Consider the following 57,192-nt stretch of genomic DNA (forward strand, 5'->3'; position numbering starts at 1 on the left):
AATCAATTTCCAAGTATAACAAATTTTAGTCACGGCCACTAAAAAATTATGACTATAAGTGTACTTTTAGTCACGATCAATTATGAACCATCACCAAAATTTAGGAATAGGGCGGCCATCCATTGATTAATTTTAGTCACGGTCATTAATAGTCGTGACCATAAGTGTATATTGTGTGATATAATAATTAGTCACGGTCACTTAATTACCATGACCATATACCTATATTTAGTCACGATTAGGGGTATTGACTGTGACCATAAGACTACATTTAGTCACAGTTAGGGGCATTGACCATGACCATAAGATTACATTTAGTCACGGTTAAGGCATTGACCGTGACCATAAGATTACATTTAGTCACTGTTAGGGCATTGACCATGACCATAAGATTACATTTAGTCACAATTAAGACATTGACCGTGACCATAAGATTACATTTAGTCACGGTCATTTTTATTAACCGTGACTATAGACATACATTTAGCCACGGTTTATTACCTAACCGTGACTAAATCAACTTAATAAATAGCAAAGTATTCTTAACTTTTGGTCACAGTTTTTGTCTAGCCATCACAAAAAAAGAAATCATATGGTCACGATCACTTAGAAAATCGTGACCAATACTTTTAGCTACGCCTCGTATTGTAACGCTCGATCATGGTTTCATAAGACCGTGACAATAGGTTTTGGTCACGGATATATAAGATTTGGTGACGGTTGGGAACCATCACCAAAAATCCTATTTCTTGTGGTGATCTCACTAAACTTTGGTATAGAAGGTTAGGTCACATAAATTATAGGAATCTAGTTCACATAGTGAATAATGATAAAGTTAGAGGAATCCCTAAGCTAAGTGGTCAACCAAAACCCATTTGTGGTAAGTGTATGAAAGGTAAACACATGAAAAGTTCTCACAAAAAGCACTACAAGAAAACATGCTTTTCTCACTAAAAATTTCTGGACAAATTGAAAATTCATGACTAAAAGTAATTTTTCCTAACGAAATTTTAATATTGTCACTAACACAAATTTCTTGACAACTTTAATTTCGTGATGAAATTGAAATTTTCATCACCAAAATTTGTGGTGGGAAAATTTAGCACATTTTTTTTTGGCACCAAAACTTTTATGACAAACTGTGGACCTGTGTTTTTGCACGTGCATTCCCACTTGACGACGAGACTCGCTTTTCATTTGGTGAAAAAAATGATTTTTAGAAATCACTTAGAGCCCGTTTGGCAGTGATTCTAGTGGAAGTGTTTTTTCTGTAGTGTTTCTATGAAAAACACTTTTATGAGAATCATAAAAATGATTTTAATATTTTTTTTGATAATATGTTGTATAACTATAAAAAAAACACTTTTAATATTAATAAATTACCAAAAAGGACATACAATTTTAATTAAAAAAATAGTATGATAAACAAAAAACTTTTCATTACAACAAAATATATAAACATGTATCTTAAAAGAATATACATTCATTACAACAAAATCATACCTGAAATGTGGCGGTTGCAGGCAACAGCAAGATTTCGAATAACATCAACATTAAGATTTTATGGGATTTCCAGTCCAATATTTAGCAATGCATGGTTAGTCTTCCAATTTTAAATTTTATGATTTGATGTTTTATTTATAAGTTGGATCAATAGTTTTTATATTCCTTTGAATTGAATTGGCTATGTTTAATTTCTGATACTGAGTTGAGAATTATGATATGTGTTGATCTGCAATTGATTTCTGAAGGATTGCGTGTGTTTAGGTTCAAATGCAATTGAATTTTAGGGAACTGAAATGTTCTTTTTTTGAATTGTCGAGACTATGTGAACTCAAAAACCCTAAACAAAGCAATTGCATATGTGAACCAGAATAGAGAATGACAGTTTTAGAGAAAAAAGTACTGGAAAATGAGACTCAACTGCTCTGTAGAAAAATAGATCTAAAACTGTTAAGGCTTGGGAGTAATTCCTGTAAAAACATTTGACGATTTACAGATTTCATTTTCTCATACTTTCCTCCTAACTAAACAATCCTAAAACCCAAAATCCTAACTAACATTTCAAGACAATCAGACATTAAAAAAAATGGAAAAGAAAAACAACAAAAGAATAGAGGGTTACCTTCTATTCAATCGATGATGTCGAATGAAAGTGGAGCATCTTTCCTACTGTGTAGTCTCAGATGGAGAGCGATGAAGGAGGAGAATGAAGGAGAGAGGTATAAGCGAAAGGGAAAGAAGATATCGGGAATCACTTAGGGGCATTTTTGGAATATTTCAAACTTTTTGAAGTGTTTTTTTTTTTTTAAAAACACCTATCAAGTGATTCTCTAAAAATCACTTTAAGTGTTTTCCTAGATTTTCAAAAGTGTTTTTAAAAATTTGCCAAACACTTTATTTTTATCCCCAAACACACTTAAAAGTGTTTTTAAGGGTAGAAACACTTTTGAAAATCACTACCAAACGGGCTCTTAGAGTCACTACTTATTTTTGTTTTATTTTTAAAGGGAAAACAAAATAAGATGGAAAACCCTAAGTGTGACTCTTAATTTGGAAAAGACGATCTGTGAAAATAGAGATAGGTCCGAGGGTCAAGTTACTTATCAGGAAGATATGACGAAAGACCTTAGCACCCCTCTAAGCCCTATAACAAGGTCTTTACTAATTAAAGTGAAGCAAGTGTGGTAATTGGTAAGGAAATCAATGAATACAAATGAAATGATCAAATAATAAAACGAATCATGCATGAGAATAAGCAAAGTGGAAGTGAGATCATACCTTAGCAGCAAGTAATGATGTGCTATCATGAAACAAGGTTAGTGCACAATAATGAATACAAAATATATCGTAGGTATCACAAAACAGAGCAAGAAATCATCAATGGCAATTATGCATTTCACTCAAATAATTTTTAAAGAAAATAACATGGAAGTTGGGCCCCCACCAAAACCCAATTTATTTTAACATGAATTAACTCCCATAAATTCCATTATTTTGGAATTATGAAAATTCATTCATATTTATTAAAAAAAACGAGAAAAGCGAAAAATTATTTTAAAATCAAAGAAAATTTGTGAAAGTGCTTACCTGAAGGAAAATGTAGCAAGTTTATTAAAAATGATATTTTTGATGACTCTCAAGTCTTAAGTAAGAAAGGGAAAAAAAAAAAAAAAGGACTTCAAATTATTCAAAAACCAAAGTGAAATTAAAATTATTTAGAAAACTAAAGTTTTGAAAATTTTTTGAAAATTTAAGTTTGAAAAATTATATTTGAAAATTGGAATTTTGAAAATTGTTTGAAAACTGAAATTCTGGAAATTAAATTTAAAATTTGGAATTTTGAATTTTTTTTGAAAATTGGAGTTTTGAAAATTATTTGAATATTGAAGTTTTGAAAATTATTTGAAAATTGGAGTTTTGAAAATTATTTGAAAATGAAGTTTTGAAAATTAAATTTTGAAAATTGGAAATTTGAAGATTAAAGTTTTGAAAATTAGAGTTTTGAAAATTAAATTTGCAAATTGGAGTTTTGAAAATTAAATTTTGACAATTGGAATTTTGAAGATTATTTGAAAATTAAACTTGAAAATTAGAGTTTTGAAAATTAAATTTAGAAATTAGAGTTTTGAAAATTAAAATTTGACAATTGGAATTTTGAAGATTATTTGAAAATTAAAGTTTTAAAAATTAAACTTGAAAATTAGAGTTTTGAAGATTAATTTAAAAACAAAAAAAAAAAAAATTGGAGTTTTGAAAATTAAATTTTGACAATTGGAATTTCGAAAGTTAGAGTTTTGAATATTAAATTAAAAAAATGGAGTTTTAAAAATTATTTGGAAATTGGAGTTTTGAAAATTAAAATTTGAAAATTGGAATTTTGAAAATTAAACTTGAAAATAGGAGTTTTGAAAATTAAATTTTGGCATATGAGGGTGAAGGATCAAAGAGGATGACACATTAGGTGATTCATTGAAGGGTGGCCATGCATGGCCATGCAGGAATGAGACCCAAGGTGCAACTAGGACTACACTACTACTAGTGATGGTGCTACTATTGACCTTCTAGTGTTGGGTGAAGGAACATGTACACTCTTTGATGCACTCACTAGAAACTCCATATTGGATAATGGGGTGGCATTCCTCAAGTTGTAAACTCTTGAGGGGAGCTGAAACTTTGGCAAGAGAAAATAAACCATTATCGGATGAGAATGACAAAATCTGTTTCAAATATGGGTAGCCCTTTCCCATCCTCAAGGCATGTCCCAAGTCTTTCTTGGTTGATGGGTAGAACTCCGGCGTGTTGCTGAAACTTCTCCATAATGTCCCCATTTTTAGAACCACCAGATTCAAGGTCTTGATCCTTGTCTGGGTTACTTAGTTCAGTTTCTTCAAAGCCATGACTATCCACTTGTCTTGCTTCCACCTGAGTTCTTTTTTCCACTTTGTAACCGTAAACCCAGCAAAAACCAAATCTAGCTTGCATAAAAGGCACAAGAATTACATGAGTCGGGGAAGCATCATGATCTTCGATGTATTCAAGTTCCAGACTTCTCAAAGGATCACAAGCAGCCATGGTTTCACTCAAATGAGCTTAAACATCTAATCAGCTTGGAGAATACCCATAGCTCTAAGGATGGAAAAGACATTAACCGTGCTGCTGGAACATGACTTTGTTTGCCATTGTCATAATTAGGAGACATATGCTGGAGTTGGTTTGAACTAAAATTACCATTTAGACTTTCTTCGAGTGAATCAAGTAGTAAAGAAGGTGGCCATGCATGCAGGCTACATGCCCATAGGAAAGAATGGGAAGGAGTTTATGGGGGGCAAATGGTGGAATGAGTGGTTGATTACTACTCAAAAAGTGCTCTTTTATAGCTTGTTATAAACTATTTTAAACACTTTTGAGTAGTATTTATTACCTTTTAACTCAATTGGCACATTAAAGACCCTTGCAAATGTTTCCAATAAGTTTTTGGCAAGTTTTGGTGTTTTTGATAGCTTTTTTTATCATTAAAACAAACCAAGAATGAGGGAGAATTTTGCATAGTCCATGGCAAGGCAAGTTAAAGCTCAAACACATGAAAAATCAAAGTTTTGGAGAGCCTCCTAGCCTTTGCCAAACCAATCAAGTATGCAAGGAAGAGAATCAGAGAAGAAATCTAACATCCAGCAATTTCGCATGGTTATGCGAAATGCCAAAAGGAGCATAATGTCATAGGATGCTTCAAATGACCCTCCCCATGGGCTTATATAGGAGAAGGGAAGCTTCTGGAGACTCTTAGAGCCATCTACACTAAGCCATTGGTGGGAAGAGTGTGGAAGGTTCTAGAAATGCCTAGAAATGTCCACACATCTCTACACTATGGTGGAAGGCATGAGAGGAGTCCAAGGCTTTCTAGAGACTTCTAGGAATCTCTTGTATATTCTTGTACATAGGGTTGTATATAGAATAGGGTAGGATGTTCTAGAATATTCTTGATTTGTAAGGAACCCTCCAAGGTTCCAAAGAGTTCCCTTGGTGCCTATAAATAGGTGAGGGCCTCATTTGGCCAAGGCACCACCCAAATCACTTCCTAACCAAGCAAGTGAGCATCCAAGCACTTGTAAAGGCTTTCTTGAGTTAATAGAGCTTCCATTCTTTAAGGAGTTGCCTACCAAGCTTCTTAAGTCTTTGAGTCACGAAGTGTCTTAGCCGAGTGAGCTAAGCATTGGGAGAACAAGGCTGACTTAGCAAGATCAAGCGTCTTGGCTTATCTAAGTGCCGCACGAGCTTAGTGAACGACTAAGTCCGTGACAAGTGGTATCAGAGCGCGGTTACGAAGTGGGCATAACAAAGGAAGCATGTCGGGCTCTAACGTGGAGGAGACTAGCGAGCAAACCCGTGGGAGGGAGACCGAGCCTACTACACGGGGCAGGGGCAAGAAGGATAAATCTCGTGATGCCATTGCCAACATGGAGGCAAGGTTAGTCAAGGTGGAGCTAGCCATGGCAAACACTCGGGAGGGGTTAGACTTGATCGAGCAAGGCATGAAGAAGGGCTTAGAGGATCTAAGGGAGCAGATCCAAGACCTTCGTGAGAGGGTGCTAGTCTCACAGGTTCAACCAGTGTCGCACGAGGAGTTTGTGTCCTTCTAAGGAAAGGTCTTGAGCATGTTTGCTAGCATGGAGTCAAGGATAGAGGCCTTGGCCACTCGAATGGAGTCTCGAGACCAGGAAGTTAGGCAGGAGTTGGCCATCTACAAGGCTGCTGTGTTGGCACGGGTCATGGCCACACATGAGGCATCTAGGGTGGAGGTGCCGAAGGCACATGGGTTTAGTGGCAAACGGGATGCCAAAGAGTTGGATAACTTCTTATGGCATATGGAGCGATACTTCGAGGCTATCGCATTGACTGATGAGGCGATTAAGGTAAGAACTGCAACCCTCTACCTTATTGACACAGCTACTCTATGGTGGCGTCGAAGGTTTGCCAATATGGAGAAAGGCATTTGCACCATAGAGACATGGGAGGACTTCAAGAGGGAGATCAAGAGGCAGTTCTACCCCGAGGACGTGGCTTACCTGGCTAGGAAAAACATGAGGCGTCTCAAGCACACAGGCTCGATACGCGACTATGTCAAGGAATTCTCTTCGCTCATGCTTGAGATTCCTAACATGACTGAGGAAGAGTTGTTATTCAACTTCATGGATAACCTGCAAGGGTGGGCCGAGCAGGAATTAAGACGCCGAGGTGTTCAAGACTTAGCCACTGCTATGGTAGTAGCAGAGTCTTTAACGGATTATAAGAAGAGAAACTCCTCCAATAATGAGTCTTTGGAGGATAGCCACGCCATGGGTGGGGGAGACGAGGTTCTAAGGGACCACAATGCTCCTAAAAATGGATCAGGCAAGACGTCTAACGTCCGAGAAGGAAGGGGTAAGGTGGAAAGGAAAGAATTCACGCCTAAAATCAAATGCTTCCTATGTGACAGTCCACATTGGGCACGAGATTGTCCAAAGAGGAAGGCGCTTAGTGCCATGATCGAGGAGAGGGAGCAGGAGGACGAAGCACATATGGGTTCAATGCAGCTACTAGGTGCCCTCCAATTCAACCCGAAGCCTAGTATGCCTAAGACCTCCTTACTAGCAGGGGTGCAAGTAAAGGAGGAAAAAGGGGAGCGAGCTGAGGTAGCCCGCACACACATGGAAGAGGTCACCAAGGGAAAGGTGAACTCAATGGGTAAGAGGAAGCAGCACTCTAAGCATCGAAAGCGCACGGGTCTGCATCCATATGGAGCCTCACGAGAGAAGGAGGTGAAGAATATCTTGGCTGAACGGGTTACCAGGAGACAAGGGGTCCCTCCTGTGATAGAGTATCTAGTCCGATGGAAAGGACTACCTAAGAGACAGGTAAGCTGGGAACATGCAGATGCCTTGAGAAAGTTCTGGAAACACATCGAGAGGTTTCAGAATGAGGCAACGACGAGGATGTCGACGACATCGGTGGGGGAGAGTGTCACAGGATGCTTCAAATGACCCTCCCCATAGGCTTATATAGGAGAAGGGAAGCTTCTGGAGACTCTTAGAGCCATCTACACTAAGCCATTGGTGGGAAGAGTGTGGAAGGTTCTAGAAATGCCTAGAAATGTCCACACATCTCTACACTATGGTGGAAGGCATGAGAGGAGTCCAAGGCTTTCTAGAGACTTCTAGGAATCTCTTGTATATTCTTGTACATAGGGTTGTACATAGAATAGGGTAGGATGTTCTAAAATATTCTTGATTTGTAAGGAACCCTCCAAGGTTCCAAATAATTCCCTTGGTGCCTATAAATAGGTGAGGGCCTCATTTGGCCAAGGCACCACCCAAATCACTTCCTAACCAAGCAAGTGAGCATCCAAGCACTTGTAAAGGCTTTCTTGAGTTAATAGAGCTTCCATTCTTTAAGGAGTTGCCTACCAAGCTTCTTAAGTCTTTGAGTCGCGAAGTGTCTTAGCCGAGCAAGCTAAGCATTGGGGGAACAAGGCTGACTTAGCAAGATCAAGCGTCTTGGCTTGTCTAAGTGCCGCACGAGCTTAGTGAACGACTAAGTCCGTGACAATAAGCTGCAGGACAAAGAACAAGACTGTGAAAAATGAAATTTCGTACCCTGTACAAAATTTCGCAAGCCTTGCAAAACCAAAGACTGTGAAAGATGAATTTCGCACCCTGTGCGAAATTTTGCAAGCCTTGCGAATTTCCTCTTGTGTAATTTTCAGATATTTTTGCACCAACTCCGTTAGATTTTTATCTCGAGATATTTTGTGTAATTACCTATTTTCTCCTTGTAATCAACTAAAGATATTTATAGATATTTAGGATATCTAAATAAGGGGTTAAAAATATCTCTCTCTATATATGTCTTAAAATATCTCACTTGTAAACAATCTCAGAATCTCGGAAGAAATTCTTGAGAGCACTTGTATATTCTTTTAGTAAGAAATACATAGAGCTTTGCTCTGCCTTACCTATTCATTTTGTTTTTATTTTCTTTCTAGCCAAACAACCTCTGAGGATGTTTTCTCAGAGGATGAGTGGCTAGGTTTTTTCATGTCTTAGACTGAAGGAAGCTAGGTAAGGAATCTGGATACAAAAGTGGGAGTTTTCCTTGTTTTAAATGAGGAAAGTTGTGACTCGTTAATGGTTTTTATTTTTTTAGTTTAACTTAAAATCCCTTAAAATCACCTGGGCCAACACTTTGTAAGCTTTTCGGACTCCCTAGAGATCCATTAGTTATCTCTTGCGAGCCTCTGGGAGGTGGTTTAAAGGTAGGATTACCTAGAATGGCCAACACTTGGTAAGCTTTTCGGACTCCATGGAGATCCATTAGTTATCTCTTGCAAGCCTTTGAAGGGTAATCCAAGGTTAGGATCATCTTGAATGGCCAATACTTGGTAAGCTTTTCACAGTGAGAGGTGATTAGTTATCTCTTACAAGCCATTGAAAGATGATTCACAGTGAGAGGTCTTTAGTGTTTGAAACCATTAATGGGAAGCAACTACAGTCTTTCATGGACCAGTGGGATCAAAACTTGATTGCTAAATACACATCGGTTCGGGAGATAACCATTCTTTATGTTATTATCCCCAACGCGAGGAAAAGATTCGGAATCTCCCCCTTTTGTCTAAGGAACCTGAACCTAATGACCTAAAACTCCAAGAAACCTTTTCTTTGTAATTAATCTCAGTTACTATTTTTGGTTAACTTAAAACCAAACCTTTTCAACCAAAATTATGTTTTCTTTTAAAGCTAACTCATAAAAGAAAAAGCACCATTTAAGTAGTTTAACTAATATATATCACGTGTGATATGAAAACCCATCCTTGTGGACGATCCTAGAACTTGTATACTATGCTAGCTATGCTATCCTAGTGTATGGTGAATTAGGTTTATAAATTTTGTTGATAACTCCCGTATGAGGATTATAGAACACCAATTGGGGACGGATCAGTGGTGGAGGTAGCAGGTTGGGTAGGTGTGAGGGGAATTGGTTTGAAATTTGGGTTTAGTGGGTATGAAAGATGGAGAGATGGGTATGGTGACATAAGGTAAGCTGATGATGGTAAGCTAGTCCCAAGGTTTCAGACATGGGGTTGTTTGGCTTGTGATCCAGATTTGATGGAGGAAGGGCTTTGATAGAGGCTCTACAAAGGTGGCCATGCAAACAGAGACCATATACACATGAGGTTTATGGCCAAACCACCATGCCCAAGTGCTCAAATTCGACAACTGAGGCTTTTTCTAAGGCCATGGTAGCCAATCCATCATCCTTGCTGCCGGGTTTTACTGGAGGAATTAAAAAAAAAAAAAAACAATGGGAGGACTGCTAAAAACAAACTAATTGGAAGCAATTTCATGAATTCTAGATTGTTCCATCTGTCGGCGATGGAGTTGATGATTGCGTTGTCTCTACCATTTTCCTAAAGTGACTGAAGAACCCTACTAGAAAATCCAATTTGCATGCACACAACAATCAAAACATTCCAAGCTACCCCATATCTTATGATCATGCTCCTAATGAAAACCAAACACAATCTAACCTTCTTCATTGGGGAACACGTCATGCATAATACCAAAGGGCAAAGGAGCACCTAGACACTTGTCAATGGGCACAGAAGAACCATTTGTTGGCGATTCTCCAAGATTGGTTAGCGGCCTTGCATAATAGGTAAATGATATGAAACTGATTCCATCATTGGATTGCTTTCTCAACTTTCTAAGGCACTTTTGCTTGCAGCATTACCTCGTCCATCAAACGAAACAAAAGAATCTTGAGTAGCATTTCAAAAAATTGATGTTGTTTCAATGTACTCAATAAGGAAAATAGTATCTCCTGATATGAAGTGCTAGACCAAGCACCAGCTACTTAAAATATTCCTCAAGGACTCTTTGGAGGCTAGGACTTCATAGCCGCAACTTTCACTCCCTAGGCTTGTACTCTCAGATGGTGATACACAAACCAAAAACATTCCACAACTAGATACACAGGAGCAGAGAAGTATATAGAAGAAAGTTATTAAAAACAAAGCAAGAATTGGAGGACTCGAGGGCTTATTAAGCAAAGCCTCGTTTCATGTGTTATCAACGGGCTGAGATGTATGTGAATGGGACCAAATGGATTTCAAATGGAAACCAAGACATGATTGCAAGCATCTCATTTGGAATCCCAAAATAGAGCCAAGGAAATAGGTTAAAAATCACGCATAAAATGCATGCAAACAAACTCAAATTCAATAAGAATATGCAAAAGTTTCCAATGCTCATATTCAGGCATCAAAATAGAATACTAATAGACATAGAAAACATAATGGAATTGTATGAAAATGAAAGAATAGGCAGCTTATAGAAATTATACCTATGTTATTTCCTTCCCGACTCATTTCCTCTGTTTTTCCTCATTCTAAACCCCATTTTTTCTGTAACTCTGTCGCTCTCTCTAAAAGCTTCCTCGAGTTCCTTTTCTTCTCCTCCAAGCCTCCAACAGCTTTACTGCTCTTTCTCAAAGATGCCTCTATCCTAACCACCACCATGCCAAGGTAGTAGTCTCCTTGGCCATGCGTTCCATGCAACCCGCTCACCTATGGAAGTTGTCCCCCACTCCCCCAACATGCTACCATTTGCTAATTTCTCCTTCTAAATGCAACATGTGCTCCTCAAAACTCTACCATTTGGAAAAAGAAAATGGGAGCAACATAATGGTTTTCTAAATAGGGGTCTACACAAAAATAAACCATTTGCCCACAAAAATATGCATCAGTAAATATAATTTTTCCCAATAAAATTAACTTCCTTACTAAAAGTTAGAACTTTTTATCCATATTTCTTGGCGATATTTTTTTCATCAATGATTGTATTATTTCTTGATGAATTGAGTGTGATTTCGTTGTTGAAAAATATTGTTAGATTGTAATATTAGTAGCATTGCTAAATAGCTACATGATTTATTTAAGTATTAATTAGTAAGTTACTAATGTTCATAGAATCCTAAAATTAGTATGGTATAATATAAAATATATTATTTGAGGAACTTATATTAGCATAATGTTTTATTACTTTATATATATATATATATATATATATATATATATATATATATATATATATATAATGAAAAAAATAATTTAAATTACATAAGTTGATTCAAATTTAACTATTTATATATATGTCACGAAATACTATCATACTATAAATTCGAATTATTTACGTAATTAATATTTATATGTAATATGTTATTGATATTATTTATAGTAATAATAATAATAATAATAGTCATCATCATCATTAAAGATATGCAAAATTACATCCTATTATAAAAATCTATTTCAATTTCAATGTTTTTATTATATAACATGATCCAGAAATAATACCACTTTATGATTTTTATTCTATTGAGTAAAGATTATTTATACAAATCTAAAGCATGACTACCACTTAACTTATGATAGGTATGAGTAGCTTTGAATTTGTGATGGGGATCCATCCTCATGCATACTCCAATTCCTATTTTAGGCATTGTGATTTTATTTCATGTTTTAATTCTTAATTTTCATTTTGATTTAATATATAATTATCTTTTCTTCACCATGTTATAATTATTTTAATTTATGAAAATGATATGTGGATTCCCTAAAGTATATATGTATATTCTTTGATAATTTTAATTTTAAATTTAATCTTAGTTTAGATCTTAATTCTAATATTAGTTTAAATAGAATTTTTAATCGTAATTTAAATTTTCATTTTAATGTTAATTTTAGTAATTTATTTTTAGTTTTGAACGGATTTTCAATAGTCATCTTAGGCTTAATTTTAATTTTAATATTAATTTTCATTATAATTATATATTTTTTTAATCAATTTTGACATTAATCTTAGTTTTTATTTTAATTTTGATTCTAATTTCAATTTTAATTCTATTTGTAATCTTGACTCTAATTTGGTTTTGATCCTGATTTTGATTTTAATATTTGAGATGAAAAGAAAAACTGATTTGTACACTTGAACATACAAATTCGAGAATGGAAGTTTTAACAAAACAAAGAAAGTATAACTTTAGTTTAATGTTAAGTTTAATTTTTATGTTCATTTAAGTAATTTTAATATGGTTTTAATCTTTACTTTAACTTTAGTCTTAATTTTGACTTTAATTAAAGTTTACCTTAACTTCAACCGTAATTTTGGTCTTAACTTTAATTTTAATCTTAGTTTTTATTATAATTATATTTTTCATTTTCAATTTTACATTGATCCTAGTTTTGACTTTAATTTTGATTTTAATTCTAATTTTTGTCTTATCACTTTCATCTTAATTTCAAATTTAATTTTAATCTTTAACTCTAAATTTAGTTTTAATTTTGACCTTAGTTAAAGTTTGTAAGTTTGAACCACTGGTTTGACCATAGTAATCTTAGTTTTTATTTTAATTTAACCATAATTTTTCTTTTTAATCTTACCTTCATTTTTTATCTTCACATTTATTTTTAATATAAATTTTTGCTTCTCTAATTTTACCCTTTACATTATTTTATTATAATAATAATAATAGATAATTGAAATGGCAGCAGAAAAATCGGGATGCATTTAGATGCATTTAATGCGCCGAATAGCTATTTGGTCATCTTGATGTGTTGAATGGAGTTAGAAATGATTAAGTGGGAGACTTGAATGACACAAGGGGGAAGGGATTATTTTCCTTTTTCCTTTTGAAAGAATACACCATTTCATCTCTAATTCACTCAACAACAACTATTCTCACACTTACCCTGTACCCATGAAAACCCACTGCTTTCACCTGCCTCTTATCCTGACATAGCCCCTCACAGCTCACTCCACCACTACTATCAACGACCTCAACCCACGACTCCCTTTCTCAAGGTCTTCATCAACCGATCGAGTAACCATTTTGCAACTTGCATCCCCTTTGTAGAAACAACAATCACTTTGAAACCCACTGGGTATGATGGGTTTGATTTTTTAATACAATGCATTGCGCTTTGCTTTCATGTATGGAAGTTGAATTTTTTTTTAATGTCATATATTATGGTTTTATGATATTATAGATCATGGTTTCATGTGGGTTTTAACCTTTTATCTCCATATATATTGGGTTAGTGTGGGTTTGATTTTTGTAATGTTATAATATGGGTTTTGGTTTTTAACAATGTAATGCCATTCATTGGTTTGACGTTATTTTTTTATTAGATGAATAACATGCATTATGGGTCAAGTGGAGGTAGGGTTGTGGAGTTTGATTTTGTAATACTTTGGATCATATTTTCAACAGGTGAGATTTGATTTTCTAAAATCATGCATCATGGGTTCATGTGGATTTAAATTTAAACCTATGTATAAAAATAATAATATTATTGAGATGATATTGAGTTTATGTGGGTTTTCATTTTATTTATCTTATTCATCCTCATTGAGTATATTTGATCTAAGTATTTATTTTTGTTGGGGGATCAATGTATTTTCATTAGAAAATTATTTTTGATGGAAAAATATTTTTCAAATACTATAATAATTATAAAAACATTTTATAAATAAATTTTCTTTTATATATGAGAGCCAATTTTTAACAAAATAATTGTAAATCAAAATGCAATTTTTAATGCTTTCTAGTAAAATGTTTGATATGAGTATTTATTTTTGTTGGGGGATCAATGTATTTTCATTAGAAAATTATTTTTGATGGAAAAACATGTTTCGAACAGTATAATAATGATAAAAACATTTTATACATAGTTTTTCTTTGATATTTAGGAGGCAATTTTTAGCAAAATAATTGTAAATCAAAATGAAAATTTTAATGCTTTCTAGTAAAATGTGAATAATAATAATAATCATAATAATAATATGTTAATCCCATTTTTTATGGAAATGTATTACATAGTTGTTAGGAGAAATTTCCTAGATAGATTTTTATGGAAATTTCCTAGACAAAATATTTTATTGTTAAAAGCTTATTTTCTTGTAGTGAAGGTTAAGGAAATTAACACCATTAAGCCTTTAGACCTTCTTCATATGGATCTCATGGGTCTCATACGTATTGAGAGTAGAGGTGGTAAAAGATATGTCCTAGTTGTAGTTGATGACTTGTCAAGATATTCCTTTGTGTGTTTTCTTAGGGTAAATTTAGAAACTATGGAGCACCTAAAGACTTTGTGCACTAGAATTCAAGTGGAGATATGTCATTCAATTATGAGTGATAAGGGGAGAGAATTTGACAATGTTAATGTCAAATATCTTTTGTGATTCAAAGGTATCAAACATGAATATTTAACCCCCAAAACTCCTAAACAAAATGGAGTGACTGGAAAAAAAAAAAAAAAAAAAAAAGTTCTTAAAAGAATGGCTAGAGTCATGCTACACATGCATGATACTCCTATACAATTTTGGGTTGAAGCTATAAACACTACATGTTATACTGTTAATAGGTTTTTTTCTTATGCCTTGAACAAAGAAGACATCTTATGAATTATTGATTGGGAGAAAACCTAACCTTAAGTACTTTTAGGACATTTGATAGTGAGTGCTACATACTCAAGGACGGGGAGAGCCTAAGGAAATTTGATTCAAAATCTGATATAGGTATCTTCTTAATTAGGTTATTCCACTAAGAGTAAAGTCTATGAGATTTATAATCAAAATTTATAAATTATCCAAGAGTCCTCAAATGTTGTTATAAATGACACTAGGTATAATTAGGATATAATTGAAAGTCAAATTTCATCCTAGGAATGAATTGGGAATAACCTTGAAAATGTGGAGAACATAGGAGATAACTAATTGTTATAAAGCTTTTGGTGACATATCTCTATGATCATTTTGGTCCTTCTTCCTCTATTCAAAGCTTAGTAAAGTGGAATACACAACATCAAAAGTTACCTTATACTTACCATAAAGTAAGGTGGTGGTGAGATGTTCATACACTTCAGGAATTGAATTCAATAACAATAAGGCCTAAATCTCATCTTCAACATTCTCATCTAAATTCAAAAAATTTGCTACAATTCTATTAAATGCATGCATATGATCATTCATAGACATACTTGGTTGATACTAGAAATGCAAAAGTCTTTTCTTCAAATATAGTCAATTTTCTAAACTCTTTGTCATGTACTTATCCTTCAATGTCTTCCACAAAATTTTGCAGATGTCTCCTTCACAATGTTATACTTCTAAGCTTTAACGAGGCATAAGTGAAAGGGACTAAAAGCTTAACTATTGATCCTTGATCATTCTTTATTATCCATGACTTATAAGGTTTTTCTTCCGAAGCAATATCCAAATACTATTGACAATATATCTAAGATCTCGCATAGCCACATTCTAAAACTATTAGTCCCATCAAATATCTCTACTACAAATTTTGCATTAGTAACCGTAGTTTTAATTGGCTAAGTCTTTGCCATTTTCTTTTAGCTAGCACAATAGCAAACAACCTTGAACCAACCCTACATAAAACGAGTGCTTTGCTACCAATTTGTTGTGCATCTGCTTAATCCCATAGAACTACCGAAGGCATCAAATAAAATCCAAAGTGAACTAGTTCATAGCTTGCTCTTAAAAGGATTCTGAGATACCTCAAAGGAACATCATCACACAGCCTGATCTTACATGCTTCTTCTTTTGATCTTCAAGGTTACACTGAAGCCAATCGGGCATCTTGTCCAGATGATTGTCGAAACACTGGTGGATATTGTTTATTCCTTGGGCCCAACTTGATTTCATGGTCCCCCACCAAGAAAAAAGTCGTCTCCCGTAGTAGTGCCGAATCAGAATATCAGGCACTGGCATCTCTAACAACTGAAATTGTGTGGGATCCAATCTATATTGAAAGAACTCTGCATTCTTCAAGCAGTTCATTAGTTTGGTGCGACAATAAACGTGTTGCTGCCTTGGCTGCAAATTCCGTCTTTCATGTCTGCTCCAAACATATTGAATCAAACCTCCATTTTATTCGTCACAAGGTGCTTTAACAAGATCTTGTCATTCAGTACGTTCCCTCCTCCAATCAAGTAGTTGAGAGCTTCAGCAAGAATCTTCCAAGCTCACACTTCTACACATTTTCGTACTAAGCTCTCCATTGTTCCACGCCCTGTAAGCTTGCAGGGGATGATACGATCAACAAACCATCAAGATTAGGAACTGATCTCCAGCATTCTTAACAACCTTACTGTTAGACTAGTTACCATCATCTGTTAGCTGTTATGTTTAGTTAGAAACAAACCTGTGTAATCAGTATATATAGCTCTCTCTAAATAACAAAAGCCTAGGTCGATATTTTCTTGATAACTGAAACTGAATATTTTTCACTTAGCTTGCCATCAATTACAATTTACTACTTAGCAATGTACCAAACCCAATGGAAGAACAAGCCTAGATCTCACCTTACATGGATTAGTGAAGCAGAGATGAGGTGTTGTCGAGGCTAACTTATCAAGGATGGAAAGGATTTTGAAGACTACTTTCAATATCGGGTCAACTACTTTATTATGTCTAATAAAGTGTGTTATTTAGAGTAGTATGAAGTAATATTCATGATATTAGGAAATAGATACTTAATTTTAGTAAACCATTTATATTTTGGAGATAAGTAGTTAAGAAAATTGAAAGTTTGAGAGTCAATAATTTTGTAAATATCTTTGCTTTGGAAAAAGTAAAAAATTCTGGATGTCCATCAATGTTTTTGAAGTAGAGTTCCTCTATTCTCGTCAAGCGATTTGCTTCATCATGTTGAATGATTCCATAATTAACGTTGAATGAACCCGTAGGCTCTAGTTGGTTGCTATTCCGTCTCCATCAAGTGTGTTATAAATAAATAAAATACTTCATGAAATTATAGTCAAGGTTGAGATTATAAGAAAGTGTACTTAATTTTCATTTATTTTAATTATTAATTTCAAAAAATTACTTTTGATAAAGTATATCATATAAAATATCTATATAAATAGATATCATATGAAATTACTTTTGATAAAGTATATCATATGAGATAAATAGATTCCATATGAAATATTTGTATAAATATCTATATGATATTTTATAGATATCATATAAAATATCTATATTTATATAAATATCATATAAAATATCAATAAAATATCTTTATCATATATTATGTATCATATAAAATATTTCCTTTATTTGATGTTTCTTTATCCAAATATATATAAATATTGTAAAACACAAGAAGAAAAAGTTAGAAGACTAACATAGGCATAAAAGTCAACCCTATACAAGGTATCAGAGATGTGAGAAAGATATCGGAGACACTAATGGAGTGAGAAATCATGCTACAATTTGGAGCACAGGCTGAGGGTGCAGATGGTGACTTTTTCTCTATGTTCTCTTTTCTTTATAATTTATCTATATTATGGTGACTTTTTTTTTTTTTTTCCTTTTTTCCTTCCATCCATGGAGCCTAAACCACATTCAAAATCTAGAGGGCTGAATTTGTAGAAGTGCCGGCTAATACAAGAAAATTAATTTCATGAGAATGAACTTCCAATAATATTTGCTATTTAAAGGTATCATAAACCGAGCGTTCTTAAAATTTGAAACAAACTTCCATTTACGTATTACAAAAAGTTGATTAACATGCAAGATAATCACTTCAACAAAGCAGTAGAAAGAAAGTTCCAGTGTGTTTATGGAGGATGGCAAAGCTAGCTAATTCCCAACCTCATATTGGCACTGAATCGATTAGCATGGAGGTTACCAAAGCCTATAGAATAGTCCCAGAATGAGTATAGCCATATTCATACTTGTATATAACATCTGTAACACGTGCAAGATTTACAACTCGCATGAGGATGGGCATTGGAACAGCTGTTGGGACGAGGCACTATTCATTGATATCCTTCCATGCATCTCTTACTTGTTTCCTGCTCCGATGCACCATCATGTTTCATGTAACATTCAACAACTGATGCAACACGTCCTCTCTTCTGCTCAAACTACAAAATATAGAATCATAGAGGTTAGTGGAAAGTACAAATATATAAAAATAATTGTTTGAGCCATTTGAATTTCAGGAATAATACAAATATATGTAGCATCTAGAATATATAATTCATGGTATCAAACGTATTTACTGATTTGTAAGTCATTATATTCTGAAACAGCCTAAGGGCAGCCATACCTTGTGGAAAACCATATCATCCATGAGCCTGCAAATTATTGCTGAAGACCTGACAATCTTTGGCTCACTGAAGATCCAATCGAAAGTTTCTTTGTCACGACATCTCCCATTCCAATAAGAGATGCGGTCACCAGCATTAAGTATGCAGAGGTAATTAATGCCACAGGCATAAACTCCTCCATGGTTGGTATTTGTTGTGCTTGAAGCCATTTGGCTTCCTCATAATATCATCTAACCCGATTTTTCATCTGAAGAATGGATTGGTTTTCATTTCATCAGTATTGTTATTATGTTTATTGCTTCTTAAAATATAATAATAACATGCAAGCCTTAATTGAAAATTACAATTATTTCCACAATTTACATTAGTTAGTAGTTGTCTTTATGAGTCAGTCCACTAATTGAATCATTAGTCAAATCATTAATCTATGGTATGATTTCTCCATTTATCTTTTGAATTTTCCAATACATTAGTTCTGATGTTCTCAGCAAATTAATTCTACATAATGTTGCTAAGCAAAATCACCAATTCTAATTAAGTTGGTTCATTACAGAAAATCTGCCCAGATTTCTGCCCTAATGGTATGTGGCTATGGAAGGTAGATTTTTAGAGAGAGTGAGTGTTTAACTCTTTTTTTCCCCTGCAGGTCGGACTTTGACTACAGGTTTACTCCATGGATTTTATTGGGGGCCTTAGACCATCTTCCAGCAATAATATATTAAATAGGTTGAGCACTCTTCTTGGAAAACATGCAAGGAACTAAGCATCATAAGTTAAACAATCCTAGATGGATGTTCGAGTATCCAGCTCTTTTCTTTAATTGTGCTTTTTTCTTTTTGTGCTAACATCTGCTCTCTCTCCAGCATGCAAGTGTGCGTCCTAGGCAGCTCTTTTGTGCTTTAAATGAATTGAATACTTGATCTTATTCTGCCATTGTTTTTGGGTCAAACCTAAGAAGTATATTTACCCTAACTTCTTTTCATGTCTTCAACTTACTCAAAGGCTGACAAGTCCCATTGGAAGTAAGCAGTTAAGGATTTTTGAACTAAAATTATCAAACATAGTCTTGCTATACTAGCATATATACTAATAGGTCATACTCTTTTCAACAGTTTAAATTGTTTTTGTTGATAGATTATATGGATGTTTTAACACTCCAAGAAATTGGAATGAAGCAAAATCTGCAGAAAGAAGAAATGACTGTCAATAGATATATTTGTTCTCTTTTATTTCTATTGATACTAAATTTTTTAGGGATAGAGCATCAACAATTGTTGAGAAATCAATGAAGTGAAAAAATAGATAAATTCACATCTCGTTGTAAAATCATCATTAAGATTTACATGTTCTTACAATGTAGCTTAAAACCAAATATGACATCAAAGAAGATATCAATAATCACCCCCACACAATGATATCTATTATAATACATTAGCTGTATCGAACACAAATTTCCTTCAATATGTGTCTCAATACTAAAGTCCACGTAGAATCAGGTGTGCACCATATTGGGGTTGGATAGTTATAAGACTGTAAGGAGCATGAGCATAGGATGGCGAAAGTTCAAATGAGAAGTGTTGTAAGATCATTGCCAAAGCTATTTTTGCCTCCATCATTGCAAAATTTTGTCCAATGCACACCCGAGGACCCCAACCGAATGGTAAAAATGAAACTTGGTTTTTTGTTACCTTTGAAACTCCTTCAGCAAACCTCTCTGGATTAAACTCCTTTGCATCGTCTCCCCAAATTTCATGATCATGGTGAACTAGGATGGTGGGCAAAGAGACCTGCACTCCGGCTGGAAAATACATGTCTCCCACTTGAGTGTCCTTAGAAACCATTCTGGTAAGCACTGTTACTGGTGGATATAACCTAAGAACCTCATGAAAAATCATGGTAACCTGTGGTAGAGAAACTTTAGAAATTGTAGCATGAAAATTGTTACTGAAATGCATCTTAAATCCTTATGAAGGACACTGACGGATAAAGGAATTGTTTAAAATAGAAACTCAGAAGAGATATTGGTCTAAATCATGCATGGCATAATGTCAAGTATACAAAGGATTTAATAATTTTAGAACCTCATGAAAAATCATCATAATCTAGAGAAATTTCAAGTCATGGCATGAGAATCCATTCCTGAACTATAAGTAAATGAAAGAAAATGTTCAGTACAAGATACAAAAAAGAGTTATGCGTTTTCATTTTTACTCCATTTTTCTCTTTTTTTGTGAGGGTGGGGGTGGTGGGGAGAATAGAGTACTATATGATTTCTGTGAGAATTACTAAACTGAAGAGTGGACTGAGTACTCACAATTTTTAGGTGGTTTAAGCCATCATTTTCCGGTTTGTTATTCCCAAAAACCTGTAAAACCTCTTCTCTTGCACGAGCTTGCCAGTCTGGATGTTGGCTTAGCAGGACCATTGTCCATAAAAGCAAAACTGAGGTTGTCTCTTGGCCAGCAAGATAGAATAGCTTACATTCATCAATGACATCTTTGGCACTCATTCCAATCTTCGTGTTATTTTGATGTTCTTGAATTTCTCTAAAATTGGATTCCATTAATATACCTAATAAGTCACTATTAGCAGTTTCGCCAGCCTCCATTGCCTTCTCCCTTTTGTTGATGATGCCCCCCAACAATGCATGTACTTCTTTGCTTATTTGCTTCATCCTCTTGTTCGTCTTTGTGGGAAAAAACCTGCATCTTAGTAATTCCAGTAAATAAAAGATCACATGGAGCACACCGACATTAAGTCTAATTTTCATCCATGCCTTCTACTTCTTCATTAATTTTTTGAAGCATGTATAACACTTCAAAGGCAGAAACTATCAGACAATAACTAATGGTTTCATCTACACATGTATTGCGGTGGCATCTTATCATCTTGACACAATATCCTGCCAACACAAGGCATGGGGATACTAGACCTCAATTTATGAAACAGACTACTTTCTAAGTGCATGCTACACAGAAAGAACAGAAAGAACAGTCCTAGTAAATGAAGTATAGAGGCATGAAGACATAAAATTGTCCAGGTAAATGAAGACATGCAATGAAGAAGAAATCTTTTGCAGACTACACAAATCACAACCACATAAATCAACCACCCACCCATTTTACAAACTTCCAGCTCTCATGCACTGGCAGAGTTTGGTCCTTTTAAAGATTAAAGTAGGCATCTAAAATTTTATTGGTTTCAAGGTATATGGTGCACTAGGTTCCAATGAAGAGAACCTTTTTATTCTAAATATTTAATAGTAGATTCCTTTCTTAGCTTACCAATCAATATATATAAATTACTCAGGACCTTAAGAAGTTGATATTACAATTTAAACAATGTTATATCATGTGTATTAGGAGAGAACCAATCTCATCCACAAATCAAGAGCACTCAATTGTCAATTCTTAAGTTCATGACTAATATATGTATACTAATATAGTTTATGTATCTTTTGGAAAGTCATTTGTATATTTAAAAGATTATCGTGTACACCAATAATAATATACTTGCACCATTCATCTATGTACCTCTTTCTGGTATCAGAGCAATTCTAGCTCCCATGAGTTCTTTTTTTCTCCTTCATCCTACGTTTCACCACGGCTGATGCAAGTTCAACCATGCTATCCCACCTTCCCTTACCTACCAATACCACCATGAACCTTAACAATCCCATTTCCATCAACACAATTAGCTAGCCAATTTCTACTCAATCTCATCCTCACTAACTATTACTCATGGAAAACATAGTTTGGTGCACTGCTCTTTGGATATGATCTACTTGGCTACATTGACGAAACAAAGCCAGGAGAAACAAATCTCAATCCTAACTATACTTTTTGGACAAGTAGGACAAACTCCTTCTTCTAGGGATCATCGGCTCTCTCAGCCACAAAGTCGTACCTGTGGTTCATTCATGCAAAACTTCCACTAAAGCTTGGCATCATTTTTCAGAGCTATGTCAATCCCTCATTCTCCAGAACCATGGGATTGGTAGAGCAACTCATTCTTCTCAACCATGGCTCTTAACCAATGATTAATTACCTTGCAACAATCCATGATATTATTGATGAATTGGACCTTCTTAGAGAAGCCATTCCAAACCAATAACTCATCACTTACGCATGCAAACGTGTCACCCCCGAATTCAATGAATTGTTGTTGTTATATGCGCACGAGATACTATGATCACATTTGATGAGTTGCATGACAAATTAGTGGAATATGAAGCCTTCCTCATGTAGGAAGAGCTTCGTTCCATTAGCAATCTTGGTACCATTAAAGTCAACAATACACAATTTTCATCTTCCCATAGCGACAAAAACGCTAGCCAAAAATATTTCCCTAGTAGGAAAGGATACCAAGGCCAACGTCCTCCTCATTTTGGGAATCAACACCCCAGCAAGAATGCCACTATGATTTGCCAATCCTCTGAGAAGAAAGGTCATACTGCTTGCTAGTGTTACATTGCTAAGAAATTGTTCCTTTCATCCACACCTACTACTAGTCCAGTTATCCCCACAAACAACTCCTTAACCAATTGGCTCGTAGATATCAGTGCCTCACATCATGTTACATCTTATCTTAACAACTTGTCTCTCTGCCAACTAATGAATCTGGTCATTAATAGTTTTCACATTTCCTATACTTGGAGGGTTGTTCCAAGATTAAATAAAGTTTTTTCCCATGCTAGTCTAAATATTGTCTTTTCCTATTCTTGGAGGGTTGTTCCAAGATTAAATATGCTCAATTTCAGAATTGAAAGGACTTTTTCATATTGCTAAGAAAAAAACTTGTAAGTTTGATTTTTCTATCAAAGTTCTTATCTCTAAGGTGGATTCCTCTAAGTGGTGAGCTTAATTGTGAGTTCTTATCTTTAAGGTGATGAATTTCTTATCCTTAAAGTGGTGAACTTGTGTTATTAACTTATCGTTTTATTTCCTTAAAACGGTATCATTTTGAGTCGGAAAAAGTAGTTAAGGCTTTCAATCCCATGTATCAACCCACAATCAACTTGTGGATATACTCAACAAACCATTGCCCAAGTCCCGCTTTACATCCTTTCAGTCCAAGATTGGCATTTTTTTATGGAAGCACTATCTAGCAACGGCATATTTGGAGAGAACCAATCTCACCCACAAATTATGAGCACTCAATGGTGAATTCTTAAGTTTTGGAGTAATAGATGTATACCTTGTATAGCTTGTGTATCTTTTGGAAAGTCATGTGTATAAGATTGTAGTGTACACCAATACTAATATACTTTCACCATTCATCTATTTACCTCTTTAATGTGGAATGACAACTACACCAAAAGATAATTTGGTGCCTATACATGCGTTAGTTTTTCAATAGAATTGTTGAACAAATGCCATGAATTGAGGTATTACGAGTTGTTAAAAAGTTAAACTTCATTTAGAAAGTTTCTAAAAATTAAAATTTCACTTAGTTTCAGCTAACTAGTATATTTTATTTTTGGCAATTTATTATTTTCTATTTTTTTAATGAAGTTTTACATTTTATTATTAAGAGTTTCTATTTTAGTAGGTGTTAGTATCTATAAATAAGATGTTATTTAATAGTTGAATAAGAGTGGTGAAAGACAATAAATTTTTTCTTAATTCATCTCAATTGCTTATCTCCCTTTATGTTATTATTTCTCATATGTTCTTTCAACCCTATTACTCCAACAAATGGCTATCAAGGTCATTAAAAAAAAAATGGAAATTGGGATGTATCTTTTTCAAGTCCACAAACTTAATAATTGCAATTACAATAAAGGGATATGAAACTACTCTATCCTAAAATTAATCAAAAGGATTTTTTTTTTTTTTTTTAAAAAAAACATGAGTAAGAAAGATAAGAAAGCTCTTACCTTCATCAATTAAGCAATGCATGAAGGTACTTTTGAGAAGATTTTCAGTGCAACCATAACCAAGGAAGTATGAGAGATATTACATTTTAAGTACACATAACAAAGTTAACAATATACAAAAGGTTAATCTTCAAACTCTTATAAGAGAATTTGAAAGTTTGAGTGTGAAAAAAAAATCGAAATAAATCTCTAATTATTTTTCTAGAGTATTAGTTGTTGTGAGTTTACAATAAAAATACGTCAAAAGTTTGAATGATAGTCATGTGGTAAAAAAATATGTTCAATCTTTAGACTCCAAACAAGTTAAACTATATTGTTGTTGTCATTGAAGAATCTAAACATTTAGATTCTAAGGCCATTGATCAACTCATGAGATCACTACAAGCTCATAAAAAGAGATTAAAAAGAAATAACTAAGAAAAAATACAGCTTTTTTAAACAAATTAAACTTACACTAAAGGAGAATTATGAAAACATTAGTGAAAGAAGTCAAAATAATCATGGATATGTCGAAGACATGGTCATAGCCATGGCTAAGACAATAGAGGAAGAGATAGGTTTAATTATCAAACAATGAAATAACAAATCAAAATTCACATTCCTCGGGAGGATGTGAAAGATGACACAACTTAAGGCATAATAAAAGAAGAGGATATGATAAATTTCAAATTGAATGTTATAATTATAAAAAATATGGTCATGATACTTATGAATATAGAAATGCTACAAACAATATGAAAAGACACGTCAAAGGAACTAAAAATAAAGATCAAGAATAATCAACCTTATTATTGGCATATAAAGGAGAAAGCTAGGAGAAAATTACATGGTATCTTAACATCTAAGTAAAATCATATGTGTGGATTCAAAAATATGTTTGCAAAGCTTAGTGAATTTGAAAGTGGCGATATTGCCTTTGGGGATACATGTAAAATTTTGGTAAAATCTTGATTCATATGAAAATGGAAGGCATATTTCAAATGTCTGCTATGGTGTAACATGAAAAACAATATATTAAGTTTAGGTCAACTCTTAGAAAAGGGCGATGATATTTATCTCAAAATCAAAGTGTCTTAATAAGATACCAACATGCCAATATAATTGGTAATGTGCCCATGATATAATGTTTTTGAATAACATTGAAAATAATATTGTAAAATGCCTAAAATCTCATGTCAATAATTCCTCTTGAATTTGACACTTATGATTTGAACATCTTAATTTAGAGGATTGAAATTGTTAAGCATGAAAAACAATGAAATAATTGTTCTATAATAATTAGTGTCAATTATGTGAAAGATGTTTACTTAGAAAATATGTCTAAAAATTTTTCCAAAGGAAGAAACAATAAGAGAAGAAGCTTTTAGTGCTCATTCATGTGGAAAATCCAATTTTAATTTTTATGGGTGATTCTAGTAATAAATAAATAAATAAATAAAACTTGGTTGTATCTTTAGCTCAAAAATTTGTTGAAGAAACTTAATTTACCACAAAAGAAACCAATAAACATCTATATGAATATAAAATTGGTGATTGCCTCATAAAAGATATCTAGTTCTCCATGATTGAAGCAAGTATAATAATACAAAATATCATTTATTAGAAAGTATATTATGAAACATGAAGTACAAATAAAAATTGCAAAATCTCATAATCAAATTTCGAAAATGCTTATAAAGCCTCTCAAGTTTAAAGATTTTAGATAGCTAAAGATGCTACTTTTACAAATCAAGTCGAAAGGGGCATGTTAGTTTAACTATATTTAGAAAGTTTCTAAAAATTAGAATTTGAGTCTCTCTAAATATTAATTAAAATATTTATATTAAAAGGTTGATTTAGTTTCACCCTTAGAATCTATGCCTTTCAAAGTGCCAATAGTTGTTAGTTGTAGATAAGGCTTTCCTTTTTACAACTCTAGGTTCTAATCTATATGACCTCCTAATGGTACAAAGTACACCTTTTTCATTGAGGCAAGTACTAACCTAATGCTATCCCCTTGACATGGACTATGAGGCACTAAGGTCGCATGGGGCAATAGCTTGACATCATGAGTAACCTATGATAGCAATAAGGTGGCACAAGGGCACAATTCCTTGTGCAAGGAGACGACTTGGTGAGCCATGGGCGTAAGGCCAAGACAGGTACAACACCAAGAGAGACTTAGATGGGCACATTGTTGCGACGACTTAGATGCAATACATGAGGGTGTAATGCCATGACATGTTGCCATACTAAGGAGAGGGATTGGGAAAAGCATAGAGTCACAACATCAACAAGGTGAATGTCGGAGCATGTTGCCTCAACATGGATGCAATCTAGATGTGCAGGCCAAAAGAGAACTTAACATGTGCATGAGCCATAAATATAGATGCCTACAACAGCAACATTCAAAGTCAGACTCGAAGTGGGATTGCAAGTCAAGCATGAGTAGGAGTCTTGATGTGAATTGTAATTGTAGTATGAGTAGGACTAGGACTTAGAGTCCAAGTAAGAGTGGTTATTGTCATAGCCTATTAAGAAAAGTCCTAGTATAACTAGGAATAGCACTCCTAGTCTAACAAGGAGCGGTACCACCCTATAAATAGGGAGGAGTGGATAAACTTCTGAGAGAGATCAAGAGGAAGTCTAAACTACCAAAACTATTGTGGGAGTATAGCTAAAGTCTTGTATTCTTATTCAATAAGTTAATAAAATACAAGTTAGGGTTGATGCCCTATAAACCTCATGTGTTGCCTTGCATGTTGTCATCTAGTGGGGAAAGGTGTAGGTTAGCTTAAATAGCTTCTAAGTATTGCATAGATGTGAAAGTTTATATGGGAATTTTGCACCTATGACAATAGGTATCAGAGACCAACAAGCGAATGGTTGGGGAAAGTACTACAGAGACCTTAAGAGAAAGGATATCAAGACTAGAAGAACTACTAGGGGAATAGCAAGGTGATAAGGGCACTGTAGCCTTATGGCCAAACCACACCAAGGAAGAAATCCTTGTGCAATAGAATTTCTTAGAGTCCCATGACAAATTCATAGAGGATAAAGTGGTAGGGTTGAAGGTAGATGTCAAAACTTTGATGGATGACTTCTCATCCATTATATAATACTTTGAGGAAGTCATAACAATCCTTAAGAAGGTGGTATTGCAAGGTTCTATCTCAACTATGGAAGCCCCTCGCAAAGCTCAAGTCCTAGAACCAAAAGGCTTCAATAGCAACCAGAATGTTAAAAAAATTAGAGAACTAATGGGATATGGAGCAATATTTTATTGCTGCTCGAATCCCTAAGATGGAGATGGGTATTATCACCATGATGTACGTTACTAGTGATGTGAAGTGATGGTGATGAACTAAGGCAGAAGATAATGAGGAGTCTAGAAGGCCCAAATCGCCACTTAGGAGACTCTTATGAAGGAGTTGAATGATCATTTCCTTCCTACTAACATGACTTGGTTGGCTTGAGAATCCTTGAAATGATTGAAGCACACTAGTTCAACATGGGAGTATATTAAGGAATTTAGTTCCTTATTGCTCGACATAAAAAATATGTTCGATGAGAACAAATTGTTTAACTTCATGTTTGGATTCTAGGAATGGGCCTAAATTGAGTCACAAAGATAATGGGTGTGAGATCTTTCTAGTATAATCTTTACAACATATTGTTTGGTAGTCTATAAGTTGAATGGTGTGAACTCTACCAATCAGAAACCTAAACTAGATGGAGCAAAGAAACCTAATAAAGAGGGAAAATATTCTAAGAAGTCATATAGGAAGAATTCGAAAAAACCTGTAGCATCGTAATCGAGTGAAAAAACTACTAAGTATGGGTAGTAGACAACCAAACCCATGGGTTGTTTCATTTGCAATGGCCCTCACAGTGCTAAGAAGTGTCCAAAATGGGAAAAAATATCAGCCCTTATGGCTACTAAAAGTAGTGGTGATTCTGACATGGATACACCTTTAAGAGTCAATCCTTTGTAACTCTTGAACATAATCCACAAGAATGCACTAATTCAAAAAGGGTTTATGCATGTCCAAGTGCTAGTAAATGGCATGCAGGTAAAACCAATGATGGACAGAAGGGCAACCCATAATTTTGTGGCTAGTTAGAAGCCAAGAAGCTCTATTTGGAACTAGTACATTACATTATTAAGATCAAGGCAATAAATAGCAAAGCCTAAAAAATTAATGACATTGCTAAAAAAAGTCTGACTCTAAGTGGGAAATTGGGAAGGCAACTACAAATTGCTATGTGTACCCTTAGATGACTTTGATTTGATCTTAGGGATTGATTTTTTCCTTAAGGCTAAGGTGGCATTGCTCCCATATCTTGGAGGGTTAATGATCATGGATGGGAGTCAACCTTGTTTATTTTTGTTATAAAGGAGAAAGTCATAAAGAAAGGTCAAACCAAGATGGTTTCTATGCTTCAAATAAAGAAAGGGTTGAAGTGTGGGAATGTCACATATATTATATCATTGGTTGAGAACAAGGCAGACCAGTCAATAGAGGTGCCACATAGTGTAACCCATATTCAAAAAGAAGTTAAAAACATGATGCCTTCAAAGTTTCCCAATGAGTTGCCTCCTAGGTGCCATATAGACCATAAAATTGAGTTGCCACCTAGGACCAAACTTCTTGTTGATCAGGTCTCATATCGGATGTTACCTTTGAAATTACTAGAGTTAAAGAAGTAATTGAAGAAACTATTGGAAGCAGGCATGATCCAATCTTCAAGGGTTCCCTATGGTGTTTCTATCTTATTCCAAAAGAAGCAAGATGGGACCCTATAAATGTGTGTTAACTATTGGGCCTTGAACAAAGTAACAATCAAGAACAAGTATCCAATCTCTTAGTGGTAGAATTATTTAATAAATTAGCCAAGGCAATGCTTTTTTCCAAATTGGACTAGTGGTTAGGATACTAGCAAGTAAGGATTGTAGAGGGGGATGGAAAAAAGACTACATGTGTAACCCGCTATGGGTTATATGAGTTCCTCATGATGCCATTTGGCCTAACTAATGCCTCAATAACATTCTACAACCTAATGAATGATGTGCCATATGAGTTCCTAGATGCCCTTGTTGTGGTTTAATTCAATGCGTTATTGTCTATAGCAAGACCTTAGAAGAGCATGTGAATCACTTGAGACTAGTGTTTCAAATACTAAGAGAACATGAACTCTACGTGAAGAAGGAGAAGTGTGAGTTTACACAAAGACATATTAACTTTCTAGAACTTAAGATAGAGGAAGGGTTGATAAAGATGGATGAAGCGAAGGTCCAGGCCATTAAAGATTGGCATGTTCCAAGCAAGGTGACATTGGCCAACTACTATCGAAGGTACATAAGGGGTTACTTCAAGATAGTGGCTCCCTTTACTAACCTTATAAAGAAGAATATTCGCTAGGATTGGAGGTCTGAATGCTAGAAAACTTTTGAGAAATTGAAAGTGGTGATTTTAGTTAAGCTGGTGCTACATTTACTAGATTTGGATCTCATATTTGAGGCCTAAACAGATGCATCAGCTAAGGCCTTAGGGGGGATCTTAGTGTAGGAAGGGCACCTAATAGCCTTTGAGAGTTGAAAACTTAATGACTTAGAACAAAGATACTCCACTCACAAGAAAGAGATGACAACGATTATCCATTGCTTATAGTAGTGGAAGCATTATCTACTAGGGAGTATATTTACTATATATGGTCATAGACAACATAGTTAATACCTTTTTCAAGATGCAGAAGGAGTTAAGCCCTAAGCAAGCTAGGTGGCAAGAATTCCTAGCCGACTTCAAGTTTGAATGGTTGTATTGACTAAGAAGACATAATGTAGTTGTAGATGCCTTGAACGAGAAGGAATTGGCAAAGTATGTAATTGCTCTATCAAATGTGATCTCATATTTTAATGAGAAGATCAAGCAAGCTACTAAGCTTGATTCTACTTATGAGAAGATGAAACAAGTCAAAGAGAGGGCTACTAAAAAATATTGGCTAGAAAATGACCTCTTGATGGTTAAAAGAGGTAGGCTGTATGTACCAAGAAGTTGCTTACACAAGAAGTTGCTAAGAGAGACCTATGATGTGAAGTAGGCAGGTCACCCTAGCAAAGAGATGACATCAACAGTATTGTCCAACTACTATTACTAGCTAAACATAGAAGAGGACATCCAGGCTTATGTTCTATATTGTTTGATATGTCGGTTGGATAAGACAGGCAAGAAGAAAACAATAAGGTTACTACAACATCTCCCTATCCTAAAGAGACCTTAGGAGAACATATATGTGGACTTCATCGGTGGCTTTCCAAAATTGAGGGAATTCAAGTCTATCTTCATGATAGTAGATAGACTCTCTAAGTATGTTGCTTTCATACTTACACCATATGCATGTCCCGTAGAGGAGGTAGCTAGGCTATTCTTCAACCATGTGGTCAAGTACTTCAAGTTGCCTAAAGACATAGTCAATGATTGTGATTCTCGATTCATTGGTCAATGTTGGACTGAGTTGTTTAAACTCTTAGGATTGAAGTTGAAGTTCTAAACAACAAATGATTCGTAGATAGACGGGAAAACAAAGTGTATCAAATGCGTTACTTAAGGAATACCTCAGACACTATGTTTCTGTAACACAAAAGAAGTAGATTGATATAGTGGAGATAGCTCAGTTATCCTATAACTTGCATAAGAGTTCAATAATAGGGTTGAGTCCCTTTGAATTGGCCACAGGGCAACAACCAACTATGCCCTTGGAGATGTTTAAGCAAAATGTTGGTGGTAATTGTCCTATAGCTTATAAATTTACAAGGTCTTGGCAACAGATGCTTAATGAAGCTTGTGAAAGCTTAGAGAAGGCATCTAGAAAAATGAAAAAGTATGCGGACAAGGGCCGAAGACCCTAAGAATTTTAGATTGGGGATACAGTCCTTCTAAACCCTCATATATGGAAGAAAATTAGCAGTAAGACTATGCAAAGGGGGTTGATTCCCAAATATGATAAACCTTTCAAGGTGATGTAGAGGAGGATAAGTAGCTTACAAATTGAAATTGTCGGATAGGCTAAAGATACACCTCACGATCCTTGTGAGCTTCTTAAAGCCTTATCATGAAAACCTAGACTCAAGAAGGATACCGGCAAGGCGAGTGATTAGAAAGAAATTTGATCACGAGTGAAATCGGCAAGGTAGAGAAGATATTAGATCATCGAACTATGGGAATGAGTAAGAAAAATTGAAGAATTGATTTTCTAGTTTAGTGGAAGGATAGTCTTGAATTAGAGGCTAGTTCGGAATGAGATGTAATGCTATGGAAATTTGAGGAGGTAGTCCAAGCCTACCCATAGTCCAAGTTGATGAGAGCATCAACTACATCAAGTAGAAGTGGTTTGTTAGCCCTTTGACATGGACCATGCGATACTAAGGCCTCATGGGGTGACACCTTGGCCTCTTGAGTGACCAATGACAACAACAAGGTGGTATAAGGGTGCAATGCCTTGTGCAAGGAGATGACTTTGTGAACCATGGGCACAATGCCATGGTAAGTGTAGCACTAAGAGAGACTTGAATGGGCATATCAATGGGGAGGGGGAGGAACGAAGTTGACTTAGATGCAATACATAAGAGGTGCAATGCCTTGTACATGGGGAGCCATAGGTGCAATGCCATGACATGTTACTGCACTAAGAAGATGGCTTGGGCAAGGCACGGAGCTGCAACAACAACAAGGTGGATGTAGGAGCATGTTGCCCTGACACAAATGCAATTTGAACGTACAAACCAAAAGAGGGCTTATCATGCACACGAGTCATATATATAGATGATGCGGTAGTATCATGAAGAGTTGGACTTGAAGTGGGATTGCAAATCAAGCATGAATAGGAGTCTTGATGCCTAACGTAATTATAGTCTAAGTAGGAGTAGTACTCAAAGTCCAAGTAGGAGTGGTTATTGCCATAGCCTATTAAGACAAATCCTAGTAGAACTAAGAGTAGCACTACTAGTCTAACAAGGAGTGGGTGGCACCACTTTATAAATAGGAAGGGTTGGAAAAACTCTTGAGAGGGATCTAGAGAAGGAAATCATGAGGGAAGTCGAAACTCACCGAAGCTATTATGGAAGTCTGGCTAAAGTCTTATATTCTTATTTAATAAGTTAGTAAAATACAAGTTGGGATTGGTGCCTTGTAAACCTCATGTGTTGTCTTGCATGTTGTTGCCATCTCATGGGGGAAGGTGTAGATTGGCTTAGAGAGCTTTTAAACGCCACATAGACATGAAAATTTATGTGGGAATTTTGCGCCTATGACACCTAACCTTTAAAAGTATGTTCTAAGGGGACCCTTTATCTCCCTTCATATATTTAATTATTTGCTTGTTTTTTCAATCCTATTAATGCAACATAGGTGAATTTGCTCGATGGTTTATAAGAAAATTCATATCAGTTGTGTTCAACCTGTTAAATTCTACTAGGCTTGCGTACCGGTATGTAGATTATAGCTTCTTCCCCTAAGCTCAAATTTTTCTTTGGTTTCATGGTGTCAACATTTCATGAAAGTAAATGCTCCAATGAATAATAAATTTACCTAATATTGAATATGGTGTGCTAGGACATAGAGATTTATTAAATGTTAGGAAAATGTAAGGGTGACTTGAAACCTAAATTTGAGCAAATAAAGAGTCAGTTTAATAGTGCTTTTAGAAAACACTTATATTATAGAAAAAAAAAACATTTTTGAAGAAAAATCAAAGGTTTGACAAAATTTAGAAAATACTTTTAAAAAGTTCAAAATTAAATTATTTGTAATGCTTCTTGGAGAAACACTTTAAATATTATTCTTCCAAAAATACTTCTAGAGAAAACCCTCCCACTAAAAGCACTTAAAATAGAAACTCAAGCAAATTTACTCTAAATCTGCCGAAGCACTGCTAAAAAAATGAAAAAACAAGCAGACTCATGTATATTCATAAAACTGAGCAGCACAATTTCTTGAAATATTATATGATTTTATGCATACCTCCATCCTGGGATATAAACTGACATTGCAACCTTGATTGCAAGATATGTCTGTTCTTTCTGGAGTTGGAATATCCTTATTCCTTCTTCGTAGCTACTGCCAAATGCTGTCCGAGAAATCACATCCCCTGTCAAATTTTCAAGATAGGGCCAAACATCCAACTCACATGATCCCTCCACCGAAAGCTTCTTCCATTTGTTCACCATGTCGCTACAACTCAAATGAAATGCCGATAACATATTCTACAACCACAAAATCAATTAATAAAGACCAAGAACATCCCTTCGGTGGTAAAATTATGGAAACGGACCATTGGAGAAAGGGGGAAAAAGACTCTATATGAGTATGTGAAAAAGAAAGGGAAAAAGAAAGGAAAAGTTAGGACACTTGGTTTGTGAAAAACTAGTCACCAGTACTTCATTAAAATGACTGAAATATTTGGGAATTCTGATGTTTATACAGGTTTTTGTAGGATTAAAAATAAATTTTCAATTACTTCCATATTAAAAAAAAAAAAAAGAAAAAAGAAAAAGAAAGAAAGTTTTCTGGATGGAAAGCTGGGTTAATGATCTTTCTGGAAACTAAGGTCAAATATTCTCGTTTGAAAAATGGGCATTGAAAATTACCTTCAACTTTTCTGGATGGAAAGCTGGGTTGATGATCTTTCTACGTTTGGCCCATTGTTCACCTTCCAAGGCCACTAGACCAGAAACCAGCAACTTGACCAACGGGTGTGAGGGTGTCTTTTGAAAGATATTGGACTTCAACAAAACATCCCTCATTAGCTCAGGCTCCATAATGTTTACCCTTGGACTTGGACCCACCCATGTAAAGAAATTTTTACCTGCATGTTTATGCCATTATTGGATAGTGTTAGTCCTGGATTGCTTTTAGTTTGGATAATTGTTTTAAAGACCGACTGGTTTGAGCAGTCGGACTGTCGACTGAAAGCAAATTTGATCCGGGTCAGCAATTGAGCCGGTAGGGCTACTGAACCGCCATCGAACCGGACGACCCAGCGGTTGAACCATTGACTTGGTGAACTGGGTCGCCGGTTTGGGCCTGGACCTATCTCTAAGTGAAATTCTTTTGGCCAAAATGGGCCATGGTTTTAGGTTGAAATTGGGCGAGTGGGCTACTGCTTGGGCCACTCACATACATCCACGCTCTGGGCATGCCAACTATATAAAGAGATATTCAGATATGGGACTGACTTGGGAAAATTAGGATATCATGACTATGCTATTTATGCCTTATGTAAACATTTCCACAACACTAGCAAAAAAAAAAAAAAAATTCTTCTCAAAATTTTTATAATAATAAAAATGCAAACAATTTAAAGTAAAATAATATAATTTTTTTAAAACTATAAAATAATAAGGTATATAACTTCTAAGATATATATAAATTAAATAACTTCACATCTAAATATTATATACATTTTATTTCATAAAATCTTAAAATATTAATACATCTATATATTAAATAAAAAATAAATACTATTAATTTTTAATTTCTTTATATATTTTAAAAAATTAAAATATTTTTAATTTTAATAATATATAAATTACATATTTATAATATCACTGATTTGATAACCGATCTAACTGATGAATCATGAATCGTTGACGTTTTTTATTTAATAATCGATCAAATTCTAAAAATAGCTAGTTTTCTCGAGCGTAATATATATATATATATATATGAAACTGTAATCTCAAAATTTGAGCTTGTGGCAAATGGGAATCACTCTTTACATAATTACTCGGGTATATATTATCAATTGTATGTACGTGGAAGTTATTTTAATTATTAACCATAGAATTGGCATGGAATATTATATTTTTAGCACAAATAACTGACATAAAAATTCATCGAAAAGTGCGTTGACTTGAAACATCACAAATTATTCTAACACTTTAGAAAAAAAAAAAAAGTGAAAAGGAAAAGAAAAATAGTTAGGAAGAGAAGAACAGAAACTAAACAACTGCTCTAGGGCAGTATATAAAATTTGACCATAATTTGAAGAAACCAGCAAAATTTAATACTATGATGAAAAGTAATAACTCATGTTGGTACCATATTTCTTAATGAAATGACAATGGAAGGGCAGAACACGCTGAACGATGTCATCGGAGAGGCTGATGGGTCTTGAATATGCTTCCTTCATCATCCTGGACATCTCTTTGGAGTCCCCTTGTAATAGCCTATACGAATTCCCAGCCAGGCCTTGCTCTCTGAGGCATCTCTCTAACCTCTTCGGTCTCAACCACACCCAATTCAGTAGCCTCCATACACAGCTTATTAGCACAGTAAGGAACCCAAAAGAAATTGCAACTGAGCTGAGCTTCATTTCCGGTTTGAGGGACTTCTAAAAGGAGAGGTATGTTAAATCACTTTATATGCTGCCGGTGTATATAAACTGCCCCTATCCCATTCCCTGGTGTCGGCAAACATAGAAGATTTCTTTAATGCCTATAGGGAGAAGCACATCTCGTATTTTAAATTGTCTCCATCAATATGGCTTTTCAACTTCTCAATTTGATACATTTCAAAGTTTTGTGTAGCCATCGCTGCTTATTAGAAACTATATATATGACATGGATGTAAGAGAGATAGAAGCACGTCTAGAATATTGCACAAGAAAATCAAAATACCTTAATTAAAATTCCACCTATAAGTGAAATTTCATTTCCTTTGAAATCATTTTTTATTTTATTCTCATTCTCACTTGAATTATCTAAACATGGGAATTAATCGGAAGAAGAAAGCGATGCACATTCCCAGTCTCCATTCTCACGTACCAAAGATGACCTTAGGATATTCTTTTATCAATTTGTTGAAGTAACAGGTCTAAACATACATAATTGAAGCGGGAAAATTCAGAAAAATTTTGTGTTTCTAAACATTATTTCATATATTACATAACTATTTATTTATATATGCATAATAAAATAAAACTCATATTTAGCTTTCAATCTGATTCATTTGATAAGGACAATAAAAGAAAAATAAATATGCAATATTAATTGTTTTATTTATACACCATCACACTGTCTCTATATGAATACCATCTTCCTAAGAAGAATAACATGACTAACAACAATCCACGACAATAGTTTTGGAACGACTGCCTTTTGTTTGTTAATATTCTATTGTCTTGCTAATAGGGCATGGACCAGCTTTAATTTTTTAGGAGAGTGCATGTCATTGGGTTCTTATAAGGATGCATGCCTGTATCTAGGCTTCAAATTCAACGTTTTATCGGTTAATAATGCATTGGGCTCCTCCCATCCGATGTTTGATAGGATGGATAAGAAGAAGAAAGTGACGTAAGATCTAAAATATCTGATCACATTTATTTAAAAACTGAATAGGACAAATGGGTGAAATGATTAGTAGTGAGTCCGTGACATTCACAATTGCATTCTTTATAGCTTCATTATTGTTGGTAAGACAGTTGAGTGCAAAATTGTCTTTGACCATTCCAAGACATAACCTGTGTGTATGAGCTTCCTACTCATATGACATTTCCTCAAATTATAAGCACCCTGTTCTAATAACATTGGAAAACAAAAATATTTACATGCGAAATATTAAATTAAAGAGCAGACCAAAAAAGAAGAAAAATTAAAGAATGGTACTTATAGAAGATAAATTAAAGTCTAGAATACAAAATTTCATCAACACATATATATATATATATAGGCCTACATCTCAGTTTTTCAAATGAACTACCTAGAAGAAAGGGAGAGACGAAAGGACCTTACACTATAATCCCACAGTGTTTAATGTTATAAAATAAAATGATAAGTTCTTAAAATGCATAAATATTATTAATTCATGGCATTTTCTTTCAAAGAAATTGACTTTTTCTACTAATCTATTTTTCTTTTATTTCCAATATTTATCTATCTCTAGGTCTTGGTGTAAAGAAGTTTCAACAAATAAATATTTTCATAATTCAATTTAATATGACCTCAAAAAAAAAATCCAAATTCACTTATTCATATATGTTTAATAACCTTCAAAGGAGCAAGGCCAATATTAATAGGTGACAGTGATAGGGACTAAAATTTAGCACTTTAATGGGTGTAAAGAACTTGTTCAATGTGTTTGAGGTGCTTAAAATCTAGATTGAGGGAAGAAGGTGCTATGCAGTCTGATAGTACCTGAAGAGAAAGAGTTGGCAATCAAACAAGGAACAGTGCCTAAGAATAGAGGATAAGAGCATTTTGGATTGGATCTAGGTTCACTCTTGTGCATAAGAGCATTTTGGTAATTACATAAGATTGCATAGGCAATAGTGAACAAGGTCTCTAAATTGGGTTAATTGATTAACTAGATGACCCATGTGGTTAATTAATCAAGACCTAGTTTAAGCTAGATTAAGTGACCCAAGCCTTATTGGGATCAAGACACTTAAACCTAGTAGGGGAACCCTATAAATACTATTGGAATTAAGCCCTAAAAGCAAGACATGTTGTAATAAAGTCAAACTTGACTCTCCTCTTGTTATCCTTTTATGTATTGACATTTATTTAAACATTCAACCCATCTCTTACATTGTTATGGCTTAGGAGCATTGGGAGTTGCAAAGAGGAGACAAGTCATGGGCTCCTTGTAGTAGATAAAATGTCCACATTCAATTTATGAACTTGGGCAATACAATAAAGATTGTAATGCACTACCTTCTAATTGGAGGAATGTTTTGTCTTGATCGCAGAGATAGATTTCCCATGGTGGGTGGCCTAGTGTATGTGACACAAATTAGACAAGACCTACGTTAAATCATGACATTAGACTATCAGTTGCCATGAATCACTAAGTTATTATACTATAGGGAATCTCAACCTTGAGAGGATATTGAGCATGTAGTAATATCAACAAAAGACTTTAACTTATGGGTGAGACCCTAAAGTGGTCATATATCCCTAAGGATTGTGTCACTATTGATGGAGGTTAGTGGCAATAAATATTCTTAATAGAGGGACGATGATATCTCATGGGTTTGAGACAATATGTCTCCTTGGATGATTCAAAGGACATGTGATCATGAAATTTATGGTCATAGTAATTCCTTTAGTGGAATTTCACATACACTCCTTAGAGTTAGGGTATGCTAGTTAATCTTTTAATAAGTGGGATTTGTAACTCAATGATTAGAGAGGTAATCTTGATAGGTGATAACACTACCTTGTTAGATTACGAACACTAGTTCATGATGAGTTTGCATATAGCAAATTGTAGGTCATGGACTTGAGCTTCGTCTCATTGTTATTTAAATAGGGTACTAAAGTGTAGTTGATTTTCTATAGTGGGATATTGAATCAACTTTATAATTGGATTCTAAGGTATCTAGTACATTTACGAGTCTCATTGGTCCCCGCTTTGAGCTCATATACCATGTTAGCATGGTTTATGAGGGTTGGATTGACTCTATGTTCACTCTTGTGCATAAGGGTATTTTGGTAATTATATAAGATTGAATAGGGGATAGTGAACAAGGTCTCTAGATTGGGCTAATTGATTAATTAGATGGGCTTATGTGGTTAATTAATCAACTGTGACCCGTTTTAGGCTAGATTAAGTAACTTAAGACCATATGGGCTCAACTCACTTAAGCCTAATAAGGAAACCCTATAAATGCCTCTTTAAGGGCTGGTTACGGTTTCCATGACTTAGACAATTGTCTTCTACCTCCAAAAGAAGAGAGAGAGAGAGAGAGAGAGAGAGAGAGAGAAAGAGAAAGAGAGAGAGAGAGAAAGAGAGTCTAGATTTCCACCATTGCAAAGCCCACACTTTGGAGTGTTAAGATCATGGTTTGAGTAATCCAAATCTAGGAACATCCAAACTATTCAGGCATGTTCTTCACTAAGAGGAATTGATTTAGGAACATCCAGATCTAGACCTAGGTATGAGTCTCTCAATCTCTAAATATTTATTCTATAATGATTTTTGAAGCCATTATTTTTATGCACTAGATTTAGAGAAGCTAGGGTTAAATGTATGCACCCCATGAGATCTAGGGCCTAGGAACAGAGTAATCCAAGGTTCTTAACAAATACCCCCTTAGAGGTTAGGGTTTCTAAGGTTTTCAATTGTCTTCCACATCTAAAAAGTGTAAGAGAGAGAGCTTAGGAATCCTCTCTTCCAAAGCCCACTCTTTGGAGTTCTAGTCATCGAGTAGAAGATCTTGGATGTACGTCTCCAAATTCTTTAGGTTTCTTTTTTACCCATGAAATTGATTTGGGAACATCCAAATCTAGATATGAATGTTTCTTCTGTATTTTTATTAATCTAAATCGTTTTAAAAGTCATGTTTCCACTCAAATTAGTTTCTACAGAAGCCTAGGGTAGATTTACATGTACCTATACAATCCAAGATATGGGAATGGAGCGATCCAAGGTTCTCAACAGACACACTATCTCACTCCCATGAGATATCATGGTGCTTCTATTGAGAATACTTGTTGCTAGCTGCTCCATATGGATATATGATCATATTAGGGTCTCACCTATAAATCAAAGTTTCTTGTTGATTTTACATAAATTTAATATATTCTCAAGGTTGAGAGTCTATATATTATAGTAGCTTAGTGAATCATAACAACTAGTAGCCTTATGTCATGATTCACTATAGTTCTTGTTCAATATGTAACCATACACACTAATGTACTCACCATGGGAAACCCGCCTCGATGGTCATGATAAGCCATCTCTCAATTAGGAGGTAGTGCATTATAATCTCTATTGAATTGCCCAAATCTATGAACTAACTATAAACAGTTAATCATCTTGTAAGAAACCTATGACTTATGTCCTTTATGCAATTCTTAGTACATTGAAGTCATATGCAATGCAAGTGAAATGGCATGTTTGTTCAGGTAACCAATCAATACAAAATGGGATAGTACGTTGAATAAGAAACATAAATAAATAAATTTATTAATGAATCTAAAACTGGTATATCATGTCATGCTTTCTAAGGCTCTATCCCAATAGGTTGGATTAGGTGACCCAAGTCTAGTTTAAGCTTAAGTCACTTAAACCCATAAGAAACCCTATATAAACCCTCTTAGAGGTTTAAGGTTCACGATTTTAACATTTTGGCCATCATCTTCCTGAGAGAGAGTAAGAGCAAGCCCTAGCCACTCTTAGGAGAGGAAGAGGAGCTCACCCTTCTCTTGTGTCAGGATCTTTGAAGGGAGAGATCGGGTGAAAGATCTTTAGGTAGATGAACTCCACAACATTCCCAACATCTTTGACATCTTATGAGATTAGATTCGATTTTGGAACATCCAAATTGCAGGTATGAAATTTTAACCTCTATGTCTAGATCATAATATGGTTTTAGTTACCTTATATTTCTACTATGTTAGATGTAGAGAGCCTAGGACTAGATTGCATGGACCCTACATGATGCAGAGCCTAGGAGTAGAGTAACTAGTGGTTCCTAATAGTTTACAGTTATAAAATGATGAAAACTAATACCTTTTCACCAACTAAACCTCATAAAGCATTGAAATCATTAGTTTCATTGCAATTTCAAGTTAAAGATTAAAATGCACCAAGTATGAGTCTCACACACAAAATGATCCCTAATGCTCATTAATCTTTTTTTTTTTTTTTAAAAAAAAAAAAGTCAAAAGGATGATGAAGATGATGACAAACCAATAATCAAAGCAAACTTTTGATAATGAAGAAATATGTTATGTTCAATGTCAAAATAAAATCAATGCTAAATTTTCTAATAAAAGAATTTTATAATAGGTTATGACTACAACCTAGATATCAATTTCATATTGACAAAAAAATAGTGCTTAAACCAATTTGAAAAACAAGCATAAAATGGGTGGTTTTGGAATTGATAATAGAATCAATAAGCCATCTCAACTTGATACTCCTTGACAACATAGAACCATTGTCGATCCCAATATGATAACAAGACCTAAACACCATGAAAATTTGACAAAGCAAAATTTACCATAGACTTGGTATCAAATCGAAATCAACATGTATTTCAATAAATTATATATATAAAAAAAATCAATACAACACTAACAATGGTAATGTTATTCTTTAGGATAAATTAATATAAAAATAATAAAGGCTCTAAGGTATCAAAGTGTCATTAATGAGTACAAAATCTAATTCAACCAATTTTAGGCATTCTCATATGAATTTACAAGTATAAAATGATGAAAACTAATGCATTTTCACAAGCTAAACCTAATAAAAGCATTGAAACCATTAGTTTCATTGTAATTTCAAACTAAAGATCAAAATGCACCAAATATGAGTCTCTCACACAAAATGATTCCTAACACTCATTAATATATATATTCATATAAGACGAAAACAAATATAATTCAATAATTTTTATAGGGCTAATTTAAAAAAATGATATAGAATAATAAAAAAGAAAATAGAAAGGAGAGGATAATATATTGAATGAAAGCTTAGGGTGCAGTTGGGAAGGCTTTAAGACTTGTTCATAGCTTTGATATTCCTCTTTGATTTCCAATTTGACAAAGTTTCACCCCCTTTTATTTCCATAGAATCATCTCATTTGAAAATGTAGTTTTCTCTTTGTATTTATTGCCAAAAAGGATGATGATAAATCAATAATCAAAGTTAACTTTTAATAATGAAGAAATATACTAGGTTTAGTGTCAAAATCAAATCAACACCAAATTCTAATAACGGAATTTGATAATAATTTGCGACTGCAAACTCGATATAAATTTCATTTTGATACAAAAACTAAGGTTGGACTAATTCGATAAACAAACATAAAATAGGTGGTTTAGAAATCGATTTGAAATTAATACTTGAAATTAATGCTTGAATAAATACAACTACCCAAATTGATACTCCTCTACAACATAGAACCAATGTCGATCCCAATATGATAACAAGATCTATGCACCATGAAAAATCAACAAAACAAAAATTACTGTAGACTTGCATTAAATCCAAATCAACAATAATTTCAATGAAGTATTAAAAAATTAATACAATACAAACAATGGCAACATCATTCTTTGGGATGCATGAATACAAAAACAATTAAGACTTTGAGATATCGAAATGTTATTAATGCTTCAATAAAAAATCTAATTCAACAAGTTTTATCAATTTCCATTTGAATTTACAAGTATAAAATGATGGAAACTAATGCATTTTCAATAGCTAAACCTCATAAAAGCATTATGTAGACCTTTCTTTTTGTCCACATAGCACATGTTTTTAATCTTACTTAGTACCCCTCACTTTTTAGTAATTTAAATTGTTTTTTTGTTTTGTTTTTTTTGTTATAGATTATACGAATGTTTTAACACTTGGAGAAATGGGAACGAAGCAAAATATGCAGGAAAAAAGAAATAATTGTCTATAGTTATCTTTATTCTTTTTTATATGTTTCTATTGACATAAGATAAATCATTAAAAATTGTTGTGATTAATAGCGCTGAAAAAAGTCAATGGCCATCATAATATTCTATTGCCATTTTTTTTCTTTTTGTAAAATAATAGATCAAATCACATCTTCTTGTAAAATTATCATTAAGATTTACATGATTTCTTACATTGTAGCTTAAAACCAAATATTTCATCAAGAAGTTATCAATAATCAGCCCGACACAATGATATCTATTATAATACAAACTTCCTTCAATATGTGTGTTTGTGAGTGTAGAGAAAGTAACAGAGATAAGAAAGTAAGGTAATAGAAATTGAGAAAGTAAAGTGAGAAATCTTTTTTTTTTCTCTCTATGTTTATTCTGCTATTTACAAGGTAATATATATAGTAAACCTAACTACCAAATTCTCTAACAATTCATCTAACAACAATAGAAGAAAACCAATGAGCATATGACACGTGTCCATCTTGTAACCATATGAAACTATTTCTTAACATTCTCTTTTAAACTTAAGGTAGAAAGATTTTCTACTTTGAGTTTGTTTCTTAGATTTACAAATTGAGTGCTTGAGACAACTTTCGTCAAGACATCTGCTACTTGATCAATGGAAGGCACTTGTTGGACTAAAACCTTTCTTTGTAGAACATTTTCCCTGACAAAATGTAAATCCAATTCAATGTGTTTTGTTCTAGCATGTAATATTGGATTAGCAACCAACATAATAGTGCTAAGATTATCACACCAAATAATTGGTGGTGTAGGCAAAGTGATTTTAATTTATGAGAGAAGAGATTGTAACCAAGTGATTTCTGCAACCAAACTAGTTAGGCTTCTATACTCTGCTTCTGTACTAGATCTAAAAATAGTATGCTCTTTCTTTTACTACTAAGTGACTAAATTTGAACCAAAATATACACAAAATCCCGAAGTTGATCTCCATTTATCAAGATCAGAGACCCACCAATTGGCATCACAAAATGTTACAAGATCAAGAGTAGGAGACTTTCTTAAATGTAATCCATGATGAAGAGTTATTTTCAAGTATCTAAGAATTCTTTTGACTACTTTCTAATGAGATTCTAATGGATCTTGCATATATTAACAAACTTTATTAACACTTTAGGCAATTCCAAGCCTAGTAACTATTAGATACTGCAAAGCTCCTACAATTGATTTGTACAACTTCACATCGTAAACTGATTCACTTTCATAGCCTAAAAGTTTATGTCAATTAGTCATAGGAGTAGAAATAGGATTGGAACCTTGCTTTTTGGATTTACATAATAGATTAGTTATGTATTTTCCTTGAGAAAGGTGAATGCCTTCAACAATATGCTTCACTTCAATCCTTAAAAAATAGTTGATTTCTCTAAGATCTTTTAAGGTAAACTCTCTATTTAAATTGGTAATGAGATATATCACAACTTGTTCACTACTACTAGTGATAATAATGTCATCTACATACACAAGAATATAGGTAGAATGACTTTTTGTCACACAAATGAACCGAGACTGATCCGACTTTGCAAAGATAAATCCAAAGGAATATAGGGCTATACTCAACTTTTCAAACTAGGCACTTGGTGCTTGTTTTAAGCCATATAAAGTTTTATGTAATTTGTAAACAAGATGAGATTGGTTGTGTTGAATAAATCCAGGAGGTTGTTCCATAAAAACTTCCTCATGCAACAATCCATTCAAAAAGGCATTATTAATGTCTAATTGATGAATTAACCAACCTCTAGACAAAGTTATAGTAAGCATAACCCGAATAGTTGTAGGTTTAACAACTGGATGGAAAGTTTTAGTGAAATCAAAACCAACAACTTGATGAAACTCTTTTGCCACTAACCTGGCTTTGTACTTCTGAATTGACCCATTATTTAATTTTTTTTTTCACTTTAAATACTCATTTGCAACCAATAGGTGTTCTTCCAGGTGGTAATGGGACTAAGGACCATGTATTATTATTCAAAAGAGCCATCAATTCATCAGTCATTGTTTGTTTCCAATGATGTATATGTAAAACTTCCTTAACACAAATAGGTTCACATGTGGTAGCAAAAACCTTTGGTTTAAAAAATTCCAGCTTTAGACCGAGTGAACATAGAATGAGTATTTTTGCAATGTTGCATTGGAACAAAAGCTAAATCTTCTTGTATTTGGTCATGTGAAAAAGCTCTATGGCTAGCAACACTATCATAAGTATTTGTAGTAAGAGGAGAGACAGTAGGTGCTGAAACATTAGTAACTGATTGGACAATTTCTAGATGAGTAAAGCTACCAAATGAAGAAATCATTAAGAAAACAGTAAAAGGATAAAATAAAATAAAAATGTGAAACAGAATTAGATAAGGATGACTAAATTTTATGAGCAAAATGAAATGAAGACTCATTGAAAATAACATCTCGAGAAATAATAATTTTGCCATTAGAATTAAGACATTTGTAACCTTTATGATTGAGATTATAACCCAAAAAAGTACATTAAGTGAATTGGAATTGAAGTTTGTGTTTGTTATATGAACGAATGTTAGAAAAATAGGAGCAACCAAATATTTTTAAGAAAAAGTAATTTGGTCGGTTGTTTTGAACAAAACTTATAAAGGAATGTTTATGAAGAAGAATAGAAGTAGTAAGATTATTTTTGAGATAAATAGAAGCTTTAAAGGCTTCATCCCAATTTCCATTGGCATTAAAGCAAATATTAACAAGGTGAGACCATGTTTTATATAAATTGTTTATGCCTCCTTTCAGCCATAACCATTTTGTTCATGAGTACAAAGACAAGAATATCTATGAAGAATGCCATTTGAAGTTAAAATATTTGTGAAAGCTTTATATTTTCCACCCCAATCTATTTGTATTGCCTTCATTTTAAAACCTAGTAGTAATTCACCTTGAGTTTTGAAATTAAGAAAGGCTTGAAATGCATTTGATTTATGTCTAAGCAAGTAGATCTAAGCAAATCTAGAGTAAGAATGAACAAAGTGAATGTAGTAGTAATAATCACTAAAGGATTGAAGTGGAGAGGGACCCCATAAATCAGAGTCTATAAGTTGTAGGGGTTGAGTGTAAATAGTGTCTATTGAAGAAAAATGAAGTTTGTGAATCTTGCCATAACAACAAGCTCAGCAAAAAATTAAAAAATAAAATAAAATTATTAGGAACAAAAATATTGCAGTTAGACAGAAGAAACTTTACAATTTTAAGGAATGAATGTCCACGTTTGTGATGCTATAGATCTAAAGTATTCAAAGAATCCTTAGGTGCAGTACAAGATTCAAGATTCTATTGAAAGGGCTAGAAACATGATTCTAAAATGAAGAGGTGGATGACTCATAAGAGGCTGTAGAAGATGGAACTGATAGTGGCTTTGATGAAGACAGAAGTGTGAAATCATCAAATACATAAAGTCCATTCTTAACTCTCCTTGCCATGAGAATTTCCTTGGAATCTTGATCTTTGACATAACAGAAGTTAGGAAAGAACTCAAAATACATAGCATTATCTTTGGCAAATTTAAAGACACTGAGCAAATTTTTGGTAATAGAAGGAACATGAAGAAAATGATTTAAAGATAGCAATTTTGAAGTAAATTGAGATTGAAAAGATGATTGTCCAATATGTTTAATGTAAAACCCTGTTCCATTACCCATCACGATCTTATCTTACCCAACAAATTCAATTTTATTTATCAGATTATTAATGTTTGGTGTGATATGATTTGTAGTTCTAGAATTTGGGTACTAGCTAGAGTCATAGGCAAATTCAAGAGTAGTAGCAACCATGACAGTCATTCATGGTGAATCTTAAGCAGAAGAAAATCCGTTCTAAATGAAGATGAGCCTTAAAAAGATGGATCAAATCTGTAGTAACATTGTTGCACCAAATGACCAACATGACCACACAATTGGCATTGAGGTTTATTGAAATTCCAATAATTCCTAGCACCATTGAAGACTCCATGACCTCTTCTACTAGAACCTCTAAATTTATTGAATCCACGACTACCAAAACCTCATTTAGTAGGAAAATTATTAAGACCACAAAAATTGCCTTAAACAAAAGTAGAAAAGTCATTTTCGGAAGAATTGTAAGACTTTTTCTTGTCTCTGCTATTCTCACTATGAGTTGCTAAGTTAACATTCAAATTAGAATCTAGAGCTTTTGTAGCCTTCTCAATGCACCTTTCTTGAGCCAAAAGAACAAACTCTATTTCATCAACAGTATATGAATCCATGTGTGTGGTAACAATAGTAATCAAAGTGTCATACTTGAGGACAATCCTTCAAAAATTACATCAATATGATCTGAAGTAGAGATAGAATAGCTAACCGATAATAGACTATCAACAATGCTTTTGATTTGCAAGAAATAATCATTCATGGATGATGAACCTTTCTAAAAGTTCTTGATTTGCATCTTGAACTAATCAATCTTGGCATGAGTTTGAGTAGCAAAGAAAACCTCCAATTTCTCCCAAATTTGAAAAGAAGTTACACTTCCAACCATTCTTGTTAAAATCCCTTCGAACATTAATGAAATGAGCCAAGAGACTAGTAATTGGTCCTGTTGTTCCCAATCAGAGAAATCTCAATTGATTTTACCACTTGTTTCATCAGAGGAAAAAAGAAATTTTGGAGGATCAGTATTGATTCCATTGATGAACTTTGAGAACTTGTAATCCTTGATTGCAACTTCAACTTGTTGATGTCAAATCATAAAATTATTCTAATCAAGTTTTATGGAAATTGAATGATTGAAGGAAATCGGAACAAATTGGGATGGGAACAAAGAAGTGGGGGTGAGAAAATTGGCCATGGATGAAAGCTCTGATACCATGTGAAGAAAGTAGCAGAGATAAGAAAGTAGGGTAACAGAAATTGAGAAAGTAAAGTGAAAGAAATCTTTTCTCATTTTTTGTTTTATTTTTCTCTCCCTATTTATTTTGCTATTTACAAAGTAATATATATAGTAAACCTATCTAACAAATTCTCTAACAATTCATCTAACAATAATAGAATTAAATCAATGAGAATATGACACATGTACATCTTGTAACCATATGAAACTATCTCTTAACAATTCATCTAACAATAATAGAAGAAAATATATGAGCATATGACATGTGTACATCTTGTAACCATATGAAACTATCTCTTAACAATGAATAAAAGACAAAGTTCTTGGTTTATATTCAACATACATGTTATAAAGGTATTGTTAATAGCAAGTGATAACAAGAATCTCAATACTAAAGTTTTTAGCATACTAGTATTTATTTTTTCTATTATAACAACTATATTAGTATAGAATATTCTAGATATAGTTTGTTAGAATAAGTGTTGAGCTATACAACCTTGTTTGGCAATGTAAGACAGAGCACTTTGCTATATATTTTTTGTACTTTCAAACTATTAATTCAATTCAATGAAATGAGAATGTGTTTTCTCTTTTCCATTCTTTCCTTGTAATATGGTATCAAAGCATTTTCCTTTTGTTGCACTTCCATCTTCTTGCTATAATGGCCCATGGTGGTCAAAATAACAACACCAATTGATTTGAGCCACTCATACCTTCTTCTTCTACTAGTACCATGGCTTAACATGATTTTTCTTCTTCCATGAATAACACTAGTGGTCCTTTTTTCTTGCACAGTGATGACCATTTCAAATTGGTTCTTGTTTTTTATCTCCTTACTAGTCTTAACTAAAAGTCTTAGAGTCGAGCCATGGTCATGGCTCTCAACACCAAGCATAAACTCGTTTCTTTTAATGGATCATTCCACAACTGCCTTCAGAGAATCTTGTTGCTAGGGTTTGGTCAAGATGTAATAGTATGGTCACTTATTGGATTCTTAATGTCATTTCTAAAGAGATTGTTGATAGTCTTCTCTACTTTGATAATGCTCAAGCTAGATCTCCATTCATTTTTTAGATTAAGCAGTAGCTACATGGTTTGTCTCAAGGTTTCCTCAATATTAATACTTATTATATCGGTTTAAAAATTCTTTGGGACAAACTCAAGAAGTTTGAACCCATTTCCCATTTGTCAATCCGGCAACATGAAAATATGGATGGATTATCAACAATATAAGTATGTGATGTAATTTTTTATGGGCTTGAACGAATCCTATGTTGTGATGAGTGGGAAAATTTTGATGCTTGACCCATTACCCCTTGTTGTGAAGGTTTTCAATCTTGTCATTTAAGAAGAATGACAATGCACCATCGGATCTAGTTCCCCTGCTCTGTTTGAATCCCTGGTATTTAGTGTCTCCTCGTCATCTCTCTTTGTCACAAATTTCTCTTTCAGGATAAGCCCAATCATGATCATCCAATTTTTTCTCATTGTGGGCTCATAGGACATATTGTGGACCATTGCTACAAGTTACATGGGTTCCCAATTGGGTACAAGCCCAAACCCAAGGCCTAATTAAGCTCTCTTCAATCCACCAACAATCCATTATCTTTCCCTGAGCCATCAAAGGACACCCACTTCTCTTTTTTAGCTACAATTGTCATGCCACCCTCTCCACTTTCTAGTTCTCTCTCAATAGATCAAGTTCAATAGCTCATAAAGTAGACTTTGTTCACTTTGGAAGGATCCTTTGTCATGCTCAAATCTTATTATGCACATGCCTTGTTTGACTAAGATCATTATAATTGTTTCCCAAAGTGAGTCAATGCCAAATATTGAATAATTGGTTAAGCATAACTCTTACACACATTTCAAGATTTATGCCCTTAAATGTATGCGACTCACTTGCAACATTTGGAAATACCCCCAAAGTGGATACAAAGGCAACCATGAATGAAAAAAAAAAATCGATATTGATCATAGTGTACAATGGCTCTATTTTCAAAAGAAAAAAAAAATCAATATTGATCATAATGTACCATGGCTCTACTTTCAAAAGAAAAAGAAAAGAGAAAGAAATATGATATCAAATTAAGGAAGAGTCAAGTTGTGTTGTATATAGATCAACAAGACCATGGTAAACAAATATCCAACAATCTTAAATCAAATTAATTAGATGTGTACTTTAATTAGAATAAAGGCATGACTGGATCTCTTCTAAGTGATCAATTTTGAAATATAGAACTTGACAATAAGTCGTATTCCCTTGAACATCAATACTTATGTTTCTATGTTGGCCCTTTTATCCACTAATGGTTATGCATTGAGTTTCGAAACTAAAATTACAATTAACTTTGACCTTTGGACTTGAAACCTCATTCTTGATGGATTGATGTATAATATCTAAAGTAACTCATTTGCTTTGTAATTGATTAAAGCAACTCTTACAGGCTATTTAAAGCCATCCAGTACACCATTTCTTATTTCTCACTTTTTTGAGTTGTTTCAAGCTCTCCAAGTTTCCAATTCTTTGTCATTTGAGGTCAATTCTCTTAGTTTTTCGCATTTTTGTTCATATAGTATTGTTTTACACCTCATTTTCAGTATTCCTAGTTGTTTAGGGTTTTTTTTTTTTTTTTTTGGATTTTTATAATTTTTCTTACTTTTAGTGTCCTTTTTATATTTCATCACCTTGTTATGGCAAGTCATCATCGTCTGCATTAGGTGACCCCTCCAAGTCACTTGAGCCTGTTTAGAGCATCGTGCTCTAAGGCCTTTTTGACCTAAGAGCTCTTCGTGTTGAGTGTTTCCCTTGGCAGGAGGCATGAGACCGATACTACACCTCTTTCCATAATTGGCGAGTTGAGGTTAAGCATCCAGTTGATCTCAAAGTCTTCTTCGAGACTTCTCTCCTTACTATTGTTAGGGAGTGAGGATAAAAGGCGTTACTCTCTCTTTAGGGGACTTTCTACCCCCATATTATTTGCATGTTCTATTTGTTGTAATTGGAGTTACCTTTCAGGTGATTTCGTATGATCAATCATTTCTTGTCTCTTCCTGTTCCATCCCACGTGTCCTTGGCATGTCGCGACTTGAGTCTTGCTTTGGGCAGAAGCTATTCTCCAAGCTAGCATGGTTGCTAGCTACCTTCTTCACCTACTCCTTCTGCCATTCTACTCACCGTACCTAGATCTGTCAATCTTCTACTCGATTCATTCATGCTATACTCTTTGGCTACCAATTATATCATTACTTCTTGCTCAGGAGACATCTTTTTCTACCGACCCGACTGCCCGAGAGACATTGGATTCCATGGCCTATCTCTATCAATGGATTGGGACTCCCAGGATCTTTAGCTTCGTGAGATCTAGGGACAAACTCCCACTTATATCATTTCCTAGATCACTCTAAAGGTGCCTTGAGCTCTGCTTCTCTTTTGCTTCCTTTCGGATGCCTTATATATTATATTATATATATGTATATGTTTTCTTTTTTTATTGTTGATCTAGATTTATGCTTTTTCTACATATCTTATGTATCCAAAATCATTTTTTTTTCTACATATATATATATATATATATTAGTATAATATATATATATATTCTTATTTCTCTTTAACTCTTTTGTGCTTTCCAATATTTATAATTCATATGCTTTGCCATTTTTATGACCAAAAAAAAAAAAAAGATATCATTGACCATATTTAATTCACTTAAATAGGGAAAGCATAGGCATTGATATAATAGAAAAAAAATAAAAAGAACTCGACAAATAGGAGTCAATAAGTTCTGAATTATTTATTTAATTCATTCTTTTACTCATTTAATTCTTAAGGGAAATTAATTGAAATATTGGAGAAAATTATATCAACTGTTGAAAGCATAGCTTGGAAGTTTAAGAGAGTTACCTAATATAGACATTTCCTATAAGATATTTCTGTTTGAATTGTCTTTCATTTGAGAACTATTATGAGTCACCAAAGCTTTTTCTCATGGCTTTCATTGTCTATTTTCTGGTTGGAGATAGACCTCTAGGCATCATAGTTGATCTATTGTGTCTTATCAAGCTTCTATTATGTTCGGTTGATTTGTATAGATTTAGATTCCTCTCAAGCTTTACTTTGTACCTTGTTATCACTATAGGGATATGTTTCTCTTACATGCTGTCATAATGTATCGAGTAAAATCTCCAATTATCATTTTCTATTGCTTTGATCATATCTTATCTCACACATTTTTCTACATTTGTTGAAGTCTTTTTATGTGTTCAGGTTACAAGGTTGGAAAATAAGTACTACGAGATGATGCAAAGCATTCCCTTAGTTTATTTTTATTTAAGCATTAATGTGTGTTATGTAAACTCCGTTATAAGAGTTCGGGTGGGTTTATGTAATGATTTTTTGTCACAAGATTGCCAAAGAGGGAAATTGTTAGGACATTAAGCCTTGATTATATGTCGGCAATTTTGTTCCTTTCAATGTTTGACCATAAAAGTCTTTTTAGATAGTGACTTGCTCTCTATTGAAGATCAAGAATTGTTGTTCATCTAACCGAGAATTCACATGTACATCTAAAAAAGTTTGGCTTGTAGTAAGTTAGGCTTCTTTGAGGTATAAAGATGATTGGTAATTGTTTTAAACTTACAATTAATTTTTATGAAGTTTTTGAAAAACAGGGGATGCTTAAGTGGGGAGCAGTGCTCAAGTGTTGACCGCTCAAGTGCCCCACATTGCTTGAGCACCCAAAGCGCTCAAGCTACCTTTGTAAGCTCGAGCAATCATGAATGTCTAGTCGAGATTTTTTCACGCAAAATTGATTAGGAAGTCTTCTAAAACCAAACCTTTTGGGGATTTATTCCTACAAATACCACTTTATAACCCCTTAAGGGTTATAAATAGTTTTAGAGATTGGTGAGAGATCTTACATTCTTTATAGAAAGTCTCTTAGAGAAAACGCCTAACAAGCCACACCATTCCTAATCTCTCATTCAAGGATTTAATCTTTGAATCTTGGTTTGAAAACCTACATCCCTTTAGTAAGGTTGAAATATATTCACTAGAGTGATATTACATTGCTATGTTGCAGGCATGGATCAAGTTTTAAGTATTGAAGGAAGTCTTTAGGGTAAAGTGGCTAAGTAAATCTATGTAACTTGATTTCATATAATGAATTTAGATTAGCGATCATAGACTTCATGGTTTTTTATCTCCATAGTTAGTGTAGGGTTTTCCATGTAAAAAATCTCTTGTACCTCATTGCTTATTACTTGATATCTTGTTTTAAATTGCCTACAATAGAAAGGATTGATATACCTCGATATCTTGTAGGATAAAAATTGGGTATAACATATAAATCTTTATTTAAATTTTTTAATACATCCATTTAGCCCCCCTCCCCTAGGTGTCACCCCACTAGACTTAGGACTTTTTCAAACCATAAGTTGGTTCACCCTGAGCTGTTGGTTTATGTTGTTGACCATCATTAGTTGATTCATTTTGTTCAATTGCACTTGTTATTCGATTAATATATATATATATAATATATATATTGTTTTCTCATATCCAACTTTGGTTTCTTGTGATTCCTCCACCTAAAACCCACCAATTATTTTACATCATAAACCAGAGCTTCACCACTTGTTTTGTATTCTAACCTTAACAATTCATTTTCTTTAAAAGTAACATCTCTACTGATTATTGCATTCCTCAAATTTAGATGCTACAACTTATACCCCTTCACGTTACTAGGATATCCAAGAAATAAACATTTCTTTCTTTGCTATTGGTTGCAACTTTTTATCATTTACATGTGCATTGTTGTTGACCCAAACACTATAAGGTGTTAGTAACTTCCTTGTTTACCTGTCCATATTTCTTGAGGTGTTTTGAACTTTATGGAACTATAAGTCACATGTTATATGGACAGCTTCCACCTATAAATTTGTAGGTTATCTTATATTTATCAACATGCATCTTACTATTTCAAGAATAGTACGATTCATCCTTTTAGCTAAGCCATTTTGCTGAGATGTACTCTTCACTATTCTTGTTGGGATTAAGCCCCTAAATAAAGGAAATAATGTAACGAAGTTAGACTTGATTGTCCTCTTGCCATCCAGTTAGTGTATTGACATTGATTTGAGCATTTAGCTCATATCTCTTACATTATTACATGACTTGGGTGCATTAGGAGTTGCACACAAGATACAAGTCATGAGTTCCTTATAAGTACATAAGTTGTCCACAATTGTTTGATGGATTTGGTCAATCCCATAAAGATTGCGGTGCACCACCTCCTAATTGAAGGGATGACTTATCTTAGCCATTAGGATGAGTTTTCCATGATGAGTGCACTAGTTTATATGATGCACATTGGACTGGACCTATGGTGAATGATGATGTAAGGCTATCAAATGTCATGATTCACCAAGCTATTATGTTGCATGGACTCTTAACCTTGAGAGGATATTGAGCCTATGTTGAAATCAATAGAAGGCTTTGACCTATGGGAGAGACCCTAAAGTGGTCATATATCCTTATGGATTAGGTCACTGTTAATGGAGGCTAGTGACAGTAGTTATTCTTAATAGAGGCACCTTGATATCTCATGGAATTGAGACAATGTATCCCCTTGGGTGATCCAAAGGACATGTGATCATGAAATTTGTGGTCACAATAATTCCTTTAGTGGAATTTGACTTATGCTCCTTGGAGTTGGAGCTAGAGTATGTCAGTTAATCATATAATAAGTGGGATCTATAACTCAAGGATTGGAGAGGTAATCTTGATCAGTGATAGCACTACCTTGTTAGATTACGAACACCAATTCATAGGGAGTTTACATGCAGTGGATAGTAGGATGTCATGGACCTGAACTTTGTCTTGTTGTTATGTACATATGGTATTGCAGTGCTGTTGATTCTCTTTAGTGGAATGTTGAATCAACTTCAAAATTGGATTTTGATGGAGCCAGTACCATGGGTCCTAGTGGTCCTCGTTTTGAGTTTATATACCATGTGACACATTTTATGAGGGTTGGATTGACTCTAGGTTGATTCTTGTGCATAAGAGTATTTTGGTAATTATGCAAGGTTGTATAAGGGATAATGGACAAGGTCTTTGGTTAGGGATAATTGACAAATTAGATGACCCTATGTAGTTAATTAATCAATTAGGAGCCATTTTGGGCTAGATTAAGTGACCCAAGCCTTGATGGGCTTAAGTCACTTAAGCATAATCAGAAACCTTATAAATACCCATTTATGGGTTAGCGTTTCCTAATGACTTTTAATGAGAGTTGCTTTCCACCTCCCAGAGAGAGAGAGAGAGAGAGAGAGAGAGAGAGAGAGAACCATAGTCTCCTCCCTTTTGTTGCCCACACTTTAGAGTGCCAAGATTGTGGTTCAAGTCATTGAGCAGAGGATCTTATTTGTACGAGACCTCCTTAGATGAAAGACTACAACACTTGGACATGCACAGGGTGCAGGCATAAGACGTGCATAGGCCACGTGCATGGGAATTTCACAAGATGCGCACATGGGTAGTAGCATGAGGAGAGAGACTCCAGTTTTTCCAAGTATGTTCTTCATCATATGGATTTGGATCTAGGAACATCTAAATCACAGGTATGAGTTTCAAATCTCTAAAGCTATAGTTATTAATGGTTTTCATTGCTAATTTATTCCACTATGATAGATTTACAAATGCCTAAGGATGGATACATGCACCCTATGAGATCCAAGGTATGGGAACGAAGTATTAATCTAGGGTTCCCAAGTGATAAGAATAGTAAGATCTTAGGATCGAACCTAGCACTAATTAAACATCTGGTATTTAGACCTAGGTCATATTAATCTAAATAGGATCCAAAGATTGGTAAAGTCTGGACTCTTTGATTCCAAAAGATTTTCTAGTTTATGAATCCTATATAGATGGTAAAATGATCAGGAGGACTAGAGCTAAGGAATATTTGGAGTTAGTGCATAATAACATGTATGGAACTTTTAGTGTTTATGCATGGGGAGGGTATGGGTATTTCATCACTTTTAATAATGATGACTTTAGGTTTGGATATGTACATAGGAAATCCGATGCCTTGGATACATTCATTGAATTTAAGGTGGGATCGAATAACCTATTAGGTATACATACCAAGTCATTTCAATTATATCAAGTTGATATGTCTAGTAAGTTTGATTCTTTTTGTTGGAGCATAAGATTATTTTCTAGTTATGTTCATCAAGGTCTCTATTGCAAAATGAATAAGTGGAAAGAAGATATCAAACTTAGATGAACATAGTAAGATTATGGATAGGTTTCTCATATTTTCTCACATTCTTTTGGGGATATGCCTTATAGCCTATGTAATTACTTTTTTTTTTTTTCTTAAGAGGTGTATTAGTTTATAGGATATCTAAAAGGATTTTTGGGTTATTACCTTTATAGTCAAGATCATCAAAAGATATTTGTTAACATAAATGTCCCATTTTTTATGAAGATTATATGATAAGGAAGAAGGCAGAGAGTGATATAGATTGGAGGATATATTAGAAGATAGTCCCATATTGCATAGGATACTATGGATCCAAAGGGTTAAAGACATACCATTCCTATGATTTCTAGTAAACCAATACCTCATCATAGTGGGAAGTTTATATCCCACAGATAATGATGAAGCAGTGAGCAGTGTTTATGCTCACTTAAGGCAAGGATGTGTGATCATGAAATCTATGAACCTATAGTAATTCCTTTAGTGAAATTTGAGATATGCTCTTAGTGAGTTAGAGTATGTTATTTGATCACAAAATAAGACGATCTATAACTTAAAGATTGTAGAGGTAGTCTTGAAAGGTTGATAACTTTCACCTTGTTAGAATACGAACAACCAATTCATATGAAGATTGTATACAATAGATAGCAAGTCACGAACTTGAGCACTTGATGTCTCGTTGTAAATACATAGGGTACCATAGTACAATTAACTCTCTATAGTGGGATATGAGTCAACTTTAGAATTGGATTTTAAGGGATCTAGTACTGTCCTATGGGTTCCATTGGTCTTTACTAAAACTCATCTTCCTTGATAGCATGGTTTATGAGAGTTGGATGGGTTTTTAGTTCACTTGTATGCATAAAGGTATTTTGGTAATTACACAAGGCTACACAGGGGTAACTGTGCAGTATCTTGGAACTTGGCTAATTGATTAATTGAAGCCTTATTGTGTTAATTAATCAATTAGCAACCTCTTTGGGCTAAATTAAGTGACCCACGCCCATAGTGGGCTCAAGTCACTTAAGCATGGTAGGAAACCTACAAATACCCTTCTCAAGGGTTTGGGTTTCTAATTCAATCTTGTCAT

At 34.0% G+C, this 57,192-nt stretch overlaps 1 protein-coding gene across 1 annotated transcript; it reads right to left on the reverse strand.

Moving 5' to 3' along the window:
* Positions 1 to 19,961: 19,961 nt before the first annotated feature.
* LOC117909614 (cytochrome P450 CYP72A219-like) lies at positions 19,962 to 36,069 on the reverse strand. Its single transcript, XM_034823687.1, has 5 exons — positions 35,627 to 36,069; positions 34,174 to 34,391; positions 33,548 to 33,789; positions 20,985 to 21,372; positions 19,962 to 20,571 (listed from the first exon to the last, which is right to left on the reverse strand). The coding sequence occupies exons 1-5, from the start codon at positions 35,898 to 35,900 to the stop codon at positions 20,146 to 20,148; spliced, it is 1,548 nt and encodes a 515-aa protein (XP_034679578.1). The 5' UTR covers positions 35,901 to 36,069; the 3' UTR covers positions 19,962 to 20,145.
* Positions 36,070 to 57,192: the final 21,123 nt, after the last annotated feature.

The sequence above is a fragment of the Vitis riparia genome, chromosome 19, assembly GCF_004353265.1.
Source record: "Vitis riparia cultivar Riparia Gloire de Montpellier isolate 1030 chromosome 19, EGFV_Vit.rip_1.0, whole genome shotgun sequence".
NCBI classification, from domain to species: domain Eukaryota; kingdom Viridiplantae; phylum Streptophyta; class Magnoliopsida; order Vitales; family Vitaceae; genus Vitis; species Vitis riparia.

Bases quoted from the DNA above. Each gene is read 5' to 3' on its own strand.
- LOC117909614 (XM_034823687.1), bottom strand. From the start codon at position 35,900: ATGAAGCTCAGCTCAGTTGCAATTTCTTTTGGGTTCCTTACTGTGCTA. The intron at 34,392-35,626 runs GTACCAACATGA...ATAAACATGCAG, and splicing joins TCATTTCATTAAGAAATATG to GTAAAAATTTCTTTACATGG. The intron at 20,572-20,984 runs GTGAGTACTCAG...TCTCTACCACAG, and splicing joins GCTTAAACCACCTAAAAATT to GTTACCATGATTTTTCATGA.